The sequence below is a fragment of the Gallinula chloropus genome (assembly GCF_964237585.1).
Source record: "Gallinula chloropus genome assembly, chromosome: 29".
Taxonomy (NCBI): Eukaryota; Metazoa; Chordata; class Aves; order Gruiformes; family Rallidae; genus Gallinula; species Gallinula chloropus.
This window is the reverse complement of record NC_140114.1, coordinates 2,373,535-2,440,659: the sequence shown is the minus strand read 5'-3', so window position 1 is coordinate 2,440,659 and position 67,125 is coordinate 2,373,535. Positions and strand designations below refer to the sequence as shown.

Here is a 67,125-nt window from a genome sequence, read left to right as displayed (position 1 = left end):
CCCTCACCTTTCTCTACATCAGCTGGGTTAAACCCATCTGCCAAGACTTTTGGGACTCCCCATTCAGTGCTCATCAGGACGTTGTGTCGTGGCTGATACCAGAAGTCATAGCCCAGGGAAGGGACCTTCTCCCCTTTCTCCCAGTTTCCTTTCACTTCAAAGGTCTCTCCATCCAGCAAAATAAAGCCACCTGACACATAAAACCCAAAGCAAGTTGTTTGAAGACACTCACACAGATTCACAGCTTTCAAGAAGATAAGAGTTATGTGCACAACAGACCCCTAAGCTCCTACAAATCCTTCCAGCTTTGCAGCCTGTACTTTGGGAGCAGGATGCCTCTCCACCACCCATACTTTTCCAGAGTAAGGAAGGGGATTAATACCTTTTCCATTGCCAGAAGGGTCTCCCAAACAGCTGATCAAGATGTCACCACTGCCCAGACAGTGAGAGGTGTGAGGATTAGCCACGTTCCCCTTCCAGAACAGCTCCACTGGCTCCACAACCTAAAAGCAGCAGACATTTAGCCACAGACAGCTTCCCTGGGATCACCATGGAATACCAGCTCCACCCCAAGGCTTAAGGCTTCAAAGCCTGAGGAAGGAGTGGGAATGGTGTCTGGGGGTGTGTGTGTGTGGTGGGATTGTTTCTTCCCCTACTTTCTTTTTCCAGCACCTGCCACCTCCTCCTTCTGCTCTGGCCAGTGATTCAGAACCCTCCAGGGCATTTATTTGTGCTTCTCAAACCACAAACAAGAGTGGAGTACTCAGGATCTGGGTAACTCCCACCCCAGTGAGGCACTGGCAGCTGCATTTGTTTCCATTACTATGAATAGCAGAAACAGCCCTTGTGAGCATTCAGACCTCGGCTCCCACCAGAGTACCAGCAATGCACAGGGGGGGAAAGTCTTTGAAGCTTGACAGAGACTCACTTGGAAACCAAATTCACTGTACAGGAGGAGACTTTGGGGGTGGAATTCGACCTCACCACTGAAAAGCACAATCTGTCTGAAGGTGTCAGGTGGGATTTGCCTTGTGGTCACAGAATCACAAGGTTGGAAAAGACCTTTGAAGATCATCAAGTCCAACCACTCCCATCCTAAGCTAAACCATATCCCTAAGTACCTCATCAACCCTTTTCTTAACCACATAATCCTGTGGTCAAAACCAATAATGCAGCATGCAACCACTTTGGCTGCAATGTGTACTGCAGAGGCAGGTGGGATTCTGGTGCTTCCTGGTTTTCCAGTGTCTGACACCACATTTACTCATATTTCTCCAGTGCAAGAGTTCTGGGTGTATTTTATTAATAAACTGGGGGAGTTTCACAACTCTCACCAGTTCCAAATACTTGACAAAAGCTTCCAGAACCATTCCAACTCTCCTCCTATTCTAATTTGAAGTTAGAATCCACAAGATCACCACCTCTTGGTTGAAACATCAGGAAGAAAGCCCCAGCTTCACGTCATCCACACGCACCTTGTGGATTCGAGGCGCTCGCAGGTCTGTTCCCACATCCACCACGTAGACACGTGAGGAGATGAGACTTGGGAGAATCAGGCGGTTTCTTCTCTTTGTGGCATCCCCAAAGCAGCTGCTGCAGGCATTCCACCCTGAATGGTGCAGCTCATCCCTCAGGTTGGGCATGGGCAGGCGGTGGATCACCTGCCAAGTCAAAGCCAGGCATAAGATTCAGTCTGGTATGGTTATTTCCCCCCCCCAGGCAAAGAAATGGGTCTTTCTGTCAAAGCCTAAATTAATAAAGAGCAGAAGGAACCTGCTGTTTGTTATTCAGGGGCTGAGATGGGCTGAGCTGTGAAGTGGGAGGAGGAAGATGGACATTGCAGTTGCACAACACTGTGGAGTGCTGTACCCTAGTAAAGTAATCCAAAGCTTTAAAAGAGCCTCTCTAACTAAGGAGATGTGGAATGATGGTCTGGAAAACTAGAGCAAAACCATCACTTGTCCATGTGCTGCAAGTGTCCAGGGCTGACTGGAGCCAGCTGACATGGGAATTTGCACTCTTGCCTCTGATTTTTACTTTTCCACTGTAAGAAAAGTTGAAAGATTAGGCTGAGTTTTGTCAGAGTTCTCAGAGACCTGTTTCCTCCACTCCCCTGCAGTAAAACCCTAAGCAGCAGCTATAAAAAAAAAGAGAACAAATTGTGAAAACCTTTGTTGTCAAACCAGATTCTCTGCCTCTTACACACACAGAGACCAGAGTCCAAAGTATCCTCTGCAATTTGAGTCGCACAGCACTGCTGTTCAGTGCACACTCTCTGCAGCAACAACCTGAGCAGCTTCAGGACACTCTCACCAGTGTTTTGGGTCAGGTATGTGGGCAGCCACCTACCCACAGCCTTCCACCTATGAATTCAATGGACTGGATGTATAGTATTATGATGCCTACTGTGTGCAGAGCTTCCCAGGGCACTGGACATGCTACCTCATCCTGAGGCAACACCACCTTCCAGAGCTTTAATCCTCAGGCTCAGTATCAATCAGTAATGGTGTTACTACAGGAACTATGAAATCCCAAGCACAAAAGGGCTCTGAAAGCATTTTAACTCTACCAAGGTAAGTGTTAGCTGTGAGTAAGCCTGTGAGAAGAATGGCAGAGGATGTGATTCGCTCTCAACACAAACATCTCCTTGAGAAGGATTTGGAGAAAAGAGGAGGAAACAGAGTCAGACACAGGGCAGGGGTGAAGGGCTGCACTAGACCCAACCTGGGGAAGGGTCACAAACCAGGTGAGGGGCTGGAACCAGAGAATGTGAACACAAAGATTCACCAGGGAGCAGCAGGTTCTACACACAGGTACCTGACAGTAGTGTGGAGACTGGGGGTCAACATCCACCGTGGCCAGGTAGTCTGGCTTCTCTCTCCCAGTGTTCCTGTAGATACAGGGCAGGTACACGATCTCCTCCCGGGGCCCTTTCGAGGCAGAACTCTTGTTTAATGCATCAAAAAGGAGCTGTTTTTACCAAAAAGCTGTTGCTCACTTTCAATCTTCTCTGGATTTAACCTCTCCACCGCAAACGGTGCTTCTTCCTAGGAAGCTGGACCTCAGGACTGCCACTGGCTGGAGAAACACTGGCAGAATATAGTGTGGGAGCCAGAAATGGCCAGGAGAAAGGGCTTATTCAGCTGTGGGGCCTCTCCACTCACCCTCCAACGCTCTGGGGATGCTGCTCTTTCCCTGAGGACGTGCTGGAGACCACCTTCCCACCAGCAAGGCCACATCAAGCCTCTCCTGCCCCCAGTTTCACAAGCAACAACTCCCACTGCCAGGGCCCAGCCTTCAGCCTACCTACACCAAAAGCCTACTTATGGCACTCTATAAAATCTGGGCTTGTAAAATACATCAAAGGGCTCGAGGCAAAGTTCTGACACTATTAAAAGCTACAGAAAATGCCTCAGGGGCTTTAGTGGGGTTTGGGATTTAGCCAGACTCCTCTGGGAAGAGCAGAGCACAACTTCTGTCCAGCTACAAGCAGATGGGAAGCTTGCTGTTAAACTGTCCCATGGGCTGCCCTACAGTCCCCTCTCCTCTTCCCCTTCTCCTGTCCCAGGCAATCATTTGTGTTTAGGGGTGAGTCTGAGGGCAGGCTATAAGGTCACCATGCAAAGCTGCCAAGGAAATGGGGTTTATTTTAGGTTTAACCCTTGCACCCAATATTCTTACAGCAAAGCTCTATTTGGCAGTGTATTAAAGCAGGAGAGTTTGTTGGGTGTTAGCATCCTATAGCTGTGCAAACATCTAAACCTCCTTGGGGCTGGTGCTATGATTTAGCCAACTCATGGGTAACTTGAGTGCTTTGCCCAAAGTTGGGTCCCAAATGAAGTTCTCTTGCTATCTACAGTCTCCTTGGCCTCACTAACTAACGAGCCACTGTCCCAGCCTTCACCTAATGGGAAAACAATCCCCTTTCCAACAGCTTGGGGTTAGAAAAGCCATTATGATACTTGCCTTTCATGGCATCCAGAGGTGTGGCATATCCCGGACCACATGCTCCACATTTAGCTGAGTGGAGGGGAAAAAAAACCACAAAAAGAAGTTATTTCCAACTCTAAATCATCCCAGAGCACACTTCTAAGAGACCAACACCTCTGCATTCAGAGCCTGGCAAGTCTTAGATCCAGTTTCCAAGTTGCTGAGCACCTGTGGGTCACACTGACCCCCCATTGGTACTGAGGTGACCTGAGTTAAGACACCCCTGCTGAGAAGTGAAGGGGAAATCCATTGCACAGAGTTCAGCCTTGCAGTTTTAAAGCACATTCATATGTGACAAGGGTCTGGGATTTAAGAAAATTGTGTTAAATGTTTTAGAGCAAGGTGCTGAATCACTGCCAGATGAGTAGGGAGACAGATTGCCCAATGTGAACAGCCCGTTTTATTGCTGCTGGAAAGCCTCCAGTCCTCCAATCCAATCCCTCCTCCACCTACAACTGCTGAAGAAGCGGTTATTTTTAAGGATTTACAGCCTGGGTAAGAGGTGAGACTGCAGGTGACCAGCCAGGACAAGAGGAAAGGGGATCACAAACCATTCCACCTTCTCTCTGGAAAAACTGGGCTCCCTACCTCTGCTCTCACACCAGCTTTAGAGCTGCCAGACCCCTCCTTGGGCTGGCATTCCTCATGCTCCCCTTCCAGACAGCAACTGCATCACACATCAGACACCTGAGCGGGCAAGCAGTGGGTTTGGGGAGCTGGAAAAGGAATCTGAATGTCCTCTGGAGAAGGGAAGCCTCAGAAGCAGGAGAAAGGGTCCTGTCTAGCTGAAGGCTGGGCTCTGCGTTAGGACAAATGCATCATGTTAAAACAGACTGAGAAGCCAAACTCTTCTGCACTGAGAGACAAACCAAGCCATGCATCTGGGGGCACCCATGAGCACCCCCCAAAACGTGGGTGGGGAGTGGGAACCGCAGCAGTTGGGATCTACAGCTTCTCCAGCTGGAAAGTGTGGTGTCCCCTTCCAAAAAAGTGGCACTCTGGGGATTTCCCAGAACCAAGCCAGATCCTCAGCAAGCAGAAAGCTCCTCACAGCCATGCCCAGAGGTCTCTCCTTGAAGACCCCCTACTCCCAGTTCACCCCACACACACACACTCCCTGGTGCGGAGCTGGATCCTCTCAGAAAGAGTCATTTAGTGCTTTAGGTTTAATTTCACGTCCTCTGTGGAATATTTTTAGTGTGGAAACACAAAACACAAAGTTTGCTTTGTTCTGTTGATGTCAAAACTGTAATTTAAACTTTATTCCAATTTTCCTCAATCACCTAAATTAGCAGGGACTCAGCAGGCACCCGACCGCAGCCCGATTAGCATTGCAAATGTGGCTTTCCACAGATCTCTTTGAGGAAAAAAAAAATAAAAGAAGATCATTTGTGCCAAATTGTTTTCCAGGGAAAACATACAGTGAGATGATGAACGTTCTCTCCTCCTCTTCCTCCTCCCCTGCTTTCCCTCTGATCCCCTCCAAACCCCCTTTCACTCCGAGCACCCGAGGATGCCCGCGGGTGCTGCGAGCCTCCCCGCCTTGCACCATGCCAAGCTCATTTGTGAGTAAGAAATAAGGTTTTTGTCATGAAACCACGATTTGTACCATCTTGTAGCAACATGTTAACAATAATATTGACATTGCTGGGTTAATAATCCACAGTTCAACATGTTAATGCTGCTCATTCCCTTCCAGATCCGTTTCCAGCACCGGGATGCTGCATCCCATACATGTGGGGTGTAAACTCCAGTGAGGACAAAAAGCTCTGAGGTTTTAGTTTAGCAACATATCTCACACCTCTGTAGGCAAACTCCCTCATGGATAGCTTCCCATCCACCAAGCCCACCTCCCTTCCCCATGAAAGCACGTTTCTCTCCTGCCAATGGCTCATACATGACTCCCAGAGCAGACACACTGGGCTTTAACTGCTCCTCACACAGCTCTGGATGGGTGGTGGTGAAGAACTACACATTTCAATTCACCTCAGGGCAAAGAAATCCTGGGAGGTACAGCTTATCCCAGAGGACAACAAACATCTCAAAACATTATCCAAGCAAGAAGGTAGGAAGCTGCTGGATAAAAAGCTTCTGGGAGTAGCTGTTCTTCCCAGAAAACAAAAGGCCAATCTGTTTATCCTGACCTAATCAGGGGGTTAAAAGTTTTTAAGTGATATGCAAAGCCTCTGAGGCAGCTGTGGCACGAGCAAACTGGGCTGAGATTAGCCAGGAGTCACTGGTAGCCCGGATAACAGGGTTTATAGCTTTACAACAACAGGCAATAGCATCATAAAAAAATATCCCACCTGATAACCCAGAGTTGCACAGTAACTTCAGTAACCGCTAACACAGAGGCACTCTTTGATGGCTGAAGTTTAACAGTGTGAAATAAAGGAGCAGGAAAGGCTTTAGTCTCTTTCCCACACACCAGTTTACAGCCACACAACTCCCCAGCCCACTTAACCTGTGGAGGTGCCTAAGCCCCTTTATAGGGGCAGCTTAGGAGGAAATGTGCCAATAAATTAGGCACCTTTGTTAAGAGCCTGAAGTCAGGTGGAGCAAATCTGGGCTAAATGGGGCTTTCTGGAGAGCCTGGGTAAACAGCCAGCCCTCTGAAGGGAAGGGGTGTGTGGGGGTCAAACACCAACACGATGGAAAGGGAAGGTGGGCAAGCCCAGTTTATGGTGTGGCTGTGATAAACTGCTGAAGGACACACAGAGAGATGGGCAAAGGGAACTGTATGTCCCCTGTGCCACCCCTGTGACAAGGCCTGGGCCTCATGGCACAGCAGGGCCAGGACCAGCACATCCCTTCTGGACCCAAGTAACAAGCTATGCAAACAGCCTTTCATGATCTGTTGACTTTCTGAAGAGCAGCCCAAGGCTTGGACCACAACGCTGCCAAGAGGACGCTGTTCCAAACCCTGTGAGCAACCAGTCACCATCACACTACTTTAATGAGCAGTATCTTACTGACTCTTTACACACTGCTGGCAACTTCCTACAGGCTGCCCCTGAACTGTCACTATCACAGGGTAAACACCACAACCACTGGCACACAACGGCACTTCCAGCGGCGTAGATAACCCTCCCCTGGCAGATAAACCAGACCAGACACTTCTGCTGAGTCAGGAGCATCGGTTTGCTCTCTGTAGGAATGTGTTTCCCTGACTACAACAACTTCTTACCCTCGTCTGTGACACGCCAACGGAGCAGATCACGCAGGGATACTACTCACAAAACCACTTCCATGTACTTCAGCCCCTTCCCTCCATTTCCTGCCCAGGTAGCCAGAGATTGGAAGGCTACACAGTGACAGGCTCTATCCCAAAACCACAAGGAAAAAGTGACATTCTGGCCCAAGGTTTCCCCAGGGAATTCCAAAGGGCTGTTCCAGTTCTCAGCAGAGCAGCGAGTCCAAGCGCTGATTTCAGGCTCTAAATGCTGAGGGACAGAGAGAGGCGTTTAATGGCAGCATAAAAGGCATTTACTGGCTGCATTAAAGCTTCTTATTTAAAACCACAGGGGGTCAATAAAGAAGTAAACCTCTTAATAGTCAGAGGAAACGCTGAACTTCAGCCCCGCGTCTCTCCTCACCCGTCCAGCGCGCTAACGAAGCCGCTGGCCCCCCGCTTAACAAGCGTCACAGCGCAGAGCAGGACCCAGAAGCAGCAGATCCCGGCTGGATCCCCGGGCAGGATCTCTTACCCATGTCAGATGGAACCCTCAGGGCTGTGGAGTGGGTGCAGGAGGGAAGACAGCTGCCCCGGCTGGGTTTGGTGAAGTGAAAGCTGCTGGGAGAGGGTCAGATATAGGAGAGGGAAGGGGCGGGCAGGGCTGGGGAGGGAAACTGCCAAGGGGAGGGAAATTGCCAAGGGGAGGATCCTGGGAGGACAGGGCAGAAGTTCAGCTTCCACTTCCCGGGACAGAGTGGAGGGAGCGTTAGAGCTCTGTGTGAGCCCCCGTGCCCCCTGCCCCTGGCTCAGTGCCCTTCACCCTCCTGTGTACAGTCCAGAGCTGTTTGCCTGGGTGTTTTGTACCACCCCTGAGCAGAGAGAGAGCCAGTGTGCTTTCCAACAGCAAAGGGGGAGGGAAGCAATTCTGCTTAAAAACACTTCATTTTGGGCAACGTTTCAAGTTCTGCAGGAGTCGACGCTCGCCAGACTCTCGGTCGTGTCTGGGCTGGCAGGCAGCAGTTTCCTGGCCCTTCAGCCCCCTCAACAAGGCAGCTACACAAACACAACTGGCCCCCTGAAAAGCTTCACAGAATTCCTTTCTTCCAAGAGCGACAGCTCACAGTGGAGATCCCCATCAAACCCTGGTCCTGCCACCCGAAGGCAGCGCAGCTTTTCCCTCCAAGAGGCAATATGCTCAGGCTCCTGTTTGTGGAGAGCTCACAGCTTGGAACCAGCACAGAGCCCCACACACTGATTATTTTTAATACCCCCCCTAACCTTTAAAGCAAGGGTTGTCATCTTGGGAGAGCCCAGCCTTCTACTCCAAGGTGGAGAGTAACAGCCTGACAACAACCAGATGTTTAGAGCAACTGCAAAGGGAAATCTCAGCTGGGATGTGACAGGACAAACAAAGCCAGTGATTAAAAAGACAGACATTTTTATAGCCACAACAGCTTCCTGCAGGGAAATGTCTTGATCCTGGGCCAAATCCCAGAGTCCTGTAGGCTACGGGCCTCTAGCTCTGGTTTTATTAAGACGTTCCTCGAGCAGGCTCCTCCTGCAGCAGCAGGTTATTTGCCTAAGTAATTAGCTCCCATGCAGTAGATAATATTGTCATTCTTTCAGGACCAGTGTTGTTGGCTGCCAGGGAGAGAACTGCTGCGCCTCAGCAGCTTTTTAAGGGAAGGAATCCCCCTGTGCCTTTGGTGCTCAATTAAGCGCTCAAGAATAAAGAGGAGAGACTGGTGTTGGCTGACAGGCTGGGCTGCCACGTGCTTTAGCATCCCTCCAGATTGTCTGGTGGCCTTCAAAAAAGGAAGTGGTCAGGTTTGGGTTACTGCTGCCCTGACCCTGCCAGACTGGTGTGCATTCCAAGGGGAGCCTGGATTGGGATACACACACTCTTGGCCACACAGGTCCAGCCGTTGAGCACCGGTTGCACAGAGGGATGTTGCTTTCCCAGAGGGAAAACATCTATTACCTTTATAAATGTAAGGCTGAGCCAACACCTCCAAGACCATTGGGTCCTCCAGCACCTGGCTGGGCTGCAGCCCAACAGCTTTTCATGAGGAAGGCTCAGAGACCGATCGAGAAGACAACGTCCTCCCTCCCGCTCCAGAAGGTGCTGAAGTGGGGCAGCAGGTTTTTGCCCTGAAAATGGAGATGTCAGGGCTTTTCCCTGATCTTTAGCAAGCTTTCCAAAGACACAAGCAGTGACTGGGACTTGCACTGGGTAGCTGTGTGGTTTGGGATGGCTGGAGTAAATCCTGGCTGCCCATTCCTGCCCTTACACTGTCTGCTGGGCCGTATGGAAACCGTGGGGGACAGGGGAGGGGTATTTCCTACATGTTTAGTTACCACAGAGAAATCCTGGTGAGAAGGGAGAAGTTTGTAGCTGTCAGCTAAGGAAAACTGGTGCTCTGTGTTACACCTTGTAAACATAAATGAGTTGCAAGGTGTTTGAAGAGTTAAATTGAGCACAGAACCAATTAATAAGCATCCTCAGGCAGGGCAGTGCCCCATCTGTACAGAGCACGAAGGGAAAACAGTCAGTGGAGGATTCCCCAAATCCAGACTTCACAGAATCACAGAATCACAGGGGTTGGAAGGGACCTGGAGAGCTCATGGGGTCCAACCCCCCTGCCAGAGCAGCTCCCCAGCTCATATCACACAGGTCGGTGTCCAGACAGGGCTGGAATCTCTCCAGAGATGGAGACTCCACACCCCCTGGGCAGCCTGTCCCAGGGCTCCCTCACCCTCACTGGGGAAAAGTTCTTCCCCAGGTTGGTGCAGAACTCCCTGTGCTCCAACTTGCAGCCATTGCCCCTTGGCCTGTCCCCACAGACACTGAAAAGGGGCTGGCTGATTCCCCCTGCATCCCCTGCTTAAGATACTTATAGACATTAATTAGATCCCCCCTTAGTCTTCTCTTCTCAAGGCTGAACAGCTCCAGCTCACTCAGCCTCTCCTCACAGGGGAGATGCTCCAGCCCCTTCATCATCTTCGTGGCCCTTCTCTGGACTCTCTCCAGGAGATCCCTGTCCTTTTTATCCCAGGGAGCCCAGAACTGGACACAACACTCCAGTGGGGCCTGAGCAGGGCAGAGCAGAGGGGGAGGATCCCCTCCTGTGACCTGCTGCCCACACTCCTCCTGATGCCCCCCAGGATCCCATTGTCTCTCACAGCCCCCAGGGCACACTGCTGGCTCATGGGCACCCTGTCACCCACCAGGACCCCCAGGTCCTTCTCCACAGAGCTCCTCTCCAGCAGGTCACCCCCAGCCTGTACTGAAACCAACAGTTGTTCCTTCCCAGGTGCCAGACTCTCCACTTGCTTTTATTGACCCTCACCTGGTCTCTCCCTGCCCAGCTCTCCAGCCTGTCCAGGTCTCTCTGGATGGCAGCGCAGTGTTCCTGTGTGTCAGCCACTCCTCCCAGCTTTGTACCATGGGTGTACTTGCTGAGGGACTTCTGAGGTACAACGATACACCAGATTTCTGCTTCCTGAGGAGGTGGGGAAAACGCTTTGGGAAGAGCCACGGCCACTTGTTCCAGTGGGTGGCTGAAAAAAACCCCATAAACCAACTTCAAAACTTCACAGGGGGGGTTAAAACCTTGGGCACGTGGCTGTGTGAGAGGGACAGGTCAAGGGGGCACCAGGTGATGTCACATTTCTCACCACCAACACACACTGAGCCCCAGCATTAATTCAGCAGGGAGGGAACTAAGTGCAGAGCCAGTTCTGCAGCCAAAGGGCAAGAGGGCAACATGCTGTAATTAAAGCAACTAATGAATATACCCCAATGAGGGATAAGGCCACTTAACTGAAGTGCTGTGGGTACCCTGGGCAGCTGGATGCTTTGCCATGTGTGTGTGTGTCTGTCTGTCTGGCCCCAGCTGCCTGACTCAGCTCGATCTGCCACTGGAAACAGGAGATGCACGTGACTTCACGGTGTCTTCACGGCGTCTTCACGGCGTTAGCGGCGTTCTTAAAGCTGCTTCTTTCTTTCCAACAGGTTCTAGGGGAGCTTTCTGCTCCCTCAAAGCCTTTACTCATGTTTCTGGGCAGCCCCACGCTCTTTTCTTGAATATTCTGCAGAACTGGGGAAAGTCTGTGCCACCTTGTCCACTCTGAGGGCTGAAATCCGTCCTTCCAAGGAGCTGCTTGGTTATTCTAAGACAGAATCACAGAATCACTAGGTTGGAAAAGACCTTTGAGATCATCAAGTTCAACCATTCCTGAGCATCACCCTGTACGTGCACATACACAGGAGCTTTCTTTTCAGAGCAAGGGTGTTGGGCTCCAGCCTTGCTACCCCTGTGGATTTAGGCACTGCAGGGAATGCTCCCACACTCCCCAACCAGAGAGATTTCCTTCTCTCCTTGCTGGACAGGGCAGAGATGAACACTAACTGGCTGATGGGGACACGATTTAGAGCAGCTGCATTCTCCCTGGCATCACTGTCCTTTGAACCTGGAGTCTGTGGAGCACAGACTGGGTAAAGACAAATCCACCCTGGGGAATCTCTGCAGCTTCTTCTCTAAAGCTTTGCTTTTTACCTCAGGCCTAAGAACCCTTTCGTTCACAGGGAAAGGAGAAGGCAAGTTCAGGATTAGCAGATGAGAATTTTTTTCAGGAGGCAAAGCCATCAGTAGTCATCAGCTGAGAATATGAAACTTCCTTGGTAAATCCTTGTGCTGCTACCGACATCTGAATTCCATTTACAAGCCTCCCATCCCCAGCAACGCTGCTGTGGCTGTTCCCCCTTCATTCAAGGAGAAAAGAATCAAATCACTTTTTATTCTTAACTTCTGCTTCCAGATTATTGGGTTTTTCTTCTGAAAAAACAAGTGAAAATAGCTGTTAGTGCATTAAATAATTAAGAATGACTCCATCCAAGGCAGGGCTGGGAAGCACCATCAGGATACAAGCACATAACTTGCCATAATGATGTTTGTTATTATTATCAGCAGCATAACCACAGAAGAGAACGTGGCCCTTTGTGCTGCGTATGCCTATGATTTATAGGCGACAGATAGACAGTGAAATGAAAACACTCCCCTCCAGCATGAGGTGAAGGAGCCTGGTGCATTGTGTAAACCAGGAAGAACGCCTGGTAACTCCTCAAGACCATCAGAAGGAAATTAATGTGCTTGTTTAACGAACCACAGGGTCATCAATCACGTTGCAGCAACACACGGGAGTCCCAGCGAGGGGGTCCGGTGGGGAAGCACGCTGCTTCCCCCAGCCCCCAGAGTGGTTTAAGAGTAAATAAAAGAACATTTTGAAGAGGTGAATGTCAACAGGGTTGTAAAATGTGCCTTCCTATCCTTGTCCAAGAGGAGTGTTAGTGAACAACATGCATCACCCCTTTGAACCGGGCTGCCTCCCTCACTCGGGCTGCACCCTGTGCAGTGAGAGGCTCTCACTCTCTGTCCCTCATCCCTAGATTATTCACAAGCAGAAGTTCATTGTTAAAGGCACGATGGCAGGAAGAAGTTCATGATTAAAGATCTAAGGCATTGGCAGTTCTGCTGGGGAGAAACGCGGCCGCTGATGACACACGCTGGCTTCACAGCGTGGGGGATGCTGCTGGCACCGACCCAGCCGTGCACTTCAGCCAGCTCAAGCATCCCTGGCCTGGCTGGGATTGCTCACAGATCCTGTGCACACGTGGGGTTAGGTAGAGGCTCAGCACAGCCTGCACATGTGGGTGGACAGCTCCCGGCTGCCCTGCCCTGTCCAGGAAACCTCCACAGATGCTCTGGGGATGTCAATCCTCAGCCTGCCTCACCAAAGCATCCCTGAGGGGAGGGAACCGGGGCCAGCTTCTGGTGGGAGCCTCCCAGAAGGGGCGTAAGCAGTAGAGATTCGGGACAGGTGCATCAAAAAAGGCCTCTTGAGCTCTTTCAGACCTTGGAATTCCCTTTCACAGCGACAGGTCATGTCATTCCTTCGGAGATGCAGCCGTGGGGACACGCTGGAGGGGGTGTGCACGGATGGAGGGTGGGTTCCAGCCCCTGTCACTTCTCCTCGCCTCCTCTGAGGACTCAGAGGTGAAGCAAAAGGGGGTGGGGGGGGGGCTCCACTCTGGCAGGCCCAAGGTTGGGACATCCAGACCTTCTTACAGCCTCAGGAACGCCATGACCGCTACAGCACCGAGTCCTCAGCGCACTGCCAGGCCCTGAGGCGCCGGGGAGTGGGGGGGCGGGGAAGGTTCCAAGAGACCCCAGGAGCGCAGGTAAAACCCCCACCGGCTGCGGGGAGGGGGATTCCGGCCGGAGACGCTTCGCTCGGTGCTGGCGGGACGGGCCCGGCGCCTCAGAGAGATGCCGGGGGGTCCCCCCCCCCCTCACCTCCAGCCCGCCTGAGGAGATGGCGGCGAGGGGCCTCCAGCGGGGGCCGGGGCGGGTCTTGGGGGCGCCCCCGAGGGACCCTCCCTGACCCCGCAGCCAGAGACGGGCCCGGGGGTGAGGATGAGGATGATGCTGGGGAGGGAGGGAAGGAGGAAGGTGGGGGGGGGGGTCCCGGTACCCCCGTCCCGCCCCGTTTGCGCCTCAGACAAACTTCGCTCGGAGGCGGCAGCGGCGGCTTGCGAGGGGGGAGTGACGTCACCGCGCCGCCCGCCAATCCCCGCGCCTTTCCGCGGGCCAGAAGGAAATGACGTCACCGTATCCCTCCGCCGGCCAGGTCCCCTTTTTGTGTGTGTATGTGTGAGTGTGTCTGCGGGCGCCTCACGCGTGTATCCGCCCGCCCGGGCGCTCTTTTCTCTCTCCCCTCAGGGGGGAGGGGAGAAAGCGGGGTGGGGGGGGGCGGGGGAGGGAGAGAGACCCAGGCAGCGCGCGGCGCCGCCCCCCGCGAGAACGTAGCGAGGGAGAGCGGCAACAGGGACCGTCCCTCCTCCTCCTCCTCCTCCCTCCTCCACCACCACCTCCCCCCCCCTCTCCCCGCTCCGCGGCGCGCCCCGGCCCGGGGCCCATGCCACCTGCCCTCCCGCACCGCTCGCCTCGCCCGGGGAGCGGCGGAGCGCGGCGGGGCCGCCTCAGAGCTGAGCGGCGGCGGGAGAGCGCGGCGGCGGTGAGGAAGGTGAGGCGGCGTGAGCCCGTTATGTGAAGGGGAGGGAGGGAGGGGGGAGGGAAGGGGGGGGGGAATGGGGGTGAATGAAGGGGGTGGGGGGGGTGTATTAGCGGCCGTTGGAACCGGTTCGAACCGCCTGGGTCTGGGGGAGAAGAAGGGGGAAGGGGAGGGGGGGAGTGGGGGGGGAGCGGCCGGGCCCGAGCGCGCCGTACACAAAGCGGCGGCGGGAGGAGGGAGAGAGAGAAGAAGAAGAAGAAGGGAGGGAGGGAGGGCTCGGGGCTGCCGAGGCGGGGGACGGGGAGGAGCCGCGGCGGCCGCCGCCGTTCCCGCTGGGCGGCGGAATGCCGCCGCTCACCCGCCCGCCCCGGCGCTGAGGGGAGGCGGAGGGATCCGCGCTCAGACCCCCGCCGGGGGAAGGTTGTGTGTGTGGGGAGGGGGGATACACGACACACACACCGCGGTGAAGCGGTACCGGCAGCTCCCTCCGCTCCCGCCCCCCTCCCCTCCTCTCCTCTCCTCTCCCCTCCCTCCGCCGCACACACAGCACAACCCGGCGCCGAGCGGGGCCTCCCCCCCCCACCCCCCCCCTGCGCCGCCATCCCCGGGGGAGGGGGCGGCCGCCTTTCCCCCCCCCCCCCCCCCCTCCTTCCCCGGCCTGCCTCCCCCTCCTCCCTTTGCCGTGGCTGGTGCTGGGTGGGCGGCCATGTTGGGCACGGGGATTATTTTTCTCTCTCTCTTTTCTTTAGCCGCCACAATGCCCCCGGGGTGGGTTCCGCCTCGGCTGCCCCTTCTCGGGGGGACCTTCACGGGGTGAGGGGACTCCCCCCCCCCCCCCCGCCCCCCGCCCGCCAGCGCTCCCCCTTCACGGAGCCCTTTCTCCTCCCCGCTGCCTGCCCCGCTCTGAGGCCCGGGGAACGGGGCTGGTGGGTCGGCTTGTCCCCTCTGCTCGGCGCCCCTTGTGCTGCCCGCCTCTCCCTCCGGTGTCATCCTCCCCCGGTGACAAGTCCCGGTGGAAGGGGCCGAGTAGGCGTGAAGGGGAAGCCGTTGTTTCCATTTGTTCCTCCTGAGCTGGCAGGCCCGCTCTGTCCCTGTGCCTGCCCCTGACCGAAGCCTTGGATCCCTCACTGCCCTTGGCCTTTCCCCCCCTTCCGACATACCTGCTGGCCTGCCCCATCGCTGGGCCAGCCTTTGAGTTGAGCAGGTCCTTCTGGAGAAGGACTGTGCTCACTGACAGACCCGTGCAGAACACCCCGTGGCTGATTCTTCTGGCTACAGGTACTGAAAACGAGCGGTTCGGTGTTCAGGGTGGGGGGGAAAAGGTGTTTGCCTGGCTCCTCCCAGCGCCTAGGGAACCCCCCCCCCCCATCCTTGGGGTGCTTGCACTGGGGCATCCTTCACTCTGCTCCTTCCCTTGGCTGGGATGCGGCATGAAGCGTGTGTGGAGAGGGAGGAGAGGCACGGAGCCTGCTGCCCAACACCCTCGCGGGGAAACACGCAACACATGACAACACGCACAGCTTTATTTTTATTAACTTGGCAGCAGTTGCAGCTGTCGCCAAGACATACCAAATGGGGCAGGAGCGAGGGATCGGAAGTGGGGGTAGAGGATGGGGAGGGAGGGAGAGGGGGGGGGATCTGTTGCTCCTTTTAGGAAATGCTTCGCAAGGATCTACAAATTGGGTGTCTTTCCCCGCTCTGGTTCTCTGTGTATATTGTCTTATAGAGCTTCAGGTTGCTGCAGTTGTTAATTTTTTACCCTCAGACCTGAAGCCAGGCTTGCTGCATGCACATCTTTGTCTCAGTTGTGTAATTATTATACAGTAAGGCTGCCTGTCCAGAGAGCTGCCTCTCCCATCACCGCTTTAAGCCCTGAGTGCAGGGTTCCGTGAGTGTTGCTTGGGGTTGGTCTTGTGCCTGTGGATATACACAGTTCTGCTGTCTGTGCACAGCAGCATCCCCACAGCCACTTCAACACACAACCTCCAGCCATCCTCGTGCGCGTAGAGACCCTGCAGAAGAACCCCCTTGCAGCAGCGTAGCTGCTGATGCTCCTTGGCCATGGGGAGCTCTGGGGTAGTCACCAGACGTGCCAGAAATCAGGCAGCGCTTTGTTTCCATCGCTCTGCAGTTCAGACTTGAAGGTAGATAACAATCGCTGTAATTGAGTGCATAATAATCTGTTTTAATTAGCTGGCATCGCACACTTCAAAGCCTTTAATAAAACATATAGGGCTCTAAATGATAACACGTGTAGGGAATGTAATGGGCCTTCTGAAGTGACTTCAGGTACCCACTGAAGTCAAGTCAACCACAGCAGGCAGCCCGTGGGACGGAGCTGTTGAACGCCGGCGCTCGGCTTGCGCGGTGTGCCTTTCGCCTTCCCCTCTTCCTTCAGAGGTGTTGCTGGTGATGAGGAGGAATGAAAACACCATCCAGCGTGTATTTTCATCACTCAGATTGTATCAGGTTTGGGCTGTGCCAGTGGGTCATTAAAAGCCACTGGAGAGCATTATCTCTCTTTCAGAGCAGGGTTGCAGCCTGTCTTGACAGTAGAAACCTTTATCATAGGATTGGTGTGGGTGTAGTGTAACCTGGGCAGGGTTCTAGGTCTTGAAAAGTTAAGTTCCTCACACCATGGAGAGGAAGGGAGAGAGTAAGTAACACCCAGCAGCTCTGCCAGGCTGCACCTTCACCTGGGAGGTGTAACGGGGAGACGTGGTCATTGAGAAGGAGGATCTGGACCGGAGCGGTTGGTCACTTCTCTCCTGAAGCCTGCACTGCATCACCTCCTCCAGTTCATATGTGCATCTCAACTACAGACCCTCACTCTCAAGATGTTTAGGTTTTCTTCCCTGGCCTGTCCAGGGGGTGGCTTTGTAGAGAGTGGTGAAGGGAGTGTACGGTGAGTGAGTACTAACAGGTACTTCTGGAAGGGATTGGGGTACTGATGGTGTTGCATCCAGGCTGCAATGACACCTGCAGAGGCAGAGCTAGAGCAACATAAGACCTGCCAGACCCTTGGCAAGAAGGATGAAGACATTTCACCTGCTTGGCGATGGAAATGTCCTCTTCTGGGTTGTAGGCTGGGCACTGCCTGCCCCTGCCTGTGCTCCTGGGTTCGCTGGAGCCAGGATGTGGTTTGCCCTGGGTGGATTTCTTCCTTCCCAGCAAGCCTGCCTGCTGTCCCATGCTGACATCCTTCTGGGAGCTGTTCCAGAGGGTCCCTGTGCAGACACCCCACCACTTGCTCTTCATGTCAGCTCTATCCCTGCCGTGCTGCCCCGTGTAGCATCCTGAGCAAGGGGAAGGACTTGCAGGAGTCGCCCTCTCTGCTAGAACTCGTTAGTCATGGACTTCAGGAAGATGCAAGGCCCATCGTTACGGTTCAGAAGCGGTTTCTTCCTGCTTGGCTCAGCTTCCACACAGTCCCTCATCGCTGAGAGTCGCCTGTTGAGTGTGGGTTCCCCATGGAGTCAGCTGGGACTTTGTTCCTTTGAAAAAGAGAAGGAAAACTAAGAGGTACTGGCGTGTTGGTGAGTGTTAGTGCTTGGACTGTTGGTGAGTGCTAGCGCTTGGACTGTCAGTGCGTGTTCCCTTGGGGTTTACCTTGTACATTCACATGGAGATGCATGTTCTCCTTTGGAAATACCAATAAAGCTTTAGACTGGGACTTGTGGGGGCTTGGTGGTGTTTTGTACGATTGGGATGTCTGGTCTTTAACACAGTGACTCTTCTACCCGTTCTGGGATGGTCAGTGTGAACGTGCTTGTGCCTGGAGCTCCTTCATCCTGCAGCTCCAGGGGAGCCAGAGGTGGGAGCGGAGGCTCCTGGGTCCTGTCCAAACTGCCTGATCCCCACAGGGCTGATGAATTCTACCTCTTTCCATAAAGCACGTGGTGATATTCCTGGCTCTGTAGGTGCCTCTGCCTTGGGTTGTGGTGAGGTTCTGGGCTGTGGTCTTGGTCCCTCCTTGTCTTTCCATCTCCCAGCAGAACTCAGCTCTTTGCTTTACCAAGTCACCTGTGTTCCCTTCTGCCCTGCTCGCGTGCCCGTAGGACTGATTGTGTCACAGATGATTTCACCCAGTAGGCAGAAATGGGGCCACCAGCGGTGCCCTGACAAGGACTGATTTATTTATACTTCTTTTTTTTTTTTTAATTAAAAGCCTTTGAAAGAGAAGCTCCTGTAGCAAGGGCAGCGCAGCCCCATCGTGTGAAGAGCGCTGAGCCGGTCATTAACTTGAAGTCTGTGTGTAGCATGTGTATGTCATCACTCCTCTGCCTCCTGTCACGTAACACCAGGCTGTGACTGAAACTGTAAATACAGAACCACAGCTCTTTGGGGATCCCTCAGGGACACACAGCTGCCTGGCTCTGCAGCTGTCAGGGAGGACCTGCCAGCCACAGGTGCTGGGGGAGGAGGGAGCGCTGGGGACCGGTGCTCTCCCCTCGCATCACCCAGTCGGTGAGCTGGTGGAGGTAGCAGAGCCTTTTGTCTCATTTTGGGGAGAGGCAGCTGCCTGCCTGGTTATTGGGATGGTTTGGAGGATGGGAAGAGCCAGTGATGGCTTAAACCAGAGGACAGAGTTCTGTCCTTTCAGCCTGCTTCTCTCTTGGGAGGATAACACCAGCCTGGAGGGCTGGTACCCGATACCTCTCCCCACGTCAGAGTGACCCATCCATAGATGCAGCCTGGCTTTGGGTTCCCAATTTCAGCTGAAATAAGGGAGAATTTTTTACCTGTGTGTGGTGCAGTGAGGTGGAGGAGAAGAGAAAAGGATTTCTCCTGCTCCTGTGATGTGGTATCAGGGTGTATGCAAATAAACCATCTCTCTGGTTGTGTCCCCCCGGTGATGGTGGTCTCATGGCTCAGAGGGTGCAATGGGGTGGCCTTTGCCACCAGAGTTTAATGGCTGTTGGCTTTTTCCTGTGTGAACCATGTCAAAAACTCAAGGGTCTGTGTCTTGCAGTGGTGCCAGGTACCTGTGGAAGGCCAATAAATACACGTTGGCTCTTCCCCTGAAGGTCCTCTCCCGCTTCCCAGCCAAAGGGAAGAGAAAACACCTTTCCATCTGAAGGGCTTTCTCTTTCCCCTGTGCTTAGAACACTTTGTGATGATGATGATTGGGGTGGGTTTTTTTGTTATCTTTTTTTTTTCTTCTTGGCATCCCTATATTTCCCAACCCCAGCATCTGCCAGCGATGCGCTGAAAAGCTAAATGTAGAGTATTTATCATTGGGATTAATCATTTTATTGAGCAAAGGCTTCTTACATACAAAAATATTCGAGATCAAAGCTTTGAAAAACAAAGCTGTTACATGAGAGAGGAGAGGAGACATTTTCTGAGTGGAGCTGCTCCGAACAGATGAAATACTGTGCTCACAGTGTAAGTTGGTGTCAAAAGAAGCTTGTAGCTACAGTCTCCGCAGCGTTTTGTCTTTGCATCTTCTGAATAATTATGAGCAGTGGGGTGATTTTATTTATTTCTCCTTCCAGCGTGTGCAGAGACTTTCTCTCTAGTTCCTGGGCAGACATATGCCCGTGCTTTAATTAATAGAGCAGGTTATTTATCCCAGCTATTTATAGCCTGCCCATCGCTGCGGCGTTAGGGCACTCTTACTTGTCTGGTAACGTGATTCCAGACAAGCAGTTGCTGTTGGGAGCCTCCCTGGGTCCCCAGCCCACAGGAGCTTTGTCCTAGGAGCTGCACAGGGGTTTGTTTTTTTTTTTTTCTAGATGTTTCTGCAAAGGGTGAGTATTGGAGATGATGAAGATGTGGTTATTGATCAGCTGGGGTGGTTACACGCTCGTGGCCTCGGCTTGTGTCTGGTATCAGCTTTGCTTGGCTTCACTCAGGCCTTGCAATTAAGAAAAGTTGATGTTAATGGGCAGAGGAAATAAATGAAAGGCTCATGGAGTCTTGCTTTCCTCTGGGAGCAGTCCTGTCCTGAACCTGAGCCCAAGCTGCACTCCTGGGGGTCTCTTTTCGTTACCACTGGTGATTCAGAAATGACTTTGGCCCCTTTTTTCTTTTTGCCCCCCTCCCTTTTTATGTTTTAACAGAAGAGGAGGGAGTTTGAGTTGTGCTCAGTGAGGGCTGGGCACCTTGAGCTGTGTTTCTAAGCCACGAAGGGGCTCTGGCAAGCTCCTTCCTTCCCCTGAGCTCCATGTCCCACCTTTGAGAGAAGGTTAATAAACCTTTTCAGGCAGCGCAGGAGCCGGTCACGTCTGTGGTGATGGGTGCTGTGAGGAGCATCAGCTCCCATGCTCCATGCCAGACACTCTGGTGTCTAAGTCTGTATCCTCAGAACACTCTTTAGTTTTTAAAATACAGTAATTCAGTTGTATTTGACCAGTGAGAGACTTGGGCTTGTGCTGTTGGGCTTCTTCAGTCAATTACTTTTCCCCCCCTTGATTTCAAGATGTTTTGCTGATAGACACGTGTTTCTGTGAGAAGTTCCACGGGCCTTTTCACACACCCACTCTGAGCAGCGTTTCTGGGCAGGGATTTGGACGTGTGGAGTTGGGTAATTGGGTTTGAGCTGTGTTTATTAGTGATGTTTGAAGCGTTCAGCGAGGCAGTGAACTGTTCTGGGAGCGTTTTAATTGCTTCCCATAGCAAAACCCTCACCCCCAGCAACTGCAGAACACTTGCTGGTTCCCAGCAGTGCTGAAATACCCAGTGATCCACGTGTAGCTCATGAGTTGGACTCTGCTGTAGAGAAATGGAGCCTCATGTGTCTGTGGTTGGATGTTTTAACACCCTTGCCTCCCAATATCACCCACACTACCTCATCCTGGCCTGTGTTCCCAGGGCATCCAACATGGGATGTGTCACCAGCTCCCTGGGCAGCCTCTTGCTGTGCATCATCTTCATTCCTAGAAGGCTTTTTGCTTTCTAAGTGGGAATCTGCTGTTCCTCAGGTTTGAGCCCTTGGGTTCTCGTTCCCATCGCAGAGACCACTTCCACTTTGCAGTAGTCCCTGTGGTGATCTCTGGCTCGAGCAGCTGGGGTTGTGCTGCCTCTTCTCTGGACTCTGGCTTAGGTCTGCCTGGGAATTAACTCCAGGCAGCATTAGAGCACGCAGAGCACGACCTCCTCACTAGGCAGGAGGAACCCTTTAACGTCCCTTTGCTGATAAGGCACCAGTGGATCCCCTGGCCAGCCTGAGAAGTTCCTGAGAGCACGCTTTTGAGGTTAAAAATTGACTGGAAAGGACTTGGAACAGTGAGGAAAGAAATGATCCCTGCCTGTGAACATCTGTCTCTGCTCAGGGAAACAGGATTCTTTATGCTCCTCTGTGAAATCACGATACTGGATAGTCTTTCTCTGCCAAGGGTGCTTCCTGATAGCTGAACGAGCCCAGGAACACCCTCAGTTTGAGCAGCTTATTTAGGACCATCCCCCCAAATCCCCTGAGGGACTGCAAGAGGTGGTCTCACTGGGACTAAGGAGTTGAGTTGGGCTTGGGGGATGGCTTTGTCATCTTCTAAAGGAAGAGCAAATCCAATTTCATGGAGGCCAACAGTGAGAAATGGTAGAGAAATGTTTTCATGAGTCTGCTGTGGAGATACACAGAGTTGTGAGGTGTGGGCAAGAAGAGTGGTGCAACAGGCTTCCTTTAAACATTACCTTATTCTTCACTGAGTCTTGCTGTGCTTCAGCAGCGTAACGGGGAAGTGAGAATTACTGGTGTTGGTGCAGTTAAGCATAAAACCAGAGTGAGTGTTTGGTGGTAAAACACCCCTCACACGATGGCAGCATCGCGGAACAGCTCTGTGAGGGCTCTTGAGACAAGTACAGGGCAGAGGAATGAGAGTCCAGGAGGGGAAAGCAGCAAACATGTGGCTTTAAAAGAGAGCGCTGGAGCTTGGTGAAGGTCAACAGGTTCTTGGGATTGAGGTTTTTTGAGGCTTTCCTGGCTCAGACCCTTCAGTGTTTCTTCAGACAGGGGTTTGGCTTCATGTTGTGTCTCAGGAAGCCCCAGTGATGGTGCTCCTGCATTTTCCAGCCAGTGTGGCACAGCAGAAAACACCAATGAACAGGTTGTGTCCACAGAACGTGTCCACAATCTGGGCTCTTTCCTCTTGGAAGTCCTCACATGAGGCTGACTTAGACACTGGAGCTCAGAGCAGGTTGAGCACTTGCTTGGCCAGGGTTGCCACTGTTGGGATAAGACACAGCTTAACGATACAAGGCTTACAGTTTAATTGCTCTGTGGTTACTTAATCCAGCTTATATTTTAAAGCTATGTCTCTTCTGATTTTCCAGCAGTGAGCTAATAAATGTTACTCTGCCTTCCAGCCTTCTGCTCATCGCTGTGCTCAGTGGCTCTGCAAACCACAGGCTGTCAGCACGGGAGTTGGATCGTTTTCCTGCCTGTCCCCTGTTAGGAGCTGTTTATTTTGGCCAGTCTGTCTCTGAAGGTTTCTCATCAGAGTTTTATGGCCATCAAATGGTAGCAGGGATGACAAAACACAATCGTTAACAGCCTCCTTTCCCCTCAAATACAATCAAGAAGAGCCAGGTCCCTCCTGGACAGCTTGATTCCTCTTCACTTACCCTACAGAGCTGCCACTTGTTCTGCTCACCAGCCTTTCCAGGGTTGATAGTAGGGGGAAAGAATTGATGCTTTTCTACTCTAACCCAGGTGGGAAACTGAGAAATTGGGGGTTTGTGCTGTCTTGTTTCCCAGAACAACCCTTATCTCCCTTAAAAAAGCAATAGAGGTTGAAGTGAAGTGTAGAAGCAGCCAAGTCCTGGAGTGATGTGAAGCCGGGTCTGGGGGAAACTCCTCACAGCAGCCTGTTGCTTGTTGCTGTGCACGTGGCTGCTGAGCCCACCTCTGTGACAGTAGTGGGAGCTAGGAGGACCTTGGGGCAGCTCTGCCACCTTCTGAGCCCTCCCATGGGACACTTGAGACTCTGGATGGTTGTTAAATCATCCTGGGTTTCCTTCTGGCCGCTCTGAACGTCGAGTGGAGCTCTGAACACATCCAGATGTGTCTGTTGGTGAGGTCTGGCTCAGATGCAGCCCCAGGAGAACGTTCTTGACTCTGGTTGTGGGCAGATCCCTGAAAACTCGTGGGGGGGGGGGGTGTGCAGCAGTGCTCAGGAAGGCAAACAAAGTGAGGAGGGGTGTAAACAGTGGAGCAAAGAGCAGCGCTGGGAACTGCAGCATTAGAGCAGCGTGGCATTAGCAGCAACTGTGGACTTGCCTTTGTTCCTGCTTACAAAGAGGTGATGGAGAGAGAAGTCCTGGGGATTGGTGGCAAAAATAGGAGAGACTTATTCCTGGGGAGAGATGTGAGGGGCTGGGCTTGTCTGCTCTGCCTTCCCTCTAAACAAACAGGGTGATGGTTGTGTGAGTAAAGCAAGTTAGATGGGGTGCTTTATTCCTGAGATGAAGAGTGTATCTGCTTGAGTTGAGAGATGATAACTGTGCATCTAACAGCAGGAAATCCCTTCACTTTTCCCTCTTTGAACTGGTTCCCAGTTGCCTGTCGTGTTCCCTGCTCCAGGGAAGAGCGGGGGGGGGTCTGGGGATACAGGGGTTTGGGGTGAGGGGCTGGCTGAGGTTGGCTCAGGGCTGTTCACACGTTTCTCTGCTCCTTTGAGCTGGGATATTCAATCTCCATCATGTGTGTTGGCAGGAATCCTGGAGTGCTCAAAACCACAAACAGAGCAGAAAACACAGTTCATCCTCCTGTATTTAAAGGGCCTGGAGTTATGAGGGGGGGTTGACTTCTGATATCAGAGCTGTTGGGTTGGCTTTCTTACACAGAAGAGGCAAACCCAGTGCAATTTCAGGTTGAACCTAGTGGTTTTCAGCCCTGACTTCACAGATTGATCTGGAAAGGAAACCTGGCCTATTAAAGTAGGACACAGAGTCAGCTCTGTAACCAGAGAAGTACAAAAGGACCTGAACATGCACAACTCAATTTCATAATTGCTTTGTGTTGGGTTTTGGTTTTTTTTCCTTTGGAACACTGGGAAATACAAACATTGTTCATACTTCTGGCATGAGAATTCAGTGAGGCTTTTGCCACCCAGCAAACCAGAGTTCTTTCCAATAAAGGTTTCTCTTTTCCCTTCTGCAGGATGGCGGACACAGACCTTTTTATGGAATGTGAGGAGGAGGAGCTGGAGCCGTGGCAGAAAATCAGTGATGTGATTGAAGATTCTGTGGTTGAGGATTATAACTCAGTTGATAAAACTGCTACGGGTAATGAACCATTTTAGCCTGGAATTATTCCTGTTCTTGGTGTTCACATTTCAAGGGGACGTCAGGGATTGTTTTTACATCCTGTCCAGTCACTGGGCATATTTAGGAGGTAAAAACCCTGTAACAAACATCAGCTTTTCTAGTTGTGAGTGGAGCTTTTGGGTGCTGGGCAGAGCTGGTGGTGCTGCATGAGGCTGGGTGTCCTGGGAATGAGGAGCTCAGGAGGCAGGGAGCTGATTTTTCTCCAAGAGAGAGAGAGAGTCTTGGCAGGGGTGGCCTGTCTGAGAAATCAGGAGAGTTTGGTGTAGCTCAGCCAAGGTGGTAATCTCTTAAAAGCAGAGAATGGGTAATTTACACAGGTAATGATGCTTTTTCCTCTGCCAAGAGCTTGAGTGTGTGGCAGTGTTGGGTGGTGAGTAACTCCTGATCCTCCTCACAGTTCTGAAGTGAGCAAGGAAGCCGGGTGTTGGCTGGGTGAGTTGTGTTCCCTGCCACTTCCCTTCCACAGCCAAACTGGTGAGATTCAAACTGGTGTATTACTGATGTAACCCATGCCTTGGTGCAATCTGTTGCAGTTGGTTGGTTTGGTTCTTGGGTCAGAGGCTGTCAGTACCCAAGAATGAGGATTTGGGCTTGTGAAAAGCAATAGATGCCAGAGGGAAGGAGTTCTGTCCTTTCAGACCCTGGCTGATCCTTTAATTTGTAGCAGAACCCTGACTGGATAAAGACACAAGGATGGTGCTTTCTGGTGCTTGATGCCAACAGTGAGTTGGGCCATCGCAGGTACCTGCCTGTCTTACACACACTGAACCCTGGTGATGAGCCTTTCACAACAGGGAGTACCTGGAGCAGGGCTAGGACAAGGAGTCCTTTGATTCCCTGTGCCCTTGGTCCTTGCCACACACTTGAGTCTGGTACATAGGAAAGCAGAACTCTTAAGTCATAGGTGTGGCAGAGGGTTTAGGTTGGGCTTTTTTTTGGCCATTTCAATTACCTTTTTCCTGGTCAAGATCCAGCAAAGCACCAGCTCAACATCTGGAATGGAGCTGAGCCTACATCTGGTTGTAGCCCAGGGTGACTGATGATGGTCTGGCACTGCTGGCTGCCACGATCCTAAACTCACCCTCACGTGAGGCTCTGTGGGAGCACTCCTGGTAGCCAGAGCTGCCAGCTCCTCAGCAGTAGCTGTTCACACAACCTATGGCTAAGACACACTGCTTGTGGAAGTGCACTCAGGCCTTGGGAAGGCTTCTGGGTAGCTGGAGGTGAGTGGAATTGGGCTGTCCCTGCTTAGGAACAGGTACACTTCTGCTGCCTGCTCTCACCTGCCTCCTCTGGCCTTCCTGCCTGGGGGGGGGATTTAGGTGGAGCTTACTTTGAGTAGTGCTTAGAGAGTCGAGGTGGAGGGGTGTTTGGGAGGAGACAAAGTGATTCAGCCATGGACAGGTTGGGATGGACACTAAAACTAAGCACGTGGTCCTGGATAAGTTGGGTTTCCCCAGCAGCAGGAGCTGGGTGAGACACGTGGGTGAGTTTGGACAGGGAGTTGTGTCAAGACCTGCAGGGAGAAGCAGCTGGTTTTCCACCATGTGAGAGCAAATCCAGTGTCCTTCTGCATCAGTGGAAACTGCTGTGGGTAGTATTGCCCCCAGGTAAGATACAAACAGAAGGTCCCAACTCCTCAGGGTCACTCTGGTGCACCTACTCACAGGAGTAGGTATGTTCAACCCCTGTGTTGGCTCAGTTCTGAGGTGAATCAGAGCAGTGGTGTGCTTCCTTCAGAGACAGGGTAAGCAGCCTCTCTAACTCAATACACCATATTAAAGTGGGATTGAGGAGCTGGGAAAAGATGCTGAACTCACCTAAAAGTTGTTGCATTGTTCTTAGTAAAATATGACCAGACATAAAAGTAACAAGGAAGATTCTCTGTGTGGTTTGAGACTGGTACCTTTGAGAGTGTCTCAGAAGTACCTTGAACTCCAAATATATTGGCTCTCACTGGGTAACACACTTGTGATGAATATTTCATAGTTTTATGAATGGAAGTAATTTGAGACAGATGTTCCAAAGCAATTACAAGGAATTAATAAAGGCTTGGTGATACCACTCTACTACAATTAGATTAATGGTTTAAAAAAGTGTGGCTGCTAAAAACCAATCTGCTAATAGCATTATGTTTATCAGGAAATTATTTGTGTGCTCATCTGAGGAGTGGAGATGTGCTCCCCAAGGATCTGCTCCTCCAGGAGATTCCCTGAGCCCTGAGAAGGGGTGGGGTTTTGTGGGAATCTCCCCTGGAGAGCCCTGGTCATGTCTGGAGTTGGAAGGGATCGTGCAGGGTTCCACAGTCTGAGAAACTCTCCCCTTTGCTCCTTTCCTTGCTGTTTGCTCATTAGTCTGCAGGGTGAGAGCCACGGAGACTGATCCAGAGCTCCATCACCTGACGTGAAGCAGTGGGGAGGAAGGTTGGAGAGGGGGAGGAACTGTGCTCGTTTTGCCTTCCTCTCTCTCAATCCCCTGCTGCAGAGCCTGATGCTCAGCATTCCCTGTGCTGGAGAGCAGCAGAGGTTTGGGAGGATCTCTGTAGGCTGGCTAGAGCCAGGCTTGTGCTTCCCTGGGTGACTGTGGTGCAGCTCAGAGGTACACAGAACCCTTCTCCTAAGGTTCCTCACAGGCTCCCTTTCCCTCAAGAGCTGGTGGTGTGTTTCTGGACATTAGTCCCTCTGCTGTGTGCTGGAGGAATGGGATTGTAGCTCCTCTGTGCTGCTGCTTTTAACTCAGTTACTGGGAGCTGTTGGGAACGAATCCCTTCTGGTTTTACTCCATGGGTAAAACACAAGAGGGGCAGGGATGTCGCTCACTGTGACCTCAGCTTCCACTTCCCCTAGTCCTGCTGCTTCTGTGTATCTCTTGTAGGATGTCACCTAGTCACCAGTCACTGCTGGGGAGTGCCTGGAGGGGGGAGTGTGGCTTGCTGGGCTGCCTGCTCGTGCAGGGATCACCTGCTGGACTTGGCATCTTCAGCCACCCAGGAGCCACACCGGGTTTGTCCCTTTCCCCTGCTATGGGGTAATGTGTTGGGATCCCCTCCTGCCACACACCCAGGCCTGTGTCAGGAGTGTTTGGGGAATTCCTGAGGTGCTGCTCAGACTGAGAGCTGTTGAGGAAACCCCAGCAGTGAGGGGGGATGTGTTGGTGTGCTGTGGAAGAGAGACAGGAGGGAAACAGCCTTCTCAGCCTCAGGGCACACTCACCTTCTGAACAGTGGAGACCTGGCAGCTGGGTCAGGGGAAGCATTGGACACTGAGTGCTGAGCCTTGTGGTCAGGGCTGTGTGTTTTGGGGGTGTGGGGGGGCTGTGCCTTCCTGGTGTGCTGGAGTGGGATGGGTGCTGTGTGAGGTGGGAGTGCTGCGTGTCCCGGTCGCTGTCACCCTCGCTGAGCAGTGGGTCTTCAAACACTTTGGATGGATGCTGTTAGCTGAGAGGAGCACTTGGGTTTGCTTATCTCAGGAGTGCTTCAGGCTCTGTGGGGGAGTAAATCCTCCTCTTGAGCGTGCTGATGCAGCAGAGGACAGCTTGGCCCATTAGCTTCAGGCCTGGCCCAAGCCAACTCCTTCAGCCCAAAGCGTGGCCTTTCCCCCTTCCCCAGTGCTGTATTCATCAAGCTGCTTCCAGCTCGTGTGACACGACTTGGACTTGCAGGGGAATCCTGTCTGGCTTGAGGCCAGGGAGGATTTTTGAGTGGCAAAGTGCCACAGGGACATCTGTCACCTCTTCGGTCCCTGCAGTCTCTGCTGGCCCAGTGACTGAGGGTCACATCCCAGTTGAAGTTGAGCCTGTGTGTCATGCTCATGAAATGAGCCGTGTCTGGAGTGAGCCCAGCTTCCAGCAATCTGTTCTGTGTGCTCGTGGCTGTCGTCTTGCCTCTTGTTTTACATTAATTAACAAGACTTACAAGCCAGGGCTGAGAGAGCCCCGTTCAACCCATCCCTTCTCCCAGCACTCATTTAGTTGCATGTTGGTTTGGTTGCATGTTGGTTTGGTTTTTTTCCCCCTCTAGGATGTAATTCCCTTCTGAGCAACCCAGGAAACCTCTCCTTTTCCCAAATAACAGCATCTGTGGTGGTAAATGCTGAACTTCCAAGGTTAGCAGTTCAGAAGGCCGTGGGGTCCCTCTCACCAGCAGGCAGAGGGAGAGCACTGGGTAACTGGCAGGGGCACTGGGATGTTGGCCATCCAGGCTCTGCACCTTGGGCAGAGCCTCATCACAGAGGTTCTCAGCAGCTCATCTCTCAGCAACCAGTCAGTAGTAGATCTCCACAGCAAAAATCAGTTGGGGAAGCCCCCCTCTGGGCATGAGGATGGGTCACCGGTGCTGGAGCTGGGTCACCAGCATTGGCAGAGTTGCCTGGAATCAAGTTGCTGCTCTGCAGTGTGCAAGTTACTGTCAAAGGAGCAAATCCTAAAGGAAAAACCAGTGTGAAGGTGCTGAAGCTGGGTGGTTCTCCTGCCCCACAGAGCTCAGGCACAGCTCTCAGCTGACCCATCGTGTCCCGCGGCGCCGCAGTAACCTGGTTGGGTGTAATTAGGTGAACACACTGTTGTACCCAAGGACTTGTGTGAGGTGATCCATGTCCTGTGTGATGTTATGGGTGTTCAGGGGATAAAACTACCCTCTCTCCCACCTTAACTTTGGTCCAGGCAGGTTGTCTCACTCTTGAATCAAAGGATGAGCACCTTGAGCCATTCTAAGATGTTCTGATGGCACAGGCGGTGTGCTCAGTGTGACTTCGGTGTGATCCAGATGTTTCCAGCCTCTCCTGGTGGGGTTCTTTCCCTTATTTTGTTAGTGCTGAAGCCTGTCTTGCCACTGTATGAAGGTGCAGTCCTATGGTCCCTTCCTATCCAGGAATTCAGGTCATTTCAGGATTGCTGTGACCTCCTGGTCCTGCTTGGTTGACGCCCTCAGCAAACTCCAGCGTCCCTGATGGCCTGTGATGGTTGATGCTGTTCAGAATCTGTCAGCAGAGCTCTCCCTCTGGGACAGCTCCTGTGCCAGGGGTCAGAGTGGTTCAGCCTGAGCTTTGCCAGCATCTGCCAAGAGGTGAATTCTTCCCTCCTGGTTAATGAGGCCAGAAAAAACACCTCCTTTAGCTGCTGCGCCCGTGCCAGAGGTGTGTAGGAGCCACACTAACCAGTCTCCGTGGCTGCTCAGGGCAAAGAGGGTTGGATACCTGGTTCTTAGGCAGCTTGGAAGATCCTGGCCTGAAGAGGGATATTAAAGTGATATCTAAAAGGGGTGGAGAGCTGCAGGAGCTCATTCAAAGCGTGCTCTGGCCAGCTCACTCAAACCCTGAAGGGTCCAATTGCTGGGGTGAGCGTGTGTGAGAAGCAGCAGCCTTTTTACCTGCCAGTTGTGACTTTGGCTGTGTCTCTTGTCTGTTGGGGTGTCTCTTCCAGCTGGCAATCCTCTCGTCCAGCAAAGTGGGCAGCCACTAATCCTCACCCAGAACCCGACCTCGGGGCTGGGCACGATGGTGACCCAGCCAGTGCTGCGCCCTGTGCAGATCATGCAGAATGCCAATCACGTCACCAGTTCTCCAGTGACCAGCCAGCCCATCTTCATAACAACCCAGGTGAGTGTCCTCCCTGCTGGGTGACCAGCACACACCATCACTTGCTGTCAGAGACTCTGCTCTGTAAGGAAACAAATCTGGTTGGTGCCTGTTCTGGTGGTTCTCCTGCACCTCAGTGGATGTCACACTTGGAGCTGAGATCTGCTGGGGTTTTGTGCTCTAATTGATGTCGGTTCAGAAGCAGCTTTGTTTGGGAGTAGCATGTGTTCCCAGTCACTTTGCAGCTGGATCTTGCTGGAGGAAATTGGCCCAGTTCCACAGCTCAGCAGGGCCCGTGGAGCCAGCACAGGTCTGACGGGGCTTCACGCTGACTCTCGCCTGTAGCCTCCCCAGTAGGACCTGCTGGGGGGTCTCAAGTACTTAACTCCTCCAGTTTATTTTCCTGGGCAGTGTGCAGGTAATTGCTCAGTGGCTCTGAGCCTGGGGAAGCTCTCTCACAGACTGAGTGTGTCTCTGTACTGGAGCTCCTGCTTCTGTTTTAAAATAAAACACTTCACCATTGTCTTTGCACGTTGCAGCTTCTTCCATCTGGGGAAACTGCCTCAGTAGGGCTTTCTGGTTTGGTAAGGACTGGGAGGAAGATGTCTGTAGGGGTTTTGAGAAGGAGACAGAATTCTGAGTGGAGTCACTCTAGCAGATGTCACACGGTGTGAGGAGGGGGCTGTGCTGTGGGGAAGGTGCTGGCTGAGGACAACCTGCCCTCACAGGTCACTTGCTGTGGAGGTGATAATGCTGTGGGCTTGAGGGGGGGGTTAGCTTGGTTGTCTTTTGAAGGTAGGAAGTGTGGAAGTGCTTGGGATGTGCTGGGAATGGTAACGGTGCTGTCTGACCACAGGGCTTTCCCGTGAGGAACGTGCGGCCTGTGCAAAACACCATGAACCAAGTGGGGATTGTTCTGAACGTACAGCAAGGCCAGACAGTCAGACCCATCACCCTCGTCCCAGGTAAGGACTGAGAGGAGCCTCAGCCACTCTCAGGATCCTTTTTAGAGTGCTGAGGATGAAAAGGAAACGTTTGAAAGCTGTGATTCACCTGCAGAGATGAGGAGGGGGGGTTTAGTGACGGAGCAGGTGAGTTTGTCTGTGCCAGTGGCTCTGGTTCTGCTCGTTGCTCTGCAGTGGAGTGCAGAGGAGGAGACATCCAGCTGGAAGCACAGTCTGCCTCAGAGCTCCATATAGTCCAGCCTCAGCCAACTGAATTGCAGGATCCCAGCCCATGACCACCCCTCTTCCTTCCTTCCAAAACCTCCCTGTGCCACTCCAGTGCTCCCTGGCTGCCTGGAAACCAGCCACAACCTGAGGATGGTCCCTGCTGCTCCATCAGAAAGACCCTGCCTTAGGAAAGGGTATCCGTGCTGGTCACCAGTCACCTTTGACTCTCCCCAGACCGAATCTCCAAAGCCTCATATCCCAATTAGTTGCAACTAATTAGCAACTGTAGGATCACCCTTGCCCAGCCCTAAGGCGCCTTCCCACCATTTCCAGTGGGCCTGGTGATTGGGACTGTCACCCCCATGACAATCAGTGGGATTTATCATGAGCTGCTTGGGACTTTTGGAAAACTCCACTTTTAAAGCTGCAGGTCCCATCCTTGCTCTGTCCATGTTGAGTTTCAGTCTGGTTGGGAAGCGAAGCAAAGGTGCTGAACTCCTAAAGCTTCCACTGAAGTGGCTGGGGGGTGTGGGGAGCGTGGCGGTGTCAGCAGATGGGCTGTGCTGGGTTTACAGCACGAGGAATGGAATTCGATGACTTGACCCACCTTGTTTGTTCCTTTGTTTTTCCCCAAGCCCCAGGTACACAGTTTGTTAAACCAACAGTTGGCGTTCCTCAGGTGTTCTCCCAAATGGCCCAGGTGAGACCAGGTACGCCCATGCCGGTCCGACCCACCACCAACACTTTCACTACGGTCATTCCGGCCACGCTCACCATCAGGAGCACTGTACCACAGTCCCAGGCACAACAGCAAAGTAAGTCCACTCCCAGCACCTCCACAACTCCTACTGCAACGCAGCCAACACCACTTGGACAGTTAACTGTGCAGCAGCCAGGGCAGCCCAGTCAAGCTACTAACCCCAAATTAGGTAAGACTCACCATGGAAAAGCGAGGTCGGTAACCGTGTACCGGCTGGAGGCAGGGCTTGAGCCACAGCTCCTGGCTTCTGGGGTCGCCTCTCTGCAGACCCAACACTCCATCCCTTAACCAACCTGGGAAACGAGGAGAATCTTCCCATCATGTCCAGTTTGGTTTGAAAACGAGCTAGATTTTGTTTCATAGAACGTTCTGAGCCTGTCAGGAGTCCCCAAAAGAAAGTGAAAAGTACTCTGTGTTGATCACTTGTGGTTGGTTAAAGGTGAAGCTGAACAGGTGGTGGACACAAGCAGAACTAACTGTATTGTGCTTTTGTTTCCTGAATGTTTTCTGAGTTCATGAGGGAAGTGGTTGCTCAGGAACAGGGACAGTTTAAAACAGCAAAGCATCCTTCCTCACGCAGCGAGTAGTCAGGGTGGTTTTAGCTTTGAGAGGCCATAACGATCCACAGCTGCCTTTAGAGAAGAAACACAAAGAATCTGTGTGACTCCCAGTGTCCTGGGCTGAGCTCACACTTCAGAGTGTGGTCTGGAAGGTTCAGGAAATGTGCTTTCCCAGTCTTGCCAGCCTGTGTGTCCCTGGACAGGATATCTGCCCCTTGTGTTGAGAGTCCCAAGGAGAAGAGCAGGAGGCAAAGCATGCTGTGTGGGGTGGGATTCACCCAGCAGGTGATCCCTCATGAGTGTTCCCTCACTGCCCTTCCCTTCCAGTGAGCATCGCCAGCTTCGTGACCGTGAAGAGACCTGGAGTCACTGGGGAGAACAGCAACGAGGTGGCGAAGCTGGTGAACACCCTGAACACCATCCCTTCGCTGGGCCAGAGCCCCGGCCCGCTCGTGGTGTCCAACAGCAGCCCTGTGCATGGCTCCCAGAGGTCGAGTATTTCAGAGTCCTCCTCCTCGTCATCATCGTTGAAAGGTACCGTCTGTGGCAGCTGCTGCAGCTCCAGGACTCTGCTGAGAACCCAGGGGTTTGTTTTCTGGGGTAGAATGTAAACATCAACCAGTAACCACTGAGGTGCTGTAGCAGGGACAACCCCTTGAAAAGCTTTCCCATTAACTCCCTCACCATCCATACGTTGCTCTCTCCAGCAGCTGTCCCCTGCTCATGGCTATTTGTACATTCCTGTGCAGTCAAGAGTGGTGGTGGGCGTGCTGCCAGCTGGGAAAGGGGCCTGGAATGTTCCACACCAGGAGCCCATGGGACAAACTCCTTGTTTCACTTCCCCAAAGAAAACACCTTCAGGTTTTTGCCTCTTCCAGGCTAGTTAGTGGTTCTAAGTGCAGCTCTTGAAATGAGCCCTGAGTGTGGCTCCAGAAAGATTGCTGAGGTTTAAGGTGAAGTGGGAGGGTTCTAATCTTCTGTGGTTTTCCTGTTCCAGTCAGCTCCTCTCCTATTCCCACCTTTGACTTGCAAGATGGTGGCAGGAAGGTCTGCCCGAGGTGTGATGCTCAGTTTCGAGTCACTGAAGCTTTAAGAGGACACATGTGTGTAAGTAACACGCCTGAGATGAGCAGTTAATGGGTAATTGGGGGGGGGGGTGCAAAGAGGAGCCCTCTTCCCTCAACTGGGGACTTGTGTGGAAAGGAAGGGTCTGATGGGGAGGAAGGGAGAGGGAAAGGAGAGGCCTTGGGAAGCCGTTCCACAGTGTCCCTCGCTGGGTTAGGCAGGGCAGTTTGATGTCCCAATGCTGCCAGGAGATGTGTTTATTTTCTGGGCTTCCTTAGCAGGAAAGGGTGCAAACAGAGAGTTGGGCATTGGCTCTGCATTGCCCTTCTGCAGAGATCCTCTGTCTTGTCTTAGCACTGGTCAGTCTGTGTCTGGTTAGTGGTGTGTAACGAGCTCTTTGGAGATACAGCCTAACACGTAGGGCTTGGATTTGTTTTCTCCTTTCAGTACTGCTGCCCTGAAATGGTTGAATTTATCAAGAAAAGAAAATCTCTAGAATCTGAACCAAATATTCAGTCTGCAAAGCCTCCTTCTCCAGAAAAAACTACGGCTGTTGCTTCACCACCCTCTTCTACCCCCATCCCTGCACTGTCCCCACCTGCTAAAGCTCCTGAGCCAAGTGAAAACGTAGTTGACTCATCCCAAAGTAAGCTCATTATGTTGGTAGATGATTTCTACTATGGCAGAGACGGTGGCAAAGTGAGCCAGCTACTCAACTTCCCCAAGGTTCCAACTTCCTTCAGGTGTCCACACTGCACCAAGAGGCTAAAGAACAACATACGGTAAGACGAAGGCGACGTGCCCCAGGAGCAGTCTGCAGTGGTCCCAAAGCCTCTGTGGTGGGTTGGCCCTGGCTGGAGGCTGGACAGCCACCCAAGCTGCTCTGTCACTCCCCTTTTCAGCTGGACAGGGGAAAAAATACATATGGAGAGGTTTAGGAGTGGAGATAAGGACAGGGAGAGATCATCCCTCAATCAGCGTCACAGGCAGAACAGACTGGACACAGTGGGCCCCTCTCCCCATGGGCTGCAGGGCCTGCCAGGAGCTTGCTCTAATAGGGGTCACAGCATCTTCCATGTGTGTCCCTTGCTCCAGCCTGGGGACTCTCCTTGGGCTGCAGGTGGGGTGTCTGCTCCCTGTCCTCTTCCCTGGGCTGCAGGGGATACCCACTCCCCCATGGGCTTCTCCACGGGCTGCGGGGGCATCTCTCTCTTCCTTCCACCCCTTCCTGCCCTCGGTGTCTGTGGTTTCTCACATCATCTCACCCCTTCTCTGGGGCACAGAGCAGCTGGCAGCACTTCCTTTTCACTAGTTACCCCAGGGCTCTGTGGACTGTCCTGGTGAGCTCAGCCTTGGTCAGCAGCAGGTCCAGCCCTGAGCCGTCAGCTTTGGCTTGGTCAGAGCTGGGGGAAACTTCTCACTGCTCCTTGCAGAAGCTGCCCCTGTGTTACCCCCTCTGCAGAAGGAAAAACGAGCTGTGAGTGTCAGTCTCTCAGGCCCTGCAGCTTCCCTGTATCGTGGCTTAAGAGCAGAACTGGAGCAGGGAATAGATCTGCCCATGGTCACAGAGCTCAGGCAGGGCAGAAGCTGTAAGGAGGTGGCGTGGTGAGGAGAACTGTGCTGTGTTCTTCAGCAGAGACCTCTCATTGGGTCACAGCAGGAAATAACTCTTGAAGAACAGCTCCCCTAGTCTTTAATTTGTGCCTTTTCCACAGGGAGAGGAGGTGTTTTCACAGCAGCTGGTTCAGACTGATCCACTGTGTTGGCCTGTTGGGATAGGGTGAAGGGCTTTGTCCTCGGTGGTGGGATACCTGGTGGGGTCAGAGGTGCTCAGGGCGAGTAGTACGGCCTCTGTTCCTCACCCTCTGCTTCCCCTGGCCCCAGGGAGTGGGAGGTTGCTGGGCAGGAGAGACTTATGGGAAGAGTGGGAAGGAATCACCATAACGTGGTGATAAACCCTTGGGTGCAGAGTTAAAGGTGTGAAATGCTCAGATTCCTCCTCACACACCTTCCCTTCACCTCTGCCAGGTTCATGAATCACATGAAGCACCACGTTGAGCTGGATCAGCAGAACGGGGAGGTGGATGTCCACACCATCTGCCAGCACTGCTACAGGCAGTTCTCCACTCCCTTCCAGCTCCAGTGTCACCTGGAGAACGTCCACAGTCCCTACGAGTCGACAAGTGAGTGGATTTTGCCCTTGTTGCAGGTTTAAGGGGGTTCCTGTCCTGTGCTCACTGCAGATGTGTGGAGAGCTGGGGGTGTGTCCTGCCTGGGGTTTGTGAGCCAGGAGAAGGAGCCATCTCCATTGTGTTTTAATTAAGTTCTGCTGCTGGGAACGAGCTGCTTTGGGATGTTGTAGGGTGAGTTCTGTCCCCCAGCTGTCCCCTGCTTTTCCTTTGGCAGCAAAGTGCAAGATCTGCGAGTGGGCGTTCGAGAGCGAGCCGATGTTCCTGCAGCACATGAAGGACACTCACAAGCCTGGGGAGATGCCCTATGTCTGCCAGGTATCACCAGTGCCTATGGGGCTGGGCTTTGGAAGTGGGAAACGTGGTGTTTTTAAGGGGGCCAAGCAGGTTGGGCCCTGAAAATGGAGCTGTGGAGCCTGATGCCTCTTTCCAGGTCCAGACTTCTCAAAGTCCAGTGGCTGTTGGGGCAGCTTTGCACTGGTTCCCAGCACCCCAACACTGCATCAGCTTGATGGGTGTTTGTTTGACCCAGTGATGTTCAGAGCCTTGTGCCATAAAGAGAAGTTGTCACTCTGGAGTGGAAGAGCTTGTTGTTTGTGTGACACCTTCTCTTGACACTGTTGCCATGAGATGTGCTCATGTGGATTCTGAGCGTGTCCTCTCCACACACAGACCCTAACACTGCCCCTCCAACAAGAGAAAACAGAGAAGAAACTTGTGAAATAAGTTGAAACAGACACCATTCCTTTTGTTTTCTTGGGTCTGGAGCCTCAATTGTCCCTACTTCCTTTTCATATGAGTAGATCAAGCCTGTTTCTCCAAACTGCTGGAGCACACGCTGCTTGACTTAGAACCTTTTAGCTGGAATGAGCTGGCAGGTTCTCTAGGACCTGATTCCCAAACTCCAGGAATAGGTATCTCTGGGGATCCAGGCGATCTCCATGCTGCAGTGGTGGATGTGAGAGGGATTCCTGTGTCACCTCCCTGCTCCCTCTTCCCTCCTGTGCTGCAGGTCTGTCAGTACCGGTCGTCACTCTACTCCGAGGTGGACAGTCACTTCCGAATGATCCACGAGGACACGCGGCACCTGCTCTGCCCCTACTGCCTCAAGGTCTTCAAGAATGGCAATGCCTTCCAGCAGCACTTCATGAGGCATCAGGTATGGCAGGGGGGCCAGGGACCCTCCTGCTCCCAGGGCTCCCTCTCCCCCAGAACAGGAGCATGACAGCAGAAGGGAACAGGCACACCGTGGCTGGCAGTGGGGCTCTAGCAGTTGCCATGTCTCTCCATAACAAACACACTGTGCACACTGTCACTGCAGAGCTTGCATAGCAGTTGTGCCCAGGTGAAGGGGCTTTGCTCCTTCAGGAGCAGCACAGCTTCTTGTTCCTTAGCAGGAAAAAGGCCTGTTTTGCTGGGCTGTGTGTGCTTCACGTGGTGATTACCCACCAGCAGTGGGCTCTGTGTTCATCTGGGGATTAAATTTGGTTGTCTCCAGGTAATAAGTTGCTAACGCTGTGGTCACAGCATCCTTCCATAGCTCAGTGCTCTCTTTCCACATACATTGGCTCTGCCAGCAGCATCCTGTACGTGGGCAGAGCTGAAGCACTTTGGGAATAGAGAGATGGAGCCCAATCTGCCCCGAAATCCTGTGCTGGCTCTGTAAGCAGCAGAGGCAGCTCCCCAAGGAGCGTTGCCCCACACGCTGTTCTGCTCCTGTGCCTGTGGTTATCCGGGCTGGAGGAGTCTGTTCCGTGGCACTGCTGGGTCTGGGCACCCACAGAGCCTGTTAGTGTCACTAAAACAAACCCACAGCCTAAAACCAGAGTGCCTGAGACACAGGGCTTGGAGGGGAGAGACTCACCTGCCCCAAAAACGGGGCTGCTTTTGGTTTCAGAGAGGGGAGAGGTGTCAGGCTCTGGTTTCTTTCTCCTTTTCCAACCTTTCTGTGCTGTGACTTTGTTTCCCTAAACTGAGTGTGTTTCCTTTGCTTTAGAAGAAGAGTGTTTACCACTGCAACAAGTGCAGGCTCCAGTTCCTTTTTGCCAAGGACAAGATCGAACACAAGCTGCAGCACCACAAAACCTTCCGAAAGCCCAAACAGCTGGAAGGATTGAAACCTGGAACCAAGGTAAGGAACCCAACGGCTGGGCCCAGCCCCTTCTCCTCAGGAAGCACCCACAGGGGCTGAGAGTGGGGCTGAAAGGGGCCCACAGAGGCTCAGCCTTCCCAGCTGGGGTGCTGGGGCACAGCTATTGGGGACAGGCACTTCTGGGGCTCTGCTGGGAAGAATTGTGTCCCCTCCAAATGGAGGGGGCTCAGCTTGGAGGGATGACCCCTGCCCTGGCGTTGAGGAGCTCTGGGTGTCTCTCTCCTCTGCAGGTCACAATCAGGGCGTCTCGGGGCCAGCCGCGGACGGTGCCGATCTCTTCCAGCGACATGTCGCAGGGCACTGGGCAGGAAACCACCCCACTGTCATCTGCTACCGACCCCCAGCCCATCTTCCTGTACCCACCTGTCCAGAGGAGCGTCCAGAAGAGAGCAGTCAAAAAAATGTCAGGATACTTTGCTGAATTTCAAATTAAAAAGATGATTTACTGTGTGTAAGGGAAACGTAGGAGCTTTGCAGCGCCGGGTAACAGGATCCTCAGCACTGGGCAGCTCTGTCCTACCAGTTGCCAAGGAATCTTTATGCTGGGGAAATTGAGCTTCCCAGGGAAGTGTTATGAAGTCAGGTTACCAAAGGCCTCAGGGTGAAACTGCAGAGTACAGGATTAGTGGGTGCCTTTAGAGAACGAGGAAATTTCATCGGCATGGGGGCTTTCTCCTGGTCCCATGTCCTGCTGCCTCAGCTCCAGTTACTTTCATCTTCTTTCACTTATTTATTATCCACTCTCAAATGGCACGATCCTGATGGCAGGAAACAGGAGACACACAGCTGGGCACGGGGTGTCTGAGGAACTTGGGGTGCAGGATGAGAGTAGCTCAACCACAGACTTGTGAAAGTTGGCATGTCGCTCCCCTTTTTGCCCTGCTGATGGTTGTAGCTCCAGAGATGCTGTTCAGGCACTAACAGAAACACCCCTCTTCTCCCCAGGAGTGTCTTGGGGCGACAGACCTGTCTGGAGTGCAGCTTCGAGATCCCCGACTTCCCAAACCACTTCCCCACCTACGTGCACTGCTCGCTGTGTCGCTACAGCACCTGCTGCTCCAGAGCCTATGCCAACCACATGATCAAGTACGTGTGAGGCTTCAACTGCCATGGCTTCAACTGCCTGCCTCAGTGTCCCCACCTGTCCCTGGCTGCTGGGAAATGCCAGCTTGTGAGGCTCTGGACACGGGTGAGGGGTTTAAATGGGGAGAACCCAGCACAGGAGCGACTCCACGCTGTTAAATCTGTGGCTGCTGAGCAAAGCTGGTGTTTGCCAGTGCTCCCTTGTAAAACCCTCACCTAGGATTTAATCATTTAAAGAAGGAAGGAGGGAAAAACAAGCCAGTGCTGTGTTTGGCCTGGTTTTGTAGCTCTTGAAGTGCCTGCAGGAATTCTGGTGTTCTAATAAACTCTCTTGTCTTGCAGCAACCACGTTCCTCGGAAGAGTCCCAAGTACTTGGCTCTGTTTAAGAACTACACTGCCTGGTAATGAGACCTCCTCACCTTGCCTTAGTCACCTGGGGACTGGCTGTGCGTTCCCCTTCTGCTCCCCCCAGTTCTGCTCTTCCTTTTCCTCATCTGCCTCAGAAGCAGCTCTGCTTATGTTGGGGTTTTAATGCCACAGAGGAAAATGGGTTGAACGAGGCACCGCGGTGCCCGAGAGCCCGTTCCCTTCCAGGGGGTTCATGCTTTGGGGTGGGGGTGCAGCCTGTCTGCTGGTGAGGGGGTGCACGTGTTCTCACATCTGATACTCAGCTCCCTTCTCTCTCTCTCTCTGTCTTTCCCCTCCTTTTCCCCCCTTCCTCCTCCTCCCCTTCCAGCGGTGTAAAGCTGTCCTGTTCCTCTTGCCTCTTCGCGACGTCGGAGGGCGATGCCATGGCCAAGCATCTGGTCTTCAACCCGTCCCACGAGTTCAGTAACATTATTTTCCGAGGTGAGAGTTGGAAAAGGAGCAGGAAAGTTGGGGGGTGGAATTAATTCAAGAAACAAGGGATGGGTTCCTAGGCTTCAGGTTCAAAGCTGAGCGGCCAGAAGGCCTTGGGGACCTTCGGGGGCTGCCTGAATGAGCGTCCTTTGTTATGGAGATGGAGGGTTAAGCCTGGAGCCCGGCTGTGCTGTTCTCTGGAGGTCCTGACAGGGACAGACAATGCCAGGCCTGGGGCCGCTCTGCGGCTCAGGACCCATTGTGCCTCCAGCAGCTGCCTTGCTGGGCTTTCAATAGAGCCCAAAACCTCCCTGAATTCCCCCAAAGGCACTGAGCTTTCCTTGCCGGTGGACGTGGGGGTTTGGCCCTTCTCCTCCCAGGATTGTGCTGCCCCATGGAGCAGCCTTGGCTTCTCCAGTGGTTGGGAGGTGCTGGGGGAGGTCGGGGCTCCCACAGAGGGACATTGGCCGTTCCTACAGCGTTTGGGGTGCTCAGGAGTAACGGGCAAGGGGGAGGCTGATCCTCCTCTGGAAGAGCCACTTTGTTTGCACTGACTTTGTGTGTGTTTGGAAGCTACAAACGATGTTCTGTGTTCTCTCCACAGGGCCGACTTGGTTATCCCATTCCAGGTAAACTGCTTGTAAACTGCTCCACCACTGCTGGGTTTGCTGTGCGGGGTTGGGGTCGGGTTTTTCCTTCCTTCATGCTTCCTCAGCAGCTTCCCTGCTTGGGTTTTAAGAGGGTCCTGTGTTCTCTCCCTTCAAGGCACATCCAGCCCCAGGACAAAAGCCTGAAGAACCCCTGTGCTGCCTATTCCCCCAGTAAAGCTGCTACTCTGAAAGCCAAGTCTGTGGTTCCTACGAAAGACAACCTGGAGCCAGAGCTGGCACCGGCCGCCTACGCCAGACCCCTGCTCTGCCAGGAGGAGGAGGAGGAGTGTTTAAACATTGATGCTCGAGAGGACGAGCAGCCGGCGAAGGAGCCGGAACCTGCGAGCAGGAAGGAGCAGCTGTCGGTGAAGAAGCTGCGGGTGGTCCTGTTCGCCCTGTGCTGCAACACCGAGCAGGCGGCCGAGCACTTCAGGAACCCTCCCAGGCGCATCAAGCGCTGGCTCCGGAGGTTCCAGGCTTTCCAAGAGGAGAACTTGGCGTCTCTGTCAGAGGGCAAATACCTCAGCTTGGAGGCTGAAGAGAAACTGGCCGAGTGGGTCCTCACGCAGCGGGAGCAGCAGCTGCCTGTGAACGAGGAGACCCTCTTCCAGAAAGCCACCAAGATCGGCCGGTCCCTCGAAGGCGGCTTCAAGATCTCCTACGAGTGGGCGGTGAGGTTCATGCTGCGGCACAACCTCAGCACGCACACTCGCAGGGCGGTAGCTCACCCCCTCCCCAAGGACGTAGAGGACAACGCCAGCTGCTTCATCGAGTTCGTGCAGCGCCAGATCCACACTCAAGACCTGCCCCTCTCCATGATCGCAGCCATCGATGAGATCTCTCTCTTCCTGGACGTGGAGGTGCTGAGCAGCGACGACAGGAAGGAGAACGCTTTGCAGACGGTGGGGACCGGGGAGCCCTGGTGTGACGTCGTCCTCACCATCCTGGCTGATGGAACCGTCCTCCCAGCGCTGGTCTTCTACAGGGGTCACGTGCAGCAGCCCGCCAACGTGCCGGAATCCATCATGCTGGAGGCGAAGGAGAACGGATACAGCGACGACGAAGTGATGGAGCTGTGGGCGTCCCGCGTGTGGCAGAAGCACACGGAGTGCCAGAACAGCAAGGGCATGCTGGTGCTGGACTGCCACCGAACGCACCTCTCCGAAGAAGTCCTGTCCCTGCTGAGTGCCTCCAGCACCCTGCCCGCCGTGGTCCCCGCCGGCTGCAGCTCCAAAATCCAACCCCTGGATGTTTGTATAAAAAGGACTGTGAAAAACTTCTTGCATAAAAAGTGGAAAGAACAAGCCAAGGAGATGGCGGACTCCACCTGCGACTCGGACATTCTCCTCCAGCTGGTGCTGTGCTGGTTGGCGGAGGTCCTGGAGGTGATCAGTGACTCTCCCGAGCTGGTGCAGCAATCCTTCCTGGTAGCCAGCGTGTTGCCCGGCCCGGATGGCACAGCCAACTCACCCACACGCAACGCCGACATGCAGGAGGAGCTGATCGCCTCCCTGGAGGAGCAGCTGAAGCTGAACGACGAGCAGCAGCCCGAGGCGGCGGCAGCAGCGGCGGCGGCGGCCGAGGCGCAGGATCGGCCCCCGGCCGAGGAGCCCGCGGACCCGGAGCTGCTCCACCAGCTCTTCGAAGGGGAGAGCGAGACTGAGTCGTTTTATGGCTTCGAAGATGCTGACTTGGATCTGATGGAAATCTGAGCACTGATCTGCGCACCGGGATCCAGAAAGAAAGGGGTATTTTTGGAATAAATGTTGGATTGAGACCATTACACTTCCCTGTGGATTTGTGGGTTTAGGAAATTCGTAGGCGCTCACTCAGATAAATAGCCATTTATGCTGTTCATTTATAAGTTTTTTGTGCTCTTTTTTTTTTTTTCTTTTTTTTTTCTTTTTTTTTAAAAAAGGAAAAAAAAAATCACTGTGGTTGGTATTTTCTGAAAATATATTGTGGGTGAATATTTTTGCGTTCTCTTTACCTCACTGTACCATAGTTTTCTGTTTTTATTGTGCAGAAATGTTTTGAATTATACATTGTCAATGTGACCATTTCTAAAGAAAGGAAGAAAAAAAGAAAAACAAACACCCCCCCCCCGATGTAGCTATGAACCAGTATATGAATCTCTTCTGTTGTCTTAACACAGAGTATTTTTTTTTTATTATTATTATTATTTTTTATTTTAACACTTGCCCCCCCCCCTCCCCCCCCCAGAGCTTTAGGTTTCTGTGGAGAACTTTAGCTATGAGTTACTGCTTTAACGTGTGAACCTTCTGTAATGGGCCACTGAGCTGGGGGCGGGGGGTTGGTTTGGGGTTGGTTTTGATGGGGTTTGGTTTGGTTTTTAATAAAAGAGGAGGAGTTTGTTTTGCTTGTGAGATGGGGGGCAGGTGTAGATACAACCAGACATGTTCTGCCTGTTCTCCCCCGCTGTAGTTGGGGTGTTGGGGGCTGACCTGGCAGGGCGTGGGGGTTCCTCTCCTCTGCTGGCTCCTCTCTGCCTCCAGAGAGGTTCTGACTGAGGATGAGGAGGAGGAAGGCAGCCACCTGCCCCTGTCTGGCCCTGCCTGGGCTGTAGGTGGGATCTGAGAACCCCCCTGGCCCCGTTGCTAAACCCGATTCACCCGGTGGCCCCCAGACACACACTACGTTCCTTAGAGCTCCGAGTCCCAGCGACAAACTGTGAGGTGCACAAAAAAAGAAGCCGTTGGGGTTTATTTTTCACTGCCAGCTTCAACTTTTTCTACAGATTTGCATGTTGGAGGGGTTTTTTTAATCGTCTGTAGCACGGGGTTAAGCGGGAAGCGTCCGGCACACGGAGCCCGAAGCACCTGCACCTGCTCTGCTTCCGTCCCCGTTGGCCGCAGGACGCAGGAGGCAGCATGTGCAGGCCTGTAAATGGTTCATCTTTAAACTGTACATAAGTGGAACATTTAATAAAACCAGGGAAATGGATTTATAAACACGTGTTTTTCTTACCAACAGCTGTCTGTGGTAACGCTGGGGAGCAGGAGGGGTGGGCAGCTCAGCACACCCAGCCCCCCCTGTGTGTGACATCAAGCGTGTCCCCCCCCCAGCCCCGGGGTCCCACCTATGGGCATCTCCATGGCTGGAGCCCCAGGGCTGAGCTCCCCAGCTTTGCTGCCCCTGCAGTGAGCTCTGGGCAACATCCTCCCCCTCCCCAGGAAGGTTTTTGGTTGGTTTGTTTGTTTTTTTTTTTAATAAAAGCCTGGAAAAAGGTTAATAAAATTCTCTCTGGAATGTTTCAGTGTTTCTTGTGGGGAGGAGTAACCTGTGTCTGGATTTATTCCCTGTGTGAGGTGAAGAGTGGTGCCATGGGGGATATGCCATTCCAGTTCCCCCTGCAGCAGCGGATCCTGTGGAGCTTCAGCTTTGAGGCTGGAGCTGCTGTAGCCCTGAACAGCCGTGGGATGGGGGAGTTTAAACAGGGAGATAATTTTTTATCTTCATTAACAGTCATCCCTGTTAGAGGAAACAACACTGCACCACAGCGTTGGCAGCTGGGGCAGGCACTGGGCAGTGAGAGCTGCCAGAGCAGCTCACCAGAGAGGAGACAGGACTGTTGGAGCGTGGCAGATGCTGCATCACCTCTCTGGGTGGCGGTTCTGCCCCAGGATGCACCATGGTGCAGCTCCCACTGCCCCAATTTTCCACCCCCAGGAGCCTTTTACCACTGGGCCACGGCTCCTTTTCCCCTACAACAGGCACCTCTGGCCACACACCCCCCTGGAGTGCTGATCCCAGGGTGCTGCCCCAGGAGGTTCCCTCCTCAGAGGGCAAACCTCAGGTCTTGGCCCTGTCCATCTGTCCGACTGCCAGGACAGATGCAGGAGGGGAAGAGGCCCCAGGGCTGCCAGTGGCTGGCGCTGCCTGGAAGCGGCTCTGGAGCGTCCCCACCCCAGGGACAGACACACAGACTCGGCTTTAAGAGGTTTTATTTTCTTACCAAAAGGGGTTGGGGCTGTGAAATAACAGGGATACGGTGCCTACAGAGGGGTCAAAGGGGAGCCAGGGGGCTGGGGCTGCTCCTGGGGCCGCTCCTGGAGATCACTCGAAGCCGCTGCAGGAAGAGATGGTGATACAGTTGGACCGACACCCACCACCCACTCTAAGCTGGGGGGGTTTCCCATCAAGGGGACTGCCAGGGGTCACCATCAGCCCCCAGGAAAAGCTTTGGGGAGAGGGGCCCAGCAGCCCCAGAGCCCAGAGCTGCTCCCACAGCGAAGCAGCCAGCGCTTCCCCCGCTTCCCAGAGCCCTCAGCTGCGGTGGGGACGTTTCCCCACAAGAGCCATACAGGGTCCAGCTCTGTCCCTTCAGGCTTCACCCAGCTGCCAGCACCACACAGACCAGGAGCCCAGAGAGCCCCAGGCCTCACCTGATGAGATGTGCGATGTCCCAGTTGGCTTCCAGCGTCAGCGGCCCCTCCACCTCCACCCCCTTCTCCGTCACGATGGCGATTTCGTACTGCGGAGGGAAAACAGCATCAGGTGTCAGCACAGCCCAGCCTCTGTGTTAAGGGTGAAAAGCCCCTGGGAGCAGCCAGAGCTGACAGCTGCTGTGGAAAGCAGCTTCTTTCTGCAGTAACAGGCTGCAGCTGCTGGATGTTGTATGGTGCAGGGGGGGGAAAGTATCCCTGGATCTAAGGAAACGCTGGAAACGAGCACTGCTCAGCCTCAAACCGCTCTCCTGAGGCTGCAGGACACCAGAGGACACAGAGTTCAGCCTTGCTCAAGGGCCCTGAACGCACCCCAGCGCTGCTCAGTGTTACCACCCCACCTCCTCAGGTCCAAGACCAACCCCAGACCCCGCTGGGCTCTCACCCTGTTGAAGGACCGAGCGTCTCTGTAGTACAGGATCTTCATGCAGCGCTCGATCAAGTCGCGGGCCTCCTCCTTCGTCAGGTTGGGTTTCTTCTCCAACACCTCCCTCATCAGCGGCTGGGAAACACAAAGGAAAACAATAGAAACCCAACAGCTCCACAGCTCAGTCACCCAGCACCACGGTCCCAGAGCCAGAACCTGCTCTACCTGAGCCAGGTACGCGCCGTAACCCGTAGCCAGCGTAGGGGCTTCATAGGCCACGCCGAGCATGTCCACGTAGCCCAGGAAGCTGAAGGGAGAGATGTGTGTGAGTGTCAGGGTGGAAACAGGCTGGGGGGGTGGTTCTGGGGGACTCTTGGGAGCGGGAAGGATGTGTAGTGACCATCCTGTGCCCCACGTCGCTCTCCCTCACCTCTCGCCGTTGTAGCAGCCGCCGATGACGACGGTGTTCCAGAGGGGGTTTATCTTGGACCTCCGGTTGTACATGACCCGCGTGAGCCAGGAGTGGATGGCCTTTGGGCTGTAGCTGTGCCCGTCTCCCAGCAGCTCCTCATCGATCCTGAGGGGAGGCAGAAACCTCTGTCCAGCCCCAGCGAAGTTGGGAACAGCCCCGAGGGGTGCGAAGCCGCCCGCAGCCCCTCGGGGGGCTCAGCAGAGGCGCTGGGATGGGGGAGCAGGGGGAGGATGGAGTGGGGGGGGGGGGGGCCTGGCATGACTTACACCATCTGGTCGATGACCTGCCGCAGGTACTGGAAGTCGGCGTAGTCCCCCGAGGCGCCCAGCACGGTGCTGCCGTTCACCTTCAGGAGGCGGGAGATGCCGCGGAACCGCGCCAGGGACCCGTAGGAGCCCATCGTGTCAGCCGCCACGATCACCCCCCCGGAGAACTTCAGGCCCAGCACGGAGGTACCGGTCACCATCGGGCTCCTGCGGGGGGGGAGGGTCGGGTTGGGTCAGCCCGGCCTGGCCCCAGCCCCCCGCCCGCCCGTCCCCAGGGCCCGCCCTGGCCCCAGCCCGGCCCCAGCCCCCGACCTGGCCCCAGCCCCCAGCCCACCCGTTCCCAGGGCCCGCCCTAGCCCCAGCCCCCCGCCCGGCCCAGCCTGGCCCGGCCCCAGCCCCCAGCCCACCCGTCCCCAGGGCCCGCCCTGGCCCCAGCCCCCGACCTGGCCCCAGCCCCCAGCCCACCCATTCCCAGGGCCCAACCTGGCCCCAGTCCCCCGCCCGGCCCCAGCCCGCCTGGCCCCAGCCCCCCGCCCGCCCGTCCCCAGGGCCCGGCCCGGCCCCAGCCCCTGGCCCACGCGTCCCCAGACCCTGGCCTAGCCCCAGCCCCCCGCCCGGCCCCAGCCCCCCGCCCGGCCACGGCCCCAGCTCCCAGCCCAGCCCCCCGCCCGCCCGGCCCCAGCCCCCGGCCCACCCGTCCCCAGGGCCCGGCCCAGCCTGGCCCCAGTCCCCCGGCCCAGCCCCGGCCCGCCCCGCACTCACAGCGTCCGGGAGAGGGGCAGCAGCCCGGCCGCGGGGCCGGGAGTGGGGCTGAGCCCGCTGGGAACGTAAACCTGACCCGGGGCCGGACCCCCGGCCCAGAACGGCGGCGGCGCCCGCGCTGCCCCGGCCTCCATCTTAGTCACGGTGCCGCCCGCGCTGCGCAGGCGCGACAGAAGTGCGACCGCTCCCGGCCGCCGTAGGAGGAGGCGGCGCTGAGCGGGGCCGGCGCCATGATGTGTGTGGCGGAAACAGCCCGCGCGGGCCCGGGGAGGGATGGGGGGGCGTTTGCCTGCCCTTCCCTGAAGGTCCGGGAGCAGCACGGACCCCTGGGGAGGGTGGCGGGAGCCGGGCTTGTTCCCTCCCCGCTTCGCGGCGCCCCGGGGCCGGGCTCAGAGCGCGAAGGGATCGCTCCTCAGGCCGCGGTTCCCTCCCCAAGATGGCGCCGCTCGGCTGGCGGCACCGGCGCGTCACGTGACCTCCGTCCTGAGGCGGGCGGGGCAGGGGGCGGGGCCTGAATGCTATATATGGGGCGGGGCCTGCCGCGGCGCTGCCCAATGGGCGGGACCGGGGGCGGGGCCTGGTGCGGCGCGGCCCAGTGGGCGGGTCCGGGGGCGGGGCCTGGTGCGGCGCGGCCCAGTGGGCTGGTCCGGGGGCGGGGCCTGGTGCGGCGCTGCCCAATGGGCGGGCCCGGGGGCGGGGCCTGTGCAGAGGTAACAGGTTGCGGTGGGCAGCGGCGGGCGCGGAGCCGGCGCCGGGCGGTGAGTGCGGGGCTGGGGCACGGGGGGACCGGGCGGAGCGGGAGGGGGACGCGCTGCCCCGCCCCTGAGGCACAGCCCGGCCCGGGGCTCCCTCCTGCCCGCGGGGTCCCCGCGCTGCCCGCGCCCCGCTGGCGGCCGTGGGGGGTCCCGGCTGGGTCCCGGTGCGGGGGCTCAGGGGCTCCCGTGCAGCGCCCGGGCAGGGTCCCTGTAGGGTCCCACGTAGGGTGCCTGCAGCATCCCATGGAGCAGCCCATAGCATCCCTTAGAGCATCCCCATAGCGCCCCTGTGGCGACCCATGGAGCACCCGTGGAGCATCCCCTGGAGCATCCCACATAGGGTGCCTACAGCATCCCCTGGAGCACCCCTAGAGCATCCCCTGGAGCATCCCACATAGGGTACCTATAGCATCCCATGGAGCACCCCTAGAGCATCCCCTGGAGCACCCCTGGAGCATCCCACATAGGGTACCTACAGCATCCCCTGGAGCATCCCGGAGAGCACCCCTGTAGCATCCCCTAGAGCACCCCTATAGCATCCCCTAGAGCACCCCCATAGCATCCCACATAGGGTACCTACAGCGTCCCCTGGAGCATCCCAGAGAGCACCCCTATAGTATCCCGTACAGCACCCCCACAGCGTCCCATTGAGCACCCCACAGCATCCCACATAGGGTGCCTGTAGCATCCTCTAGAGCACCCCACAGCGTCCCATGGGGGACCCCACAGCACCCCTCAGGCTCTCCCTACTCTCCGCAGTGCACCCATCACCGCTTCCCCCCGTTACCTCTCCCCGTCCCCCCGGGAGCCGGCGTGGGGGGGGGGGGTTGTGGGGGGGTGAGTTACACCCCAGCGAGGTGGGGGGGGGGGTGGGAAAAGCCTTTCGTGGCCGGAGGGGTGCGGGGGCGATGCGGGGCCGGGGCCCGTCCGGAAACTTTCCTGCGGGGAGCTGCCCTACTTCCCCGGGCTCCCGGCGGTATTTTTAGCAGCCTCTTTAAATGAGAAAGAGAAATGTAGGGCTGGGGTGTCAGCCCCGCTGCCGCCGCGCTCAGCCGCTGCCTCGGGGTCCCCCCGTGCCCCGGGTCCCGCTGCCCCCCCCCGCCCCCACCATGCTCCGGGTCCCGCTGCCCCCCCCCCCCCCACCCCCATGCTCTGGGTCCCGCTGCCCCCCCCCCCCCCCCCGCCCATGCTCCGGGTCTGCTGCCTCCCCCCCCATGCTCTGGGTCTCGGCGACCCCCCCATGCTCTGGGTCCCGCTGCCCCTCCCCCATGCTCTGGGTCTCACTGACCCCCCCCCCCCCATGCTCTGGGTCTCGGCGACCCCCCCATGCTCTGGGTCCTGCTGCCCTCCCCCCCCCCCCCCCCCCCCCCCGCCATGCTCTGGGTCCACTGCTCCCCCTCCCCCTTGCTCTGGGTCCTGCTGACCCCCCCTCCCCCATGCTCTGGGTCTCGGCGACCCCCCCATGCTCCAGGTCCGCTGCCCCCCCCATGCTCTGGGTCCCGCTGACCCACCCCTCCCCCATGCTCTGGGTCCCGCTGACCACCCCCATGCTCCGGGTCTCACCGACCCCTCCCCATGCTCCAGGTCCACTGCCCCCCATGCTCTGGGTCTCGGCGACCCCCCCATGCTCTGGGTCCGCTGCGCGCCCCCCTTGCTCTGGGTCCACTGCCCCCCGCCCCCCATGCTCTGGGTCTCACCAACCCCCCCATGTTCAAGGTCCCGCTGCCCCCCCCCCCCCTCCCCCCCATGCTCTGGGTCTTACCGACCCCCCATGCTCTGGGTCTCCGTGACCCCTCCTGGAGCCCCTCGCCCGCTGCGCCGTGGCTGTGTGACCCACAGCGTCTCCCCCCGGCAGCGTCTCGTTTTGGGGGGCTGGGGGGCAGCTCTGACCCCTTCCCCAGGGTGGTGGTTTCGTGGTTGTCTTCATGTGCCGGTGGTTGTGCTGCCCGAGCCGGCCCTGGGGACCCCGATGCTGGACATGGGGGGTGGAGAGGGGGGGTGTCTTTGGTTGGGGGTGATCCCCACGGGGCTCTACCTCGCTCCCCCCCCCTTCCCTCCCCCATGTCCCCCCGGGATCCCTTTATCCCCAGGAGCCTGTGGATGAAAACAGTTGTGGTTTCGGAGGTGTGACCTGCCTGGGAACCGGCAAACGGGTGGCAAACAGGCGGCAAACGGGCGGTAAACAGGCAGTAAACATGGTCCATGTGGTGGTCACCAGCCCCAGCTCTGCCCTGCCTGTGGTGTGGGGCTGACCCCGGCCTTGGGGGGGTCCGGTTTGGCAAACGGGGCCTGGGGAGAGGCCGGGAACGGGAATTTCCAGTATCTGGGTTGCTGATTAACCCGAGGGCTGGGTGGGAAGGTCCTTATCAGCGCCCTGGGGACGAGGCCCTGCTGGGATGGCCCTTGTCCCCATCGTCCCCCCTCCCTGCCCAACCATGGCCATCCCTCCCCCAGGCCCTGGCGCGGTGCCGGTGCCCTGAGAGCCGCTGTGTTGGGTGACGCAGGTGCCCTGGTTTCGGGTTCCTCTGACCCAGCTCACGTGTTGGGCTGAGGGTTGATGGGGTTGTGGAGAGCAGGAAGAGCCGGTCCCCGGCGGCGCCCGGTGACGGGCAGGGCGAGGGCTCGGCCTGTGCCACCCGCACCCAAACCTGCCCCGGACTTTGGCCCTGGCTGCACAAAACGGGGTGGAACCATCGGCACCGCCGGGCTGGGATTTGGGGGGAAAACTGCCTGGAAACAGCCCAAACCACCCCGGGAGCCAGAACAACCCAGGTGATGGGGGGAGGAAGGAAGGAAGGATGGAATGTCATGCCATGTGTCCCTGCTGGCCCCTTCCCAGCTTTGGGGTACTCTGCTTGGGGGGTGCAGGGACCCGGTGGTCTGTCCTGTGCCGGCGCCTGGCCGGGGTGCCAGCGGTCCAGTTACCGGCTGCCCCTTGGTGGGGGAGGCTCAGCCCCACTGGGCATCTGTGGTGTTTCCCCAGGCAGGTGCTGTGGGTGGGAGTGGGGGGCTGGGGGAGTGGTGGTGACCTGAAGGGTGACCCAGAGGGTGACATGGAGCCCCACTCAGCCCTGCTCCAGGCTCCCAGCTCCCTCCAGCGCCGCTCAGCCCCGCTCTCAGCTCCCAGCTCCCTCCAGCCCCGCTCAGCCCCGCTCCCAGCTCCCAGCTCCCTCCAGCCCCACTCCCAGCTTCCTCCAGTCCCGCTCAGCCCTGCTCCCAGCTCCCTCCAGCCCCGCTCCCAGCTCCCAGCTCCCTCCAGCACCGCTCAGCCCTGTTCTCAGCTCCCAGCTCCCTCCAGCCCCGCTCAGCCCCGCTCTCAGCTCCCAGCTCCCTCCAGCACCGCCTGCAAATTGCAAAACAACTTTCTGGGTTGCGGTGGGCGGCACAAAGGGCTCATTGTACCGCGGTGTGACCGAGCCCAGCTGGCTGCCCGCCATCCCCGGCCGGCAGCGCGATGCCGGAGGTGTGCGGCCGCCACCGGCCAGGGATCCCTCCTGCTGCTTCACCTCCTGCCCACTCCTGCCAGCTCCTTGGCCGGGCACCAGACCCCCGCTGCCCGGTGCTGCCAGCCTGACCTGGCACAGGGTGGGACCCCAGATCTGGTTTGAGCCCTGATGCTCCATTCTTCCCCTTCCCATCCCTTCCCTGCGGGTTCCAGAGCAATACCCCTACCCCAGGCTGTGTCAGGACAGGGCTGGGCGTTGCTCTCCCACCCAGGACCATCCCACTCCAGCCCTGTCCCTGCGAGCTGGAGCCTTTCTAGGAGGAGGGAGTCATTCCTGGGAGGTCACCTGCTTCTTCCCAGCCCCCCCAAACACCCGGCTCCTCCCATTGGGGTCCCCCTAAGCCAGGAGCAAAGCCGGGACCCGGCACTCCCTGGGGAAGAGGGAATCTCCTCTCCCCGGTCCTGCCCTGCACCAGCTGGGTTGGAGCCCAGCGACCACATCCGACCCCCGGGTTGTCACCCCAGGGAGGGGACAGGCAGTGGGGCAGAGCCCCTTTGCTGGTGGCCGTGGTGCTTTGCTCAGCAATGCTGTGCCATGCCATGCTGTGCCATGCCATGCCGTGCCGTGCCACCCATCCAAAGGTCTCCCAAGGCAGGTGCTGCACCCAGTGATGCCAGTTCCCAGCCCAGACCGGTGGGACTGAGCCTCCCTGCACAGGCTCTTCCTCCTCACCGGGCTCTTCCTCCTCACCAGCAACAGGGGCAGAGTCTGGGTTTCACCACCGACTCCGGTTCCGTCTCCTCTGGTGGGTTCCCGCTCCCCATGGCCGGGGGGCTGCGGTGCCCAGTGGGACAGGGCAGGGGGTTCTCTCCAGGGGCTCTGGCTGTGGGCACGGGGCTCAGCGCCTGTTCACAGCCCCTGCTGTGTGTCACTGATCTCGTTAGCTGAGCCCCAGGCAGGGATAACGAGCTCAGGGGCTCTTCCCTCATCCCCTGTGCTGGCTGCTCCGCACTTTCACCGGTGGAATAAGCAACCAGGCTCCTGCCCGCTGCTGCCAGCAGCTCCTGGGCACCGGATCGGGGGGGATGTGGGAGCCCCCAGGGGTTTGGTGGAGAGATGGAGGAGCTGAGTTTGGCTGGGGAGCAGGAGCAGCCGGTGGCAGCAGGGAGCTGGCAGGGCCGGGGCAGGAAACGCCTGGTTCTTCCTGGCACTGCCCGGCACGGCACCTGCCGCTGCCTCCGGCCCATGCTGGAGCCTTCTGGCTGGCTGTGGGGAGCTGGCCCCATGGCAGCGGGCTCGGGGCTGCTGTGGGGCTGGGGGGCAGCCAGGCTGTGCCAGAGATCCGGGCTGGGGTGGCTGGAGTGGCAGAGGGGGCTGGGGTTTGCTGGGTTTGGGGATTTTTGGTGTTCAAGCATCCCTGTGCCTGGCACGGGGACACCCCAGGACTCTCCGGCGTTGCTCCCAGGAGCTGGTTTATTCACAGCAGGGAAAGGAGCTGCTGCTGCTTCCCGAGCTCTGGGGGTTGGGAATGGGATGCCCTGGGCATGCTCTGGGGCTGGGGGCTGCTCTGGGGCTTCTCCACCCCTCACCCACCTCCCCCCGTGCCTGCCCTGGAACCCACCCACCGTCCCCCATCCCTGCCCCTCTCCTGCTGACCAGCGTCACGCCGGGTGCCGAGGGGGAGGGTTACGTCACGCTGCTCCCAATATGTCACTGCTCATCTCTGTCCCCTCCCCACGGGACCAGGCGGCCACCCCGGCCACGGGGGCAGCGGGTGCTGGGGTGATGCTGAGCGATGCCGGAGCTCCGGCGTTCCGCAGGCGCCCGGGAGCTCAACCGCATCGTCTCTGCGTCCCCTCCACGTCACCAGGGTCCTGCCAAGGGCGAGGGGAGGGAGACACGGTGAGGGTCCAGCTGCTGATGCCGTGTGTGGGATTTGGGAGGGGAGGGGTTGATCTCTTTGCCCTCCCCAGCATCCCCCCGGGCGCAGCCGGGCGATGCCGGTGCCGGCACAGAACGCCCCGTCCCCATCCTGTCCCAGGGATGCTGCAGCGCTGGTGCCAGGTGTCCTCTGTGGTGCCAGGTGTCCTCCAGCACTGCCAGACCCTCGCTGGGCACCATCCCCAAGCCGAGGGGTGACTCTGCCCTCTCCCTTCTCCCCCTGCCCCTCCCCAGGACGGCGGAGCTGAGCCCCGGGCATGGAGTGGCCGGCGAGCGCGGCGATGGCGGAGAAGCAGAACCCGGTGGATTACGGCGTCCAGATCCGCTTCATCAACGACCTGCAGGAGCCCCGCAGACCCCCCAAGGCCCGCGGCAAGCCCGGCTCCTACGGCGTGGCCGTGCGGGTCCAGGGCATCGCCGGGCAGCCCTTCGTGGTGCTCAACAGCGGCGAGAAGGGCGGCGACTCCTTCGGGGTGCAGATCAAGAGCGAAGGCTCCTACCCCAACCCCCCAGCCGGCCCCCAGCCCCCCGGCTCCATCAGCTCCGACTCGGACCTGCCGGAAAACCCCTACGCCGGGCGGCAGCGCCGGCACGAGTCCTCCTACAGCACCTCAGATGAGGAGACCAGCGGGGTCACGGCGACGTCCCACCGGGACCCCAAAGCTGCACCGGGCAAGCGGGTGCTGGGCGAGGAGCTGCGGAGGACCCAGTCCCATGGGGATCTGCTGGGTGCTGCGGCGGAGGAGCCCTTTGCCACTGGCGCTCCCCAGGCTGGTGGTGCCCGGCAGCACCGGGCTCTGGCTGGCGGTAGGAGCAGCAGCATGTGGAACGTCGCTCCGGAGCGGAGCAGAGCCACTGGGACCGTGGGTGTGGATCCCTCCTTGGCCACAGCCGGTGATGCCGGTGGCAGCGGTGACGTGGACACCAAACCCCTGTGCTCGGTGGACTCGCTCATCAGCAAGTTCGACGGGCAGGGGCAGCAGCAGCGGGGCCGGGCGGCCCGTCGGCACCGCCTGCCCTCCCAGGAGAGGAAGCGCTCGCAGAGCCTGGACGGCCGCGTCTCCCAGCGCCACGGCCCGGATGCCAGGGAGCCCGGCGGTGCCCCCCGCCCGGCTGGCACCCTTCACCCCCCACCCACCACCGGCAGCCTGAGCCGGCCCAGCGGAGCCGGGGGGATGGAGCTCGGGGGGACGAGGATGCAGAGGACAACCCGGGATGCGGAGGAGCTCGGGACACACAGCAAAGCCCGGGTGGAGCTGCAGGTACTGGGGGGCCCGAGGAGGGGAACTGAGGGGGGACCCAGCGCCCAAGCTGGCTGTGGGGGGTGGTGGGGGGCGGTTTGTGTCCTTCCCGGGGGCTGAAGGGGTTTTGTCCTTCGTGGCAGCTCAAATCCACCCCGGACCTGCTGCGGGACCAGCGAGAGGTCACCCAGCCCAGCGGTGCTGAGCACCCCAAGGAGCTCATCTATGGCATCCTGAAAGAGGGGTGAGCCCCCTGACCCCCCCACCCCTCCCTGAGCCCACATGGGGGGTCCCATAGCCAGCTGGTGCTCAGGATTTTGGGGTGAATGAGCAGCAAAGTGCTGGGGATGTTCCCACACCCCAGGCTCAGCCCTCACCACCCCCCTGCACCCACACTTTCCCCCCCTGATGCTCACAGGAGCAGCGAGAGCGAAATCTCCCTGCGGAGGAAAACTGCCCGGCTGCTGGAGAAGATGCAGGAGCTGGTGGTGAGTCCCTGCTTTGGGGGGTGACACGTCTCCATGTCCCCACAGCCCATCCTGGCACTGTGTCCTGGGGTGCTGGGGGGCTCTGGACTCACTGAGCGATCCTGGGGGATCTTTCCAGGGCCCCTCCAAGGACACGGCGTGTTCCCAGCCGGAGCACAGGGAACTGGCTGGGAAGGTGGAGGAGCTGCAGGAGAAGCTCGATGAGGAGACCAAGGTGAAGGCTGGCAGGAAGGCCAGGGGGTCCCGGGGGGGGGTCCACGCAGGGGGTGACAGTTTGTGTCCCTCCTGCAGCTCCGCCAGAAGCTGGAGCTGAGCAGGGAGCCGGGCAGGGGCAGCGCTGCCCGTGCCATGGAATCCCGGCTGCGGGAGGCCGAGGGGGAGAGCCAGCGCCTGCGGGCAGCCCTGGAGAAGCAAACCCAGGAGCTCCAGAGGCGTCTGCAAGAGTAAGAGCCACTGCCAGGGGCTGGGGATGTCTGTCCGTGCCTGGGACTGTCACCCCCACTGTCCCCATCCCCGTGCCAGGACAGCGTGTCCCCTTCGCCAGCGGGGATGCTCGTGGGCACCGCGGCCCTTCAGGGTGCAGATGTGTTGGGGGTCTGGAGCAGGGGGAGCGGGTCCCTGCCAGGCTCTGACCCCACCCTGTACCCCCCTTGCCAGGCTGAGCGAGGCCAAAGCAGCCAAGGAGCAGGCAGAGACCCGGCTGGGCGACCGTGAGGAGCAGCTGCTGGCGACGCGCCGCGAGCTCGACCGCCTGCGCCAGGGCTCCGGCGCGGCCGCGGACAGCGAAGCCTTGTACAAGGTATGGGGATGGTCATGCCAGGACACGGGCATCCCCGCTCTGTCACCTCGCAGCCACCCAGCCCCACTGTCCCCCAGGAGCTGCTGGAGACCCGGGAGGAGCTGGAGGAGGCCCTGAGCTCCCGGCAGCGGCAGGAGGAGCAGCTGAGGCTGCGGGAGCGGGAGCTGACGGCGCTGAAAGGAGCCCTCAAGGAGGAGGTGGCCAGTCACGACAAGGAGCTCGACCGCGTCCGCCAGCAGTACCAGAGCGACATGGAGCAGCTGCGGCGCAGCATGGAGGACATCTCACAGGTCTGTGGCTGAGGGATGGGGCCGTGCTGGTGAGGGGGAGGGTCGTGTCTCCATGTTGGAGCCCTTGAGTCACCTGTTCAAACAGCCCAGAGCTGGGAAGGGGGGTTGTGCCCAGCGCTGAGCAAGTGGGATCAGAGCATCCCTCTGCCGTGGCGCTCACACAGCCGGGAGATGGAGAGGTGGGGGGCTCCCTGCATCCCTCCCTGGGCTGGTTTGGGGGGCATCACTGGGGCAGGACCTGGGTGTCACCACGAGGACGCGGTTCCGTGGGTGACCACTCATCATGTCTGCCCAGGATCAGGCCACCCTGGAGTCAGAGAAGCAGAAGATGACCACGGTGGTGAGGAACCTGCAGCGGGAGCTGGAGGAGAGCGCGGAGGAGACGGGGCACTGGCGGGACATGTTCCAGAAGAACAAGGACGAGCTCCGCGCCGCCAAGCAGGAGTGAGTGCCCGCGGTGCCTGTGGCTTTCAGGGGGGATCCAGCCACTCACCACCATCCAGCACTGGTTCTCCAGACCCCATTAAAAAGGAGGCAGGAGCTGGGAAGGGGCTGTCCCTCCTCTTCCTCGCCTAGGGAGGAAGGTGATGGTGGAGCTGGGGGTGTCGCTATCCGGGCACGAGGCCGGAGGGATGGGCTTGGCCGCAGCCTCTGGCTGTCTCCAGGCTGCTGCAGGTGAAGCTGGAGCGGGAGGAGTTCGAGGAGGAGCTGCGGGAGCTGCGGGAGCGCTTCGCCGCCGCCCGGGAGGAAGCGGAGCAGGCGCGGAGCAGCGCGGTGGACGCCGGGGAGCTGGAGGCGGTCAGGAAGGTGGGTGATGGAGGCACACGCGGTGATGGGGACAGGATCCAGCACTGAGGGTCCCCAGCTCCATGTCCCCAGCCCTGCGTCCCCAGCCCTGCATCCCCAGCCCTGTGTCCCCAGCCCTGCATATGCAACCAGGGGTCCCCGACCCCGTGTCCCCAACCCTGCATCCCCAGCCCCGTGTCCCCAGCCCCGTGTCCCCAGCCCTGCATCCCTGACCCTGTGTCCCCAGCCCTGCATCCCCAACCCTGCATATCCAACCAGGGGTCCCCAACCCCATGTCCCCAGCCCTGCATATCCAACCAGGGGTCCCCGACCCCGTGTCCCCAGCCCCGTGTCCCCAGCCCCGTGTCCCCAACCCCGTGTCCCCAGCCTTGCATCCCCGACCCCGTGTCCCCAGCCCTGCATTCCCGACTCCACATCCCCAACCCTGTGTCCCCAGCCCCATGTCCCCAACCCTGCATCCCCAGCCCCATGTCCCCAGCCCTGCATCCCCAACCCTGTGTCCCCAGCCCTGCATCCCCGATGCCGTGTCCCCAGCCCGGTGTCCCCAGCCCTGCATCCCCAACCCCGTGTCCCCTCCACACCAGGAGCTGCGGGAGGCGCGGGAAGCGCAGCGGGAGCTGGCCGGGGAGAAGCGGGCGCAGGAGGAGCAGCTGCGGCAGCGGGAGCGGGAGCTGGCGGCGCTGGAGGGCGCCATGCGGGAGGAGGCGTCCAGCCGCGACGGGGAGCTGGAGCGGCACCGCCGGGACCTGCGCCGGCTCCAGGAGGAGCGGGATGAGGCCACCGAGGTGGGCACGGGGACGGGGTGAAGGGCTTTGTGTCCCCCCCTTGCCCAGCCATCCCTAGGGATGTGGGGCTGAGCCCCCCCAGCAAAGGCTGGGCGGCTGGTCCCAGCTCCGCGCGGCGCCGCGGCTGCTTTGCAGGCGAAGGCTGCCCTGGAGAGCGCGCGGGAGGCTTGGGAGCAGGTGAGGAAGACTCTGGAGTCCAGCCTTCAGGAGCTGCAGGAGCAGAACGACGACCTGAGGAGGAAGGTCCTGGGCACGGAGACGCAGCTGAAGGAGTACGAGCGCCTGGGCGAGAACTGGGAGGGCTCCCAGGCGCGGCTCAAGGAGAAGGTCACCAAACTGGAGGTAACTGGGGCTGTGGCTACCCCCTGAGCTGCCCCACGGGCAGGGGAAGGGGCTCTGAAGAGCCCCCTCCTCGCAGGCAGAGCGCAGGCAGACGGAGGAGTCGCTGGGAGAAGCCGTGGAGCGGGAGCAGGAGCTGCTGATGGCCAAGCGGTCGCTGGAGACGCGGCTGGAGGAGGCGCAGCGGAGCCTGGCCCGGCTGACGCAGGAGCACCAGGAGCTGAGCGTGTCCTACCAGGATGAGCAGCGGCAGAAGGAGCAGCTCAAGAGAGCCAAGAGCGAGTTGGAGGAGCAGAAGCGCCTGCTCGACCGCACCACCGACAAGCTGAACAAAGAGGTTGGGGCGCAGGATGCCTACAAACCCTCAGGACCACCCCTAGCTGACCCCCATCCCCACCCCCACCCCTATCCGCCCCCCATCCCCATCCCCACCCCTATCCGGCCCCCATCCCATCCCCATCCCATCCCCACCCTTATCCCCATCCCCTTCCCCTTCCCCATGCCCATCCCCATCCCATCCCTATCCCCATCCCCATCTCCATCCCATCCCCACCCCCATCCCCACCCCTATCCACCCCCCATCCCCTTCCCCATCCCATCCCCACCCCCATCCCCACCCCCATCCCATCCCTATCCCCATCCCCATCCCATCCCCATCCCATCCCATGGGGCATCTTGTGCTGTGACACCCCATCTCCACACCATAGGATGGGTGCTGGGACATCAGGCGTGGCTCTGGTGTCCCCAGAGCCTCCTTGAAACTCCCCCGTACCCCGGGGATGGGTTATCCCCTCCCCTTCCCCACACAGAGCCTGGTGTCACCCAGGCTGTTCCAGCAGCACTCGTGTTCCTGAGCCCCCAGGACAGAGACATCCCCTCCCCCAGCCCCAGGCCCAGGGGGGTCCTGCCCCCACCTCGAGTCCCTTGGGCTCGTCCCCAGCTCCTGAGGGTCTACACTCTGCCATAGCTGGAGCAGATGTCGCTGGAGTCGCAGAGCTCGCTGGCCGCGCTGCGGGAGCAGCTCGAGGACTTCAGGGAGAAGTCGCGGAAGGAGCTCACCGACTCCCAGAAACAAGCCAAGGATCGGGGGGCTGAGGTGGAGAAGATGCAGTTCAGCGTGGGGCGGCTGCAGGATGAGGTACAGGGTCGTGGGACCCCCCTCCCATCGTGTCCCCACCCCAGCCCCGTATCCCTCGGTGGGGCCACATCTCACGTGGGGCTGTGTCTCCCACCGCGGGCTCCAGGTCTCCAGGCTGAAGCAGGCGCTGCAGGACAGCCAGGCTGAGCGGGAGAGCGCGCTGCTGGACAAGGACGTGCTGCTCCAGCGCCTGCACGGCCTCGAGCAGGAGATGGAGACCAAGAAGCGCTCCCAGGACGACCGCTCGCGGCACGCCAAGGCGCTGGAGGTGGGGGAGCCGGCGCTGCGCCCCGAAACCCTGCGCCCCATCCCTGCAGTGCTGGGTGCTGGCAGCAAGGGGCAGAGCTGGCACAGCCACGCTCCGTCCTGCAGCCACGGAGCAGCTCTGGAGCTCCCCAGCCCCACCAGGGGGGATTCACTGTCTCTCATATCAGTGTTTATTCATTGCTGGCTGCGGCTCTGTGGGTTATTTGGCCCCAGCTTCCCCCTTGCTTCCCATTCATGGGGACCCCAGGGCTCTTCAGACCCTTCTGTTCCTGTCTCCTTGCAGGAGAAGTCCAAGCGCCTGGAGGTGGAGCTGGATGAGGAGAGGAGCACGGTGGAGCTGCTGACCGAGAGGGTCAACCGGAGCAGGGACCAGGTAGGGCAGATCCCGGCTCCTCGGGGCACAACGGGCACCGGAGATCAAACCCCCTCCCCGTGCTGAGCCCGCAGCCCTGACCCTCAACCCTCAGGGCTCAGTCACAGCGGCTGAAAAGCTCGTTAATTATGGGGAAATTCAACGAGCTCAGAGTGCCATAGAGAAAGGAGAAGCCCCCTGAGGTGGGGGGGGGAAATGGGGGGATGCAGGAGGCTGGGGAGATGTCTGGCTGCTCGTTCATCCTCTTCCCCTCCCCACGTATCACCTGCAAAGCTGGAGCCGGTGTCGGAGCCTCCCAGGATCCGGCCACTCTGGGTTCCACCGGGGTCAGCGGTTCCTCCCAGCTCCATCCGGCCCCACCGGGACCCGGCGGGTTGGTGGTAGCGGCTCCGACGTCGGGCGCGTTGAACGCGGCACGTTCCGCCTCCGTCAGTGGGTCAATCCCATTCCTGCTCCTGGCTGTGTCCCCCAGTGCCAGGCAGAGCTGGGTCCCCAAATCCCAGTCTAACCAGTTCAAGCCCCCCCAGTGGGAAATTGCAGCCCGTGTCTGGGGTCCAGAACGGTGGCAACTAGTTCAGGAAGGAACCAAAATCCTTTTGGTGTCACCGGTACCGGCCTCGTGCCGTGGGACAGGCAACCGCCTGGCTGTTGGGTGCACCGAGCCTGCCCGTGCTCTGCGACGCCGGGTGCATATTGTGGGGGCCCCGATCTCTGTCTGGGGGGACGTGGCGGGACCAGGGGGTGCTGTGTCCTTGTCCCCAGATCGACCAGCTGCGGGCAGAGCTGCTGCAGGAACGTTCCAGCCGGCAGGACCTGGAGTGTGACAAGGTGTCTCTGGAGCGGCAGGTACGGCCGCACCGCGGGTGGGGACCCTGTGCCATGAGGGGGGCTGGGAGAAGCGTCTCAGCAGCAGCACTGTGCTCCCCCTGAGCGCTGCCGGCCCTTCCTCTTCCTCCCCTTCCTCCCTGCTCCAGCCCAGCTCCCCATGCCCCAGCCCAGGCTTGGAGCACCCTTGGCATCTCCCCGGGGTGCCGTTCCCGCGGGATCCCCTCTCCACCTGCCCAGGCTTGTGCTCCAAACCCTTCATTACCCAACCCCGAGCTGGCTCCTAACGAGCTGGGGCCGGGAACTGAGCTCCTCGAGCTGTTCTTGTTCCCGCCGCCCAACCGCCGCTGCCAAGAACAACACCGGGCTGGTGCCGCGGGGCACGGCCCGCCGGCCGCCATCGGTACCGCTGCGCGGCTTGACGACGCTGGGGCAATGGCGCTGGGCTTCTCGGGGCCTTTTTGGGGAGGGGGTTTGGCCAACACCCAGAGCAGAAAGTTGGGGGCCTGAGGGGCAGCGTGGAGCTGGTTTGGGCTCTCACCCCCGGCGCGTCCCGGTGCCAGCACAGCTAATTGCCGTTATATAACCCAGCTCGTTAGTCTCCTCCTTGGGAAAGGCTTTGGGGCCCTGACTCACCGCCTGGGTTTACATAAGCTGGGCTTGGAACCTTCCCCCCCACCCCACCCCCCCATTTGGAGCCCTGCCAAGGGGTGTGGGAGGGGCAGGGGGTTTATTGTGTCCCCCTCCCCACAGAACAAGGAGCTGAAGAGCCGCCTGGCCAGCTCGGAGGGGCTGCAGAAGCCCAACACCAACGTCTCGCAGCTGGAGGCGCGTGTGGAGGAGCTACAGGACAAGCTGCAGGCGGAGGAGAGGTACGAGGCCACCCCCCACCTCCTTCCCCAGAGACACCCACCCCCCCTGCCTTGGGGGGGCCCCTTTAACCCCTGGGGTGGCTGCAGGGAGAAGAACGTCCTGCAGTCCTCCAACCGCAAGCTGGAGAGGAAGGTGAAGGAACTGACCATCCAGATCGACGACGAGCGGCAGCACGTCAGCGACCAGAAGGACCAGGTGGGTGAGGGGTGAGAGGCCCCTGGAGACCCCCAACCAGCCCTAGGACCCCCCTGTACAGCACCCTGGGGTGCTGCTGTCACCCCACGGCAACCCCCCGGTGTGCTGGCAGCTGAGCCTGAGGGTGAAGGCCCTGAAGAGACAAGTGGACGAGGCGGAGGAGGAGATCGAGCGGCTGGAAGGGGCCCGCAAGAAGGCGCAGCGGGAGCTGGAGGAGCAGCACGAGCTCAACGAGCAGCTCCAGAACCGCATCAAGGCGCTGGAGAAGGAAGCCTGGTAGGGCACAGCGGGCTGAGGGTGAGGGGGGAGATGAGGTTGGGGGGGTCCTGGCGCTGAGGACTGACCTCTCCTCCCCTCTACCCAGGCGCAAGGCCGCCCGCTCGGCCGCAGAGTCCTCGCTGCAAGACGAGCCGCTCAGCTCGGACGAGGAGTTCGACAGCGCCTACGGCCCGTCCTCCATCGCCTCGCTGCTCAACGAGGCCAATCTCCAGGCCAGCTCCTGCTGACGCCGGCGCGGAGCCGCGTTCCGGAGCCGGGCCAGGCACCGGCCGCCGCCCGGTGCACAAACACCCCCCCCCAGTCCTCTCCTCCCGGTGCTGCTCGCGGTGGGACGGGGAAGGTGTCACCTCTCCGTCTTCATACGGGTCTCAGGGTGCATCAGCACCGGGGAGGGGGCTGCACCCCACAGCCACCGGCCCCCTGGGTGAGTGGGGGGGTTCAGCCAGGACACTGCAGCCCCGGGGGCTCGGGGTCCCGTGGGGAGAGTGGGGCTGGGGGCACCGTGACTCTGCCCCCCCCCCCCCCCCGGTTTATTTTTATACTCAGCTGCCCCCGCTGCCCCCACCCCCCTAATTTAAATAAAATGGAGCATTTTAACGCCCGCGGCTCCTCGTCCCTCCCGGCACCGGCACATCGGCCCGTGCGGCGGCACCAGCTCCGGAACGCGGCTCCTTCCCCGCTCCGCTGGATCTGGCCTGGAGATAAATCCTCGTTATCGCTAATTAACGAGGATGGGAGCCTTGCCAACTGCTAATTAGCGCCGTTGCCTTGATTGGCAGGTGGTTACCGCAGTTCCCCTCCGCGGCCTCGAGCGAGGCCGAGCTGGCTCCCTCCCCGAGGACATTGGGCAGCCCCAACCCTGCTGCCTCAGTTTCCCCTCCCGCACCTCAGTGATGTGTAACTGGGCTGGGGCCAGTGGGACCGGACGCGGTGACGGCACCAGGGACACCCCCTGTCCCCTCTCCCGTCAGCGCTGGCCGCGTCCCTGCGTGGCCACCGCCCAGGGCTGTGCCAGGCTCGGTGTGCCCGGCACTCAGCCCCACACCCACGGCGTCCCCGCTGCGGCTAATCCGGGCCGGCACAACCGGTTCTGCCCTCAGCTCCTCCCGGACACGCGTGTGGGAGCCAAGGTCAACCACCGTCCCACCCTCTGTCTCGGTTTCCCCTGTGGCTGCTCGGCCTGGAAGGGCGGCAGGGACCCCGTTGTGCCTCAGTTTCCCCCCCATGGGCACCGCAGTGGTTGAGGGAGGACTCAGGGGCCGAGCAGGAGGCACCGGCGCCCATGGCCAAGGGTGACTGTGCTCTGCTGGGCCTCAGCGTTGGCACCAGAACCAGCCCTGAGGGAGGGAGGCCTCAGGCCTGCCGTAAATCCCGCTGCCCCACATCCCCCCGGGGATGGGGTGTCCCCACCCCGCGGCTGCAGCGTGGCCCCGGCTCGGCCCCGGTGACCGCACGGGGCTGGAGCGCGGCCGGGCCTGTGGTGAACCTGAGGCCGGCTGAGCTCATCACACTGGTATGTGGCAATTAGCGCCGGGCCGGGCGGAGGCAGCGGCACACCCAGGCTGCCCGGTGAGGGGCAGGGCCGAGGCATCCACTGACCCTGGTGTGCGGCCAAGTGACCCCGTGCCGGGCTGGGCCGGGGCCCCGCGTGCGGCCGGACGTCCCCCCGGCATCGGGGGAGAGGCCCTGGCACGGGCTGGGGCAGCGCAGTGGGATTTGGCACAGTGACCCACTGCCCGGTGCTGCCGGGCAGGGCCTGACACCGTTTAGGCACAGGTCCGGCCCAGCTCCATCCCGGCTCCATCCCCACTCCATCCCTATTTAGGCACAGCTCTATCCCAGCTCTATCCTGGCTCCATCCTGGCTCTATCCTGGCTCTATCCCCCTCCATCCCGGCTCCATCCCCACTCCATCCCTATTTAGGCACAGCTCCATCCTAGCTCTATCCCAGCTCTATCCTGGCTCTATCCCAGTTCTATCCCAGGTCAATCCCAGCTCCATCCCCAGCTCTATCCCAGCTCTATCCCGGCTCCATCCCTGGCTCCATCCCAGCGCTATCAAGGCTCTATCCCAGCTCCATCCTGGCTCCATCCCGGCTCCATCCCAGCTCTATCCCAACTCCATCCCAGCTCTATCCCAGCTCTATCCTGGTTCCATCCCGGCTCCATCCCAATTCCATCCCCGGCTCCATCCCAGCTCTATCCCAGCTCTATCCTGGCTGTATCCCAGCTTCATCCCAGCTTCATCCCAGCTGCATCCCTGGCTCTATCCCAGCTCTATCCTGGCTCTATCCCAACTCCATCCCAGCTCCATCCCTGGCTCTATCCCAGCTCTATCCCGGCCCCATCCCAGCTCTATCCCGGCCCCATCCCAGCTCTATCCCAACTCCATCCCAGCTCTATCCTGGCTCTATCCCGGCTCCACCGCGGCTCGCGCAGGCCGGACTCCGCGCGCCCGTGGGCGTGGCCAGGGCCGGGGCGCGGCCCCGAGGAAGGGGGAGGGGCGTGTCCAGGGCCGGGGCGTGTCCCCACGCGAGGGGCGTGTCCCCTCCCCCCACGAGGGGCGTGGCCGCGCGGGGCGCGGCGGGGCGCGCGGCGGGGCCATGAACGGGCTGCGGGGCTGGTGCGCGGTGCTGGACGTGCGGCCCCACGGCGAGAGCCCGGTGAGTCGCGGCGCTGCGCGGCCCCTCGGGACCCCCCCGGGACCCCCCGGTTCCCCTTGGGACCCCCCGAGACTCCTGGGCACCCCTCGAGACCCCCCCCGGGACTCCTGGGCACCCCTCGGGAACCCCCGGGACTCCTGGGCACCCCTCGAGACCCCCCCCGGGACTCCTGAGGACCCCTCGGGACCCCCCGGTTCCCCTCGGGACCCCTCGGGACCCCTGTTGGTACCCCACGGTTCCCCTCGGGACCCCCCCCGGGACTCCTGGGCACCCCTCGGGACCCCCCGGTTCCCCTCGGGACCCCTCGGGACCCCTGTTGGTACCCCACGGTTCCCCTCGGGACCCCCCCCGGGACTCCTGGGGACCCCTCGGGACCCCCCGGTTCCCCTCGGGACCCCCCGGGACTCCTGGGCACCCCTCAGGACCCCCTCGGGGACCCCTCGGGACCCCCTCTGGGCTCCTGGGCATCCCCAGGGACTCCTGGGGACCCCTCGGGACCCCCCGGCTCCCCTCGGAACCCCTCGGGACCCACCCTGGGACCCCTCGGGACCCCCCCTGGTTCTCCTGGGGACCCCTCAGGACCCCCCCACCGTGCGCAGGGCCGTCCCTTTCCCGCTCCCGGCGCTGCCGGGCGGCGGCTGCTGCTACCGGGGGTGGGGGGGGGGGGATCCCAGGGGGCGGGGAGGGGAGGAGCGGGGCGGGGGACACACACGCACACCCCCCCCCCGCCCCGACGCCGGCAGCCGCGGAGAGGTTGGGTGGGGGTCTGCGGGGGGCTCCGTCCTTAGTGGGGGGGACTCAGAGGGCCGCCCCAGCCGGGGACCTGCTGCGGGTGCTGGGGGAGCCCCGTGGGGGCGGGCGAGGGTGGTGAAGGGCACCAGGGGACACCCCGGGGGGCGCCTTGGGGTCCCCGTTGTGCTTATGGGGTGGCTGGGGGAGCCCGTCGGAGCCCGGAGCCAGAACCGGCTTACCGGCTGCTCCCAGCGCCACGGCTCCGGCGCCGTGGCGCTGGGAGCAGCCGGTAAGCCGGTTGTGGCTCCGGAAAGGCCATCGTCTTCCCTTCCCTATGGTTGGATTTACCCCATCGCCACCAGGATGGGCCTTGGGTGGGGCTGGCAGCACCCTAAATCCAGCACAGCAGCCACCACAGCACCCCGATTCCCCCCCCCCCTCAGGATGAGGTCGGTGGGGGGGTCAAATCTGCTGCTCTTCGCTCTTCACTTGGGTTCTGCCAACTGGTGGGATCCCCCGGAAGGTGCCGGAAGAACCGCGCCGGTGCCGCCGGCCTCCCGGCTCCCCAACTTGAGCTTCTTGGGGGTGACTCAGCTCTGAGTCTCCGGAGTGGAGCCCTAATTCCCTACAGCCTTCCCGGCCTTATAAGGAGCGATTGCAGCGCCGGGCTCGTTTGGCTAATGGGTTATTAGGGTGATAAGCACCTCGGCGGTGCCAAACACCCCGGCTGTTTGCTGCTGATCTCTGGTGATACCCCCCCCCCCTCCACCAACCCCCCCCCACGGGTCAGGTCAGTCCTGTTCTTGTTTAACAGTCGGGACGGACAGACGGACGGACAGGCAGACAGACAGACAGACAGACAGACACCGAGCGCCTTCCCCCTGGGTTGCAAAACACCGGCGTCGGGGATCGCCGGCTGCGGCTCTTCGGACGGTGCCGCCTCCCCACCGCCTTGGGATGTGGTTGGGATTGGTGTGGTTGGCTCTTCCCTGGGAGCTGGGTTGGTGCTTCCAGCTGAAGGGGGGGGAAGTTTTTGGGGTGGGATGATGAAAAAGAGACTGGAAGGGTTTTAATCGGCTTCAGCATCGCCGAGAGCCCCCTCCGGAGTCAGCCTGGCTGTACCTCTCACCATCGTTCCCAGGGGATCCAGTGTCCTGCTGGTGGCTGGACCCAAAGGCTGGGATTTGGGGAATGATTTTGGGAATGATTTTGGGAGTGCAGCCTCCCTGCCCCAGCCCTGGCCAAGCTTCTCCACCGGCGCTCAATTCCCCAACCTGGTGATGCGCCGATGTGACGCCGGCTGAGAGGTACAGGAGTGGGGTGGGGGGAGTCCCCAGGGCCCCACTCCTCCTGCCCCAGCCGAATTTGGCACTGTGAAGTGGGAGGGCAGCGTGTACCGGCTGTGGCGCCGCTCTGGGTTACCCCAACTTTGTGTCAGAGGAGCTGGTGCTCCTGGAAACTGCGGTGGTGAGGGGCTGGTGAAGCTTTGGCCGCGGGATGGTGATGGTGAAGCCCAAACCAGCTGTACGGGAGCATTGCCGGGGAGCGGCACGAGGTGAGAGCCGGGCTGAGCGCCTCCAGCCCCTGGCCCTGACCTGGCACAGCTCAGACAGACCAGGGGGTTTGCCTGAGCCTGGCTGTGCCTTTGGCCTCCTGCCCCTGCCCTGGCCTCCTGCCCCTGCCCTGGACTCCTGCCCCGGCCTCCTGCCCCTGCCTTGGACTCCTGCCCCGGCCTCCTGCCCCTGCCCCGGCCTCCTGCCCCAGCCTCCTGCCCCTGTCTCGGCCTCCTCAGCACCATTTGCCACACTGAAAGCTCTGGTTTTCCCCTCTCAGCCGTGCGTCCTGTGCCTCCCCATCCCTCGGTGCCTCCCCGTCCCGACCCCGGACAGCACCAGCATTTGCATGGGTGTTTTCCTGGTTGTTTGACCAGGGTTTGGCAGCGCCGGTGCTGGTTGGGAGGCAGCAGCCGCTCTGGGCTTCCTGCTGCAGCCGGTTTGTGTCGGC

At 58.4% G+C, this 67,125-nt stretch overlaps 4 protein-coding genes across 4 annotated transcripts in view; 2 read left to right on the top strand and 2 right to left on the bottom strand.

The window, feature by feature from the left end:
- Nucleotides 1-7,790, bottom strand: part of LOC311202040 (methanethiol oxidase-like) — an 11,204-nt gene extending 3,414 nt beyond the window's left edge. Inside the window, exons 1-6 of the mRNA XM_084276562.1 lie at nt 7,698-7,790; nt 3,967-4,020; nt 2,818-2,930; nt 1,476-1,661; nt 383-503; nt 8-190 (exon numbers count right to left, since the gene is read on the bottom strand). Coding sequence (XP_084132688.1) covers nt 8-190; nt 383-503; nt 1,476-1,661; nt 2,818-2,930; nt 3,967-4,020; nt 7,698-7,701 — 661 coding nt within the window. The 5' untranslated portion in view covers nt 7,702-7,790. The remainder of the gene's footprint in view (nt 1-7; nt 191-382; nt 504-1,475; nt 1,662-2,817; nt 2,931-3,966; nt 4,021-7,697) is intronic.
- A 6,234-nt stretch (nt 7,791-14,024) lies between these two features.
- POGZ (pogo transposable element derived with ZNF domain) lies at nt 14,025-43,805 on the top strand. Its single transcript, XM_084276819.1, has 18 exons — nt 14,025-14,251; nt 24,342-24,466; nt 29,927-30,102; nt 30,938-31,046; nt 31,889-32,068; nt 32,901-33,107; nt 33,571-33,680; nt 34,086-34,420; nt 35,667-35,821; nt 36,045-36,145; nt 36,840-36,986; nt 37,824-37,958; nt 38,210-38,382; nt 38,925-39,065; nt 39,405-39,464; nt 39,800-39,912; nt 40,508-40,532; nt 40,669-43,805. Exons 2-18 carry the CDS (start codon nt 24,343-24,345, stop codon nt 42,263-42,265), a joined length of 3,888 nt encoding a protein of 1,295 aa, XP_084132945.1. The 5' UTR covers nt 14,025-14,251; nt 24,342; the 3' UTR covers nt 42,266-43,805.
- A 696-nt stretch (nt 43,806-44,501) lies between these two features.
- On the bottom strand, nt 44,502-47,023 carry PSMB4 (proteasome 20S subunit beta 4). The gene is made up of 7 exons (XM_084276746.1): nt 46,887-47,023; nt 46,125-46,331; nt 45,817-45,963; nt 45,612-45,693; nt 45,405-45,521; nt 44,960-45,048; nt 44,502-44,643 (listed from the first exon to the last, which is right to left on the bottom strand). Exons 1-7 carry the CDS (start codon nt 47,018-47,020, stop codon nt 44,631-44,633), a joined length of 789 nt encoding a protein of 262 aa, XP_084132872.1. The 5' UTR covers nt 47,021-47,023; the 3' UTR covers nt 44,502-44,630.
- Nucleotides 47,024-53,267: 6,244 nt separating this feature from the next.
- On the top strand, nt 53,268-62,328 carry CGN (cingulin). The gene is made up of 20 exons (XM_084276555.1): nt 53,268-54,290; nt 54,413-54,513; nt 54,688-54,757; nt 54,876-54,971; nt 55,049-55,200; nt 55,415-55,556; nt 55,634-55,846; nt 56,142-56,290; nt 56,512-56,653; nt 57,238-57,438; nt 57,574-57,780; nt 57,857-58,114; nt 58,745-58,915; nt 59,022-59,183; nt 59,466-59,555; nt 60,318-60,401; nt 61,134-61,252; nt 61,340-61,448; nt 61,561-61,724; nt 61,813-62,328. Exons 1-20 carry the CDS (start codon nt 53,286-53,288, stop codon nt 61,952-61,954), a joined length of 3,777 nt encoding a protein of 1,258 aa, XP_084132681.1. The 5' UTR covers nt 53,268-53,285; the 3' UTR covers nt 61,955-62,328.
- The last annotated feature ends 4,797 nt before the right edge of the window (nt 62,329-67,125 follow it).

Excerpts from the sequence above, each read along its gene's own strand:
- POGZ (XM_084276819.1), top strand. The coding sequence starts at position 24,343 with ATGGCGGACACAGACCTTTTTATGGAATGTGAGGAGGAGGAGCTGGAG. Across the intron at positions 36,987-37,823 it reads AGCACTTCATGAGGCATCAG|AAGAAGAGTGTTTACCACTG; the intron begins GTATGGCAGGGG and ends CCTTTGCTTTAG. Across the intron at positions 40,533-40,668 it reads ACTTGGTTATCCCATTCCAG|GCACATCCAGCCCCAGGACA; the intron begins GTAAACTGCTTG and ends TCTCCCTTCAAG.
- PSMB4 (XM_084276746.1), bottom strand. The coding sequence starts at position 47,020 with ATGGAGGCCGGGGCAGCGCGGGCGCCGCCGCCGTTCTGGGCCGGGGGT. Across the intron at positions 45,964-46,124 it reads CAGGTCATCGACCAGATGGT|GATCGATGAGGAGCTGCTGG; the intron begins GTAAGTCATGCC and ends GCCTCCCCTCAG. Across the intron at positions 45,522-45,611 it reads ACGGCGCGTACCTGGCTCAG|CCGCTGATGAGGGAGGTGTT; the intron begins GTAGAGCAGGTT and ends TGTGTTTCCCAG.
- CGN (XM_084276555.1), top strand. The coding sequence starts at position 53,286 with ATGGAGTGGCCGGCGAGCGCGGCGATGGCGGAGAAGCAGAACCCGGTG. Across the intron at positions 54,514-54,687 it reads TATGGCATCCTGAAAGAGGG|GAGCAGCGAGAGCGAAATCT; the intron begins GTGAGCCCCCTG and ends TGATGCTCACAG. Across the intron at positions 55,201-55,414 it reads CTCCAGAGGCGTCTGCAAGA|GCTGAGCGAGGCCAAAGCAG; the intron begins GTAAGAGCCACT and ends CCCCCTTGCCAG.